This window comes from Macaca thibetana, chromosome 7 (genome assembly GCF_024542745.1).
Source record: "Macaca thibetana thibetana isolate TM-01 chromosome 7, ASM2454274v1, whole genome shotgun sequence".
Classification (NCBI taxonomy): domain Eukaryota; kingdom Metazoa; phylum Chordata; class Mammalia; order Primates; family Cercopithecidae; genus Macaca; species Macaca thibetana.
Window position 1 is genome coordinate 92,023,505 of NC_065584.1, and position 67,594 is coordinate 92,091,098.

The 67,594-nt window shown below is 42.4% G+C and overlaps 2 protein-coding genes across 2 annotated transcripts; one reads left to right on the plus strand and one right to left on the minus strand.

Moving 5' to 3' along the window:
• The first annotated feature begins 20,241 nt into the window (after nt 1–20,241).
• Nucleotides 20,242–60,397, plus strand: LOC126960107 (protein FAM169B). Its single transcript, XM_050800088.1, has 4 exons — nt 20,242–20,332; nt 47,804–47,986; nt 58,891–58,985; nt 60,311–60,397. The coding sequence occupies exons 1-4, from the start codon at nt 20,242–20,244 to the stop codon at nt 60,395–60,397; spliced, it is 456 nt and encodes a 151-aa protein (XP_050656045.1).
• Nucleotides 26,694–27,279, minus strand: LOC126960108 (mitochondrial import receptor subunit TOM20 homolog). Its single transcript, XM_050800089.1, has one exon. The coding sequence runs from the start codon at nt 27,168–27,170 to the stop codon at nt 26,733–26,735; it is 438 nt and encodes a 145-aa protein (XP_050656046.1). The 5' UTR covers nt 27,171–27,279; the 3' UTR covers nt 26,694–26,732.
• Nucleotides 60,398–67,594: the final 7,197 nt, after the last annotated feature.

A 67,594-nucleotide genomic window follows, 5' to 3' on the forward strand; every position in this document is an offset into this window, starting at 1 on the left:
TGGAATGGGTCCCTCCTTGGTGTCTGTGACAGCATGGGACATGGACCCTTCTTCTCTCTCTCTTCTCAGCTCCTGGCTATGTATCCAGCTGCCTGCTGGCCTGGCTCACTTTGCCATCTCTATCAGGCATTTGGAAATGCAGCCCACACTTTCCTCCTCTTCCTCCTCCTCTTTGCTTCCTCCTGGTTAAGGCACCTGCAACCTTCTGCTGAAGCTTGAGGGCTGGCTGCACTCGCTGCTACCCTCTTTTTTTCTTTTTTTTTTTTTTTGAGATGGAATTTTGCTCTTATTGTCCAGACTGGAGTGCAGTGGTGCAATCTCAGCTCACTACAACCTCTACCTCCTGGGTTCAAGCGATTCTCCTGTCTCAGCCTTCCCAAGTAGCTGGGATTACAGGCATGCGCCACCATGCCCAGCTAATTTTGTATTTTTAGTAAAGATGGAGTTTCTCCATGTTGGCCAGGATGGTCTCGAACTCCTGACCTCAGGTGATCCACCTGCTCCCGCCTCCCAGAGTGTTGACATTACAGGCGTAAGCCACCATGCCCGGCCACTACCCCCTTCTTTCTGCTGTGGATGAGTCCACTCCCAGCCCATATCTCTTCCCCAGTACCTCCGTCCCAGTCGGCCTGATTGCTGCCGCCCATCTCTCCTCACTTCCTGGCTGCATCCCCATGGCTTCCCATTGTTTTCTCTCCCTACAGGCTCGCCCCCATCCTAATCCAGTCTCCACCCTCAGTCAGTGTGAACCGTTTTTTTTTTTTTTTTTCCCTTTTAAGACTTTATCTTTTTAGACCAGTTTCAGTTTCACAGCTTTAGGTTTAACAGTTTCAGGCTTAGGAAGGTACAGAGATTTCCCGTATGCCCCCTTCCCCGACACGGATAGGGCCTCCCCTGTGGTCAGCATCTCCCACCAGACTGGGACATTTGTTGCAATTGATGAACCTACATTGCCACATCACTATCACCCAGAGCCCATCGTTTACATTTTTAGGGTTCACTCTTGGTGTTGTACATTCTACGGGTTTGGACAAATGAATAATGACATGTATCCACCATTATAGTATTATACAGGCATGAGGCATTCACTCTGTTAAGGTCTTCCCTGGCTGGCCTCTCTTTTCTCAGCACAGTGCCTTGGTTTGTCCTCTCCTCATCTATTCCTTTCCTTTCTCTTTCTGCTGACCTCTCTGCCTGGGTCTGGCCCAGCTCTGCCCTCCTGTCTTTTGTTCATTCTTCATCTGGGGCATACTGCTTAGAACAGGGGCTTTGGAGCCAGTGAGACCCACTCGGGTTCACATCCAATTCCAGTGCTGCTGTTTCTAGGCAAACAATCTTGAACAGGTTTCTTTCTTTTTCTTTTCTTTTTTTTTTTTTGAGATGGAATCTCACTCTGTTGCCCAGACTGGAGTGCAGTGGCACAATCTCAGCTCACTGTAACCTCCGCCTCCCGGGTTCAAGCGATTCCCATGCCTCAGGAACACGAGTAGCTGGGATTATAGGCGCCCGCCACCATGCCTGGCTAATTTTTATATTTTTAGTAGAGACGGGGTTTCATGTTGGTTAGGCTGGTTTCGAACTCCTGACCTCAAGTGATCCGGTGGCCTTGGCCTCCTAAAGTGCTGGGATTACAGGCATAAGCCACCATGCCCAGCCCTTGAGCAGGTTTCTTAACCCTCTGAGGCTTACCTGGAAAATGGAGTTAGCTATGGTAACCAGTAAATGAGATACTGGAGAACTTGGTGTGAGATGTCAGCAAGATAGCCAACTAAAAGGGGGTGCTTGACCCCCTACAAAGACAGCCAGAACAACAAATAAACAACTACCTGTTAATGAAAATAACTGAGAGAGAGAGTGTCAAAGTATATCAGAGGTTTAAGAGAAACCCTGGTGAGCACAGAAACTTGGGATGGCCACATAGAGAATGGAAAGATGGGCCTCCGCCACTTCTTCTCCCAACTGGGATAATCTGGGAACCAGGAGGAGCTTTTCCTACGGCAAGGAATTAGGCAAGGGGATCCCAGAAAACTCCATTACCACCTTGGACCTCACTCCATCACACCTACAGACCTCTCTGCTGGGGTCTCCTGCGGCCCTCACAGGCACTAAGCCCAGCTGAAGGGACTGCCTGGAGTCTATACAGCTATGCTCCCCACAGGGTAGGAGCCAATATTGTGCCCTGCCCCTGTACCTTACATGGCTAGTGCGTTCTCTTATTTTGGAATTGGAAAGATGGCTTGGGTATGTCTGGCTCTGGGGTTGAGTAGCCACAGCTTCCTTTCATCTCTGAGGTTAAGCTGCCACAGAACCACCTCAGCCTGATGGCCTGACATACCCAAGCGAAGTTGCCAGCAGCTGTTACACCCATCCCCATGGGGCCAAGTAGAGGTAAAGTGGCTCCACCTACCACCAGCTCTACCTCCTTGGGCTGGAGCTGAAGCAGTACCCTGCTTCCTGGGAAAATAGTCCTTGGCTGCCCAGAGCAGCCATGCCTATCAGTGCCTAATTTGAAGCAGCACCCTACATCAGGAAATGATATCTTGGCTATCCAGAGTGGTCACACATCCTAATACCTAAGCTGAGGTGATGTCTCACATCCCGGGGAATCGGTGCCTGGGCACCCAGAACAGTCACACCCCGCAGACCTAAGCTGAAGTGGTACATTGCCCTGTGGGGAATTAGAACTTTGGCTGAGCTGAGCAGCTACACATCCCAGGGCTGAGCTGATGTAGTATCCCATGTCCCAAGGAAACAGAGCAGTGACTGAGCTCATACACTCTGCTCTACTGGCCAAATAACTCTAGTATCCTGCTTTCCTGAAGCTGAACTAGATCCCTAGAGTCTGAGTTGCTGAGATACCCTTCTCCTTGGGGAGTAGAGTTATGGCTTTGCTGCCTCCTAACCTCCCCCATCCCCCAGGGCCCAAAGGACAGCTGTGTTCCACCATTCTGGGGTACTTGTTGCTCCTGCACCTGGTCTCATAAAGTCTGGAATACTGGTGAGCCCCACTATCCCAGTGTCTAGAGTCACTACTGCATGGTGTCTTATCTTGTGGGACCCAAGTTGCCACGGAACCCTGTTGACTCAGGTTCCCAAATTGCAGCTGTACCTTTCTCCCCAGGCCCAAACCTTAGAGTATCTCTTCTTCCCTGGAGTTGGGCCGGTTCTGTGCCCTGCCTCCTGTGGGTAGAATCACAGCTACAATGCAACCTTGTGGGCCTGAGCTGCTAGAAGATGCCTCAGACTCACAGATCCTGGCTTTGTGGGCAATCTTCAACCAACCCTGCCACAGAAAGTGAACCTGTACCCCAAGACCTGAGTGCCAAAATAGGTTCGTGAGACCCTGAGCCTAGGATGTTGACTCCACAGTTGCTTTAAGCACCTGAGTCTGGAACCTAGCACCACTGCAACTACTTGTAGGCCATGTCAGACCTGACATCAGGAGGGATCACCTTGGCTGAGTCTCCACACTGTAGGGAAGATAAGCCTAGGAGGACCCCCAAATCCCTTGACACTGAGGACATTAGCAACCTACACCACTGCTGCTGCTGCCACGAACTGCTACAGCCTAGGCCACTGTGGCACCCACAGTTATTCCTGATGTGCACAAATAAAGAAGCTGCATGGAGACTATAACATTGTGCCTATCTGGAAAGAGTCACCACACCCTTCCCAACTGGCACATTAAAATGCAACTGCAGGTGAAAGTCTTTCTCTACAAAATCTAGTCTAGAAAGCTTGAAAGAGGTGATTCTTCCATCAGATGCACAGACATTGTCTATAGGAACATAAGACATGTGAAAAAGCAAGCAAATTGGATATCACCAAAGGAACACAATAACTCTATAGTAACAGACACCAATGAAAGGGAAATTAATGAGTTCTCAGAAAGGGAATCCAAAATAATAATCTTAAGGAAACCAAAAAAGATAAAATAAAATACAATATAATTCAACAAAATAAGGAAAACAATTCACAATATGAATGAGAAATTCAACAGAGATAGAAATCATTAAAAAGGACCAAACATAAATATTGCCACTGAAGACTTTAGTGAATGAAATAAAAAATATGATAGAGAGCTTCAACAGCAGACTTGATCAAGCAGAAGAAGAAATTTCTGAACTTGAAGAGAAGTCATTTGAAATTAGAGGACAAAAAGGATATCAGAATGAAAAAGAGTGATGAAAGCCTACAAGACTTATGACACGTAAGTAAAAGAACAAATATTCATATTATGAGAGTTCTGGGAGAAGAGAAGGGAAAAGGCATAGAAAACTTAAAGTCCCCAAGTCTGGGGAGAGATATGGACATCCAGATTTAGAAAGCACAAAGATCCTCAAATAGATTCAGCCACAAAAGTCCCTCTCTGAGGCATATTATAGTCAGATTATCAAAAGTCAAAGACATAGAGATAATTCCAAAAACAGCAAGAGAAAAGCGTCAAGTCATATGTGATGGAATTCTCATTAGGCTAACAGCAGATTTCTCCATGGAAACCTTATAGGCCAGGAGAGAATGGAATAATGCATTCAAAATGCTGAAAGAAAAAAAAATTGTCATCAAGAATACTTTAGAAATAAGGGAGAAATAAAGTCTTTTCCAGACAAGCAAAAAGTGAGTCTTTTCCAGACAAGCAAAACTTTGTAATGTCACCACTAGACTGACATTACAAAAAAGGCTCAAGGAGTCCTACATCTGGAGGCAAAAAGATGATAATCACTATCATGAAAACACACAAAAATATAAAACTTATTGGGAGAACAGATTCACAAAAGAGAAAGGCAAAAGAATAAAATCTTATCACTATGGAAAACCATCAAACTACAATTATAAATAGAGAGGAAGAAAGGAACAAATTACATACACAACAACCAGGAAACAATTAACAAAATGACAGGAATAAGTCTTCACCTATCCATAATAACCCTGAATGTAAGCAGATTGAATTCTCCATGTAAAAGATATAGACTGGTTTAATGGATAAAAAACATGACCCCACTATATGGTACCTACAAGAAACTCATTTTACTTGTAAAGTCACATGTAGACTGAAAGTGAAGAGATGAAAAAAGATATTTCATGCAAACAGAAACTAAAAGCAAGCAGGAATAGCTATGCGAAGATTAAATAGAGTTTAAAAAATGGTAAAAATATATTAAGAAAGTCATAATATAATGATAAAGAGGTTAATTCAGCAATAGGATATAACAATAATAAATCTATAGTCACCCAACTCCAGAACACCCAGATATAGGAAGCAAATATTATTCGATCTAAAGGGAGATAGATACTATAATACAATAATAGGTGGGGACTTCAACACCAAACTCTCAGCACTGGACAGGTCATTTAGACAAAATCAACAAAGAAACATTAGATTTAAATTGCACTTTAGACCAAATAGACTTAGCAGACATTTATAGTGCATTTCATCCAACAGCTGCAGAATACACATTCTTTTCATCAGCACATGGAATATTCTCCAGGATAGACCACACGTTAGGCCACAAAAAAAGTCTAAACAAATTTAAAAGAATTGAAATCATATCAAGTATATTTTCTGACCACAGTGGAATAAAACTGGAAATTAATAACAAGAGGAACATTAGAAATAGTATAAATTCATGGAAATTAAGCATCATGCTCTCAAATGACCAAGGAGTCAATGAAGAAACTATGAAGGAAATTTAAAAGTTTATTGAAACAAATCAAAATAGAAACACAACATACCAAAACCTTTGGGAGACAGCAAAAGCAGTTCTGAGAGGGAGGTTTATAGCAATAAACACCCACATCAAAAAAGTAAAAATATTTCAAATAACCTAACAATGCATCTCAAGGAACTAGAAAAGCAAGAACAAAACAAACTCAAAATAAGTAGGAGACAAGAAATAATAAAAAGTAGAGCAGAATAAAATAAATTGAGACTAAATAAAATACAAAAGATCAACAAATGAAAGTTAGTTTTTTGAACAGATAAACAAAATTGACAAACCATTAGCTAGGCTAACCAAGAAAAAAGAAAAAATATCCAAATAAATAATATCAGAAATGAAAAGGGACAATTACAATTGATATCACAGAAATACACAGGATCATTACAGAATATTACAAACAACTTTACAACAAATTTGAAAAGCTAGCAGAAATACATATATTTCTGGACACATGGAACCTACCAAGATTGAACCAAATAAGAAAGAGAAAACTTAAAGAGACCTATCAAGGTTATTATTGATAGGTGAGTAATGAGATTGAATCAGTAATAAAAAGTCTCTCAACAAAGAAGAGCCCAGGACCTGACGTCTTCACTGCTGAATTCTACCAAACATTTAAAGAATAACTAATACCAATTCTTCTCAAACTCTTTCAGAAAATGAAAGAGGAGGAAATTTTTCCAAGCTCATTCAATGAGGTCACAATTACTCTGATACCATAACTCAGCAAAGACACAACAACAACAAAAAAGGGAAACCATAGGCCAATATCCCTGATGAACATAATTGCACATGTTCTTAACAAAATACTAGCAAACCAATTCAACAATGCATTAAAAAGATTGTTCACCATGATCAAGTGGGATTCTTCTCCTGGATGCAAAGACGGCTCAACATACGCAAATCAATAAATGTGATACATCAGTGGCATCAAGGATAAAAACCATATTAGCACCTCAATAGACACAGAAAAAGCATTGGACAAAATTCAACATTGCCTCATGATAAAGCTCTCAAGTTAGGTATAATAGGAACCTACCTCAACACAATAAAGGCCATATATGACAAACCCCTAGCGAACATCATACCGAATGTGGAAAATTTGAAAGTTTTACATCTAAGATCTGGAGTAAGATAAGGATGCCCTCTTTTAACACTTTTATTCAACACAGTACTAGAAGACCTAGCTATAGCAACTAGTCGAAAGAAAGAAATAAAGGTCATCTAAATTGGAAAGGGGGAAGTCAAATTGTCCCTGTTTGCAGATGGCATGATCTTATATATAGAAAACCATGAAGGCTTCACCAAAAAGGCTCTTAGAACTGATAAACCAATTCAGTACAGTTGTAGGCTACAAAAATCAACATAAAAAAATCAGTAGTATTTCAATACATCCATGACAAACTAGTGGTAAAAGAAATCAAGAAAGGAAATCCATTTACAATAGAGACACACACACATACAGACACACACATAAACTAGGAATAAATTTAACCAAGGAGGTCAAAGAGCTCTACAAGGGAAAATATAAAACACTGATGAAAAAATTGAAGACGATACACAGAAAATAGACGTCCCATGTGCATGGGTTGGATAAATTAATATTGTGAAAATAACCATACTACCAAAAGCAATCTATAGATTCAGTGTACTCCTTATCAAAATACCAATGGCATTCTTCACAGAAATAGAAAAAAATTCTAAAATTAATTTGGAACTACTAATGACTTCAAATAGCCAAAGCAATACTGAGCAAAAAGAACAAAGCTGGAGGCATCAAACTACTGGACTTCAATATATTCTACAAAGGTGTAGTAACCTAAACAACACAGTACTGGCATAAAAGCAGACATGTAGACCAATGGAACAGAATAGAGAACCCAGAAATAAACCGATGTACTTACAGACAGTTGATTTTTGAAAAATGTACCAAGAACATTTATTGGGGGAAAGGACAGTCTCTTTAGTAAATGGTGCGCAGACAACTGGATATTTATATGCAGAAGAATGAAACTAGGAACCTACCTAGTTTTAAAAGTTTATTGAAACAAATCAAAATAGAAACACAACATACCAAAATTTGTCACCATATACAAAATTCAACTCAAAATAGACGAAAGACTTAACTGTAAGACCTGAAACTATGAAACTATTAATAGTAGAAGACAGCGTAGAGGAAATGCTTCAGGACATTGATCTGAGCAGATATTTTATGGAGAAGATCTCAAAAGCACAGGAAACAAAATCAAAATAGGACAAGTGAGATTATACTGAACTAAAAATCTTCTGCACAGAAAAATAAACAATAGAATGAAGAGACAACTTGCAGAATCAAATAAAATATTTGAAAACTATTCATCCAACAAGAGATTAACATCCAGAATATACAAGGGACTCAATTCAACAGCAAAGAAACAAATAATCTGATTAAAAACAGGGCAAATGAACTGAATACAAATCTCTCAAAAGAAGACACACAAATGGCCAATAGATATATGAAAAAATGCTCAACACAACAAATCATCAGTAAAATGCAAATCAAAGCCTCAGTAAGCTATCACCTCACCCCAGTTAGAACGGCTATTATGAAAAATACAAAAAATAACAGATGCTGTGAGGTTGTGGAGAAAGGGGAATGTGTGTACTCTGTTGGTGAGAATGTAAATAGTACAGCCATTATGGAGAACAGTATAGGGGCTCCTCAAAAATCTAAAAATAGAACTACTATATGGTCCAGCAATCCCACTTCTGGGTATATATCCAAAGGAAATAAAATCAGTATGTTGAAGAAATATCTGCACTCTGGTGTTTACTGTAGCATTATTCACAATGGCCAAGGTATGGAATCAACTTAAGTGTCTATCAGCAGATGAATGGATAAAGACAATGTATATGCAAAGGAATACTATTTAGACATAAAAAAGAACAAAATTCTGTAATTTGCAGCAACATGGATGAGCTTGGAGGACATTATGTCGAAATACGAAAAAAAGCCAAAACAGAAAAATAAGTACCACATGTTCTCACTCATCTGTAGAAGCTGAAGTAGTTGAGCTCATACAAGTAGAGAGCAGAATAGTGGTTACTAGATGCAGGGAAGTCTGTTGGGGGATGAGAGGGAGGGCCTAGCTAATGGATGCAAAGCACAGGTCGATAGGAAAAATACATTCTAGGGTTCCATGGCACTGCGGGGTGACTCCAGTTAGCAACAATTTATTCTATGTTTTCAAGTAGCTAGAGTAGCTAGAAGAGTGGATTTTGAATGTCTGCAGCACAAAGAAGGAATAAATCTTCGAGGTGGCATGTAATGATTTGATCATTACATGTTGTGTACATGTATCAAAATATCAAATGTACCCCATAAATATGTGCAATTATAATGTGTCAATTAAAAAGAATACAGGCAAAAAAATGAGATACTACATGTGCCCTTGGCATTGCGCCAAGGGCTTGATGAGTGCTTGGTTGTGCTGTCGTGGTCAATGCTATTATTCTATTTTATTTTTATTTTTTTTTGAGACGGAGTCTCGCTCTGTCTCCCAGGCTGGAGCACAGTGGCGCGATCTTGGCTCACTGCAAGTTCCGCCTCCCGGGTTCACGCCATTCTCCTGCCTCAGCCTTCCGAGTAGCTGGGACTACAGGCGCCCGCCAGCACGCCCGGCTAATTTTTTGTATTTTTAGTAGAGACATGTTAGCCAGGGTGGTCTCAATCTCCTGACCTCGTGATCCGCCTGCCTCGGGCTCCCAAAGTGCTGGGATTACAGGCGTGAGCCACCGCGCCCAGCCAATGCCATTATTTTAAAGTGGTAACTGGATCATGTTCCTATCCTTTTCTGAAGCATAGTAGCTGTCCAGAGTTTGGCTCTCACAGCCTTCCTGATGGGCCTCCTCCTGCCTCCTCACCACTCTGAATGCTGGTGGCTCTGGCATGCTGCAGTTCCTGTCCTTGCCTGTCACATCTCTACATCTCTGTCACCTCCCTCACCTGGCATGGCCTTCTCCCCTTACTTTGGCCTGACTCATTCTTCCCACCTGGTTAGGTCAGTTGCCCTTGGATACTCTCTCATCCTCCATTCCAAATGACCTTCTTCTCCCTTCTGGCCCTCCCACAGCACATAGCCTGGGTCTGATCTGACTCTATTCTGTGTCTTTCTCTAAACTGTAAGTTTCTTAAGCCAGGGTCTAGTTTGATTCCTTGATTGGATGTAATATGTCTTTTGCACATTATAGCTGCTCTATATGTGGGTTGGATAAGCAATACGTGCCACAGACTTGTGACCTCCGGAAGGTCTGTGCACTGCTTTGGTACCTCCTGCTGATCTCTGTGCTGAGGCAGTTGGAGGGGGACCTCAAGCTCAACTTTGCGCTCCACTGTCCCCTGCTGGACGTTGCTACTACATCACACCACACAGCCTGGGTCTGATTTGACTCCATTCTGTGTCTTCCTTTAAATTGTAAGTTTCTTAAGCCAGGGTATAGTTTAATTGCTTAAGTAGACTCCTCCTTGCTGAATTTGTCTGCGGCCTCAAAAATCCTTCTGAAGGCACCACTCACTTTTAGTTGCCACAGCCCATCCATCCAAGGTGACAGGTGACAACCAGGTCTCTCTAACCTGTACTGTGAAAAAGTCATGCTAACTTTTTCAAAAGGATTCCTTTGCTTACTTATAGATTTTAAAAAATCAGATTAAAAAGGTTCGGCTTCTTTAAGAAGTTTTAAGCAAGACATAAAGTTTAAAAAATCTTGTCAGAGGTCCTGTTATGTGTCTGAATCCGGCACAGATGCGTGCCCACTACGTTGGGAGGGCAGAGCGAGGAATGCTGTGGTCAGCTTAACTCCTGATAGAAAAGGGGATGGTCATGAGGAAATGTGATGTGAAAAGTAAACACTGGATGGGCAGATCTCAAGCTGTGAAAGACAGACATTTCTGTGTAAACCGGAGCAGAAAGATGGTTTGGATGGAGATCTCCCAGGGAGAAATGGAGTGTTACAGAACACTTTCGATTGTCTTGTTGACAATGAAAATATTACACAGCCTTTTCATACTTCATTGTAATCCCAGAGCAATGTTGGAAGCAGATGGAGGAACTTTCTAGAAATTACTGGAATGCTTCAAACACCTAAGGAAAAGCAGTTTGGCAAGGTGAACTCTCTCACCTACCTTGCTTTATAACAATAGAAGAGGATGTGATCTCCATTTGACTGGGTGAATCAAAGCTGGGGAGGGGATGGGTTTAGGTCATGCAACTAGTAACTGGGGACGCCAGAATTTGAGCCCTGTCTGGCTCTGAGGTTCCAATTCCTTTTCCTCTTCCTTTACCATGGACAGTATGTAGAGCCATTTCTAAAATGCGTTGAGTCATCTCACTCCCCATTGGCGCTGATATCAGCTGGTGACTTCCGAGTGAATGAAGCCAATGTTTTGCTGAGATGGTGTTTGCAGCCCAGTCTCTTCCATATTTAGACCTTGCCCAGCTACCCCTGCCACTTGGGATGCCCTGAACACAGCCCGGGACTTACAGGACTCTGTGTCTCTGCTCCCGGGTTGCCTGCATCAGCCTTCCCCACCGTCTCTGTCTGTTGAAACCTCACCCAGTGATGCAGAGCTGGTGGAGTTTCTGGGGATGCTTTCCCAATTCCCCTCTGCAGAGTTGACCTCCTTCTCTGGGTCCTCGTGAAACTTGATTCCAGCACCGATGATTCCCTGCCCTGTACAGGAGTAGCTTATTTAGCTCTCTCGTTCTCAGTGGGCTCTCAACTCCAAGAGGTAAGGATGGAGGCTTAATCATCAGCTCCCGGGTCCCAGGACAGCATCAGTCACACAGTGGGGAACTCAGCCATGGAGAGTTGAATTCAGTGAATCATGCTTAGCCTCAGGTGAATCCAGGCCTCTAGGAATTAGCCTTAGGACCTCCCAAGGTCTCTCTTCTTTGGGAGACCTTGGAGTGTCATAGAATAAAATCCATTACTGACACCTTCCTTGTGGTCCATGTCACCTGCTACTCGGAGACAGGGAAATTGAATTGGCTTGGTGAGGCTGGTTCTTCACAATGCCCTCCGGATGGCTCCCGGCATGGTGCATCTCTCTCTGCAGGTGTCCAGGCTCTTCTCAGTCCTTAGGTGGTGGAAATGATTGCTCAGGACCATACTTTTTCCTTTTTAAAAACAAGGATATTGTGACTTCCATTTTCTAACCCTTGGAGGTTGCTGGCTCCAGTGTCTCAGCAGTGATGCCATGAGGCTGGCTCTGTGGCACCTGTCAGCCCCCCAGAAGCTGTCATTTGTCCTTGCTGAGCTGGGGACTGCCTCTCTCCAAGGGCTGTGCCACCATGTCTCCCTCCTGTGTTCTCTGGACAAGGTATTATACTTCATTGATCAAAAGCTCCTGCTCTCCAGAAGGCTGATTCTATTTTTCAAGATTTGGTTTTGAGGGCAGTTTGTTTTTAACCGTTACATGTGATTGGACTTCAGTTTCATTGTTATGTATACTTAGCAGTTTAAGGTGAGTTTTGAAAAAAAAACAACAGTTCAGTCTTATTTGTGACAATTTGTGTGACTAATTAATGGTCTGCAGTGCACCGTGAAACTTGCAAGGCACCACATAAACACTGAATCATAACACATTTCTTGTTTGAAATTGTATTAGCAAATTGAACATCTGTATTACAGCAATACAGCATATTAGTAACTTCAACAGCTTTTATTGATTCACCTTGTTAAGCAGGAAAATAATCCTTGTAGCTTATAAAGCTCCTGGAAGTTCTAGTAGGTGCCATTTTGGAAGTGAATTGGGTCGAATAAATGAAGGCAGATGTCAAGCATTTAATTGGCTCTTTGCTCCCAGCTGACTCTGTCAATTTTGGAACCATTGTCAGAGATGATATAATTCACCCATATGAAACTGACAAGGTGAGTTCGATGCTGTTGGTCTCTAGGGAGGAGGGGCTGGCTATGCAGAGTTAATGTTTAATACCTGGCTAATGCCACTTATATTAGTCAGGGTTCTCTTAGGGGGACAGAATTAACAGGATACCTATAGAAGATATGTGTGTGTGTGTGTATATATATATGAGTTTATTAAGTATTTTATATATATACGTGAAGGGGAATTTATTATTATATATATGTATAAAGGGGAGTTTATTAAGTATTAACTTACATAATCGCAAGGTCCCACAATAGGCTCTCTGCAAGCTGAGGAGCAAGGAGAACCAGTCTGAGTCCCAAAGCTGAAGAACTTGGAGTCCGATGTTCGAGGGCAGGAAGCATCCAGCATGGGAGAAAGATGTAGGCTGGGAGGCTAGGTCCATCTCTCCTTTTCACGTTTTTCTGCCTGCTTTATATTTGCTGGAAGCTGATTAGATTGTGCCCACCAGATTAAGGGTGGATCTGCCTTCCCCAGCACACTGACTCAAATGTTAAACTCTTCTGGCAACACCCACATAGACACACCTGGGATTAATACTCTGTATCCCTCAATCCAATCAAGTTGACACTCAGTATTAACCATCACACCACTGTAGCTTGGTCTTCACAGAGTTTTCTACTAAAGTTCCTTCAGTAGCAGAAGAAAGGCTGTGGCAGCTGACCCCGAGTGGTCCACAACATTTGTTTTAAAATCTTGAGACTTATGTGAAATGTTCAATTGCTTTTGTTTTCTACTCCATGTTCACATTTTCCTCCAAATCTCCATCTAAAAAGGTTTGACTGGGAAGAGGCCTCTTTTATAATTCTGTGGATTCTGGAACCCTCAGGCTCAAATACTGGCCTTGAGAGGCAGATATAAAAATGATGATCAAAGGGGTATAAAAAAGACACTAGAAAACAACCAAAGTAACTTTGGTGCTTAAAATATGATTCTTGTACATTTTAAAATAACTAAAAGAGTAGAATCAGATTGTTTGTGACACAAAGGATGTAATGCTTGAGGGGACATATACATCATTTTTTGTCTTTCCTTTTTTTTTTTTTTAAGACAGAGTCTCACTCTGTTGTCCAGGCTGGAGTGTAGTGGTGCACCCATGACTCACTGCAGCCTTGACCTCTAGGACTCAAGTGATCCTCCAGCCTCAGCCTCTCAAGTATTTGGGATGACAGGCATGTGCCACCACACCCAGCTAATTATTTCGTATTTTTCACAGAGATGGGGTTTCACCATGTTGCCCAAGCTGGTTTTGAACTCCTGGGTTCAAGCGATCCGCCCACCTCTGCCTTCCAGAGTGCTGGGATTACAGATGTAAGTGCTCTGCTGGATACTCCATTAATATGCATTGCATGCCTGTATCAAAACATCTCAGATATCCTATAAATATATACATTTACTATGTACCCACAAATCTCATGCCTGTAATCCCAGCACTTTGGGAGGCCAAGGCAGGCGGATTACTTGAGGTCAGGAGTTTGAGACCAGCCTGGCCAACATGGCGAAACCCTGTTTCTACAAAACACAATGATTAGTAAGGCATGGTGGCTCACACCTGTAGTCCCAGCTACTTGGGAGGCTGAAGCAGGAGAACCACTTGAACCTGGGAGGTGGAGCTCACAGTGAGCCAAGATTGCGCCATTGCACTTTAGCCTGGGTGACAGAACGATAATCTGACTCAAAAAAAGGTAATTCTTACTCATTGGATTTGTCAATATTGGTGTGTATCCTGCTGTGTCCCCAAACATTGGGATATATCCTGTTTTGTGTCAACAACAGGCCACCTCTGAAACATCTGTGAAGCCTGCTTCATGTGAGAGTGGTCAATCTTTCCTGTTCAGTAAATTCAGCTCTAAAAATATCACCTGCTTTCCCCACAAATCATCTTCCTTTGCACCTTGTCAGTGGCTCTGTGCTGTGAAGCTGCCCCTCTGTTGGCCAGTTTGCTGTATGCACATCATCCTCTCTTGGCTTTCTCTCCAGTTGTGGCTGTTTACATAAAGGGATCCTTGTGGTCCACGGAAGATGCACTAGGAACCTCTGATCCTGCAAGAGAAGGGTTGATGAAGGTGAGTTGATGCAATTTTAAATGAACATTGTAAAAGAGGTTTTAAAAGTCACAGTGCTTACTTGATAATTTGATAATTTAAAGCAGTCTAGCCATGTCTTCATTTCCTAGTACCACAGAGTACCACAAAACAGAAATGTATTGTCTCACAGTTCTGGAGGCTGGAATGTCTGAAATCAAGCAATTGACAGGGTTGTTTTCTTTTGAGGGCTGTAAATGAGAATCTGTTCCTGGCTTCCCTCCTAGCTTCTAGTAACCTCAGGGGTTTCTTGGCTTGTAGATGACCTTCTCCTTGTATTTCCACATCGTTCTCTATGTGTGTGTCTGTCTCTGTCAAAATCCTCCTTTTTTATAAGGACACGAGTCATATTGGATTAGAGACCAACTGAATCCCCTCATGTTGATTGATCAGCAGACTCTATTTCCAAATAAGGTCACATTCACACAACTGGGAGTTAGGATGTCAACAGCTTTTTGGGGGTGATAATTCAATCCATAACACCCTGCTAGCAAGGAAAACAGCACTCAGTGCTATGTATAACAGATATCTGGCTACTGATAAGTCTATTTTACTTTCCCAAGTGGCCTCTCATGTCTAAGTTTTAAAACTTTAATATACACCATCTCTCTGTTGTATGGGAAACTTCTGCTTAGTACATTCAGGTAATGTTTATTGGCACTTAGCATAAGTTAGAATTATAGCAGATATTATCCTGTATGTTACCTCAGCCTCTATAGAGCTTATCTAATGTCAGAACCTTCAAGGTATTTGTTTTGCAGATGAACACATTGAAACTGAGTCACACAGCCAGTAAGTGATTTAGCTGGGTACAAACATCTGTCTCCTTGACATCAGACCTGGTGATCTTTAAAGAGCTGTGCCTCTGTTGAGCAGTTGTAAAGCAGAGACCTGCAATGGCAGGTGTGAAGGCAGGAGCCAGAGGAGCTTCTCAGAGGTCCAGGTGGTGTCCTCTTGGCTGAACTTTGGCTGGGGCCAAGGCTAAGGAGGAAGCCAGTACCCAGCTGAGAGTTTGGACTGTGTGCCTCACATTCACCCATTTTCATTTGACTGGTATATTTATCTTAATTCCATAGGTGGGAAGAAGGATGATGCTTCCCTGCAGTCTTGAAATGTGTGATCTTGTTTACAGTTATCTGGCATGCCATTCGGTTCCCTTCATAGAGCCCTGTAAATAATGAATGAAATATCAGTTTTCTTTCAGGTTCAGTATGGAGAATGGCTAAGAAACAAAATACAATTAAAAGATAAAGAAAAAAAAGTCAAGACCTAAAGTTCTACAGAGAGAGAGGGGAAATAGTCTCAGGCACAACACTTCAAAGATCTCCAGCCTGATGTCAAGGAGATGGAAGTTTGTACCCAGCTACCTCACTTACTGGCAGTGTGACTCAGCCTCGATGTCTTCATCTACACACAAATACCTCGAAGGTTCTGAAATTAGATAATCCCTATAAGAGGTCTCAGGTAATGTTCCCAAGTTGTTAATCCAGGTTTTATTTTATTTTTATTTTTTTTTCTGCTGAGCAATTAAAAAAAATTAGTTCTTGGCCGGGCGCGGTGGCTCAAGCCTGTAATCCCAGCACTTTGGGAGGCCGAGACGGGCGGATCACGAGGTCAGGAGATCGAGACCATCCTGGGTAACACAGTGAAACCCCGTCTCTACTAAAAATACAAAAACTTAGCCGGGCGAGGTGGCAGGCGCCTGTAGTCCCAGCTACTCGGGAGGCTGAGGCAGGAGAATGGCGTGAACCCGGGAGGCGGAGCTTGCAGTGAGCTGAGATCCAGCCACTGCACTCCAGCCTGGGTGACAGAGCGAGACTCCGTCTCAAAAAAAAAAAAAAAAAAAAAAAATTAGTTCTTGATTTTTTTCTAAACAAGAGCTTCATTAAGATAAATTCACACATCATAAGCTTCATTCTTTTAAAGTGCACAATGCAGGGAGTTTTAATATATTCACAACGTTGTATATCAATCACCACTAATTCCAGAACATTTTCATCATTTTAAAAAGAAGCTTTCTACCCATTAGCATCACTCCTCATTCCTGTCTTTCCCCTGTCCCTGGAAACCATTAATCTGCTTTCTGTCTTTATGGATTTGCCTATTCTAGATATTTCCTATAAATGGAATCATATGACAGGTGGTCTTGTGTAAACAGCCTCTTTAACTTGACAAAATCTTTTCAGAGTTCATCCACTGTAGCATGCATCAGTACTTCATTCTTTTTTTGGGGGTGAATAATAGTCCATTGTATGGATATACCACATTTCATTTATCCATTTTTCAGTTGATGGACATTTGAATTGTATCCACTTTTTGACTATGATTAATAATACTTCTATAAGCATTTGTATGTAAGTTTTTGTGAGATACATATTTTCAGTTCTCTTGAGTATATATCTAGGAGTGGAATTGCTGGTCATGTGGTAACTCTACGTTTCATATATTGAGGAATTGTCCAACTACTTTCCCCAGCAGCCACACCATTCTGTACTCTCAACAGCAGTGTCTGAGGGTTTCAGTCACTCCATATCCTCACCAGCACTTGTTATTGTCTTTTTAATGTTCTCCATCCTAGTAGGTGTGAAGTAGAATCTCACTGTAGTTTTAATTTGCATTTCCATGATGGCTAAGGATGGTGAGCATCTTTTCATGTGCTGATTGGCCATCTATAGATCCCCTTTGGGAAAATGTTTATGAAGATCCTTGGCCCACTTTTTAATTGGGCTATTTGACTTTTTACTATTGGGTTGTGAGAGTTTTTCATATGCAGAGTTTCATATGCAGAGTTTTTCATATGCGTAATCCTTATCACATATATGATTTGCAGTTATTTTTTTCCCGTTCTATGAGTTGTCTTTTTTAGGTCTTGTTTTAATTGACTCCGTAGATATTATTTTGAAAAGGTTTTTCTTCCAGCACATTAGAGATGGCCTGAGATTCAGCAAGTGAGCATGACGTACCCAGTGTGGTGCTTGGCATCTTGGTTTGCGTTGCTGTCCCAGCTCTGGTGCCGCAGGTGGGCCAGGTGCCACTTAATGATTGACTGTTCTGAATGCTATGAAGAATGTGAATGGCTCCTTAAATAATTTTTTCAGAACAAGAGTTGTTACTTCCTTCATTTGTCATCTCTTCTTCTAAGTTTAAATGAGAAAACCCCCACATTTTCTGAAAATGTGGCCTATATTATGAACAGAAAGAAACTTGGGTGTTATTTCCACTTAATGAACCATGTTGTAAAGATCTATCCTACCCCAGCTGTACAAGGGAATATTTCCTCTCTCTGTTTGTAGAACTTTAGGTCTTGACTTTTTTTCTTTTTCTTTTAATTACATTTTGTTTCCTAGCCAGCTTTTCTTCACAAATTACCAAAAAAACCCCCACAAGATTTCTTAATGTTTTTCCTGTTAACTTAATTAGTGGTCCTGATGAGGGATGTGAACTGGAACTTAGTTTTGTGTTTTCAGAAACATTTCTGAGTCAAAAATCACATGTCACATGTTTTCCTCCCCCGTAATGAAATTGGACAAATTAAGTACATTTTCTTTCTCCTCCTTTTTCTCCTGCCAGTTTTTGATTGGATATTTCCCTTCTGCCAGATGCAATCTGCTTTTGTCTTCTGGCTTTCTTCTGAACTTTTTGGTTTTATAAGTTGAAAAATATAACCTCCCCCACGACACCAATCTGGTTTTGTGACTAGCTAGTTATTCTTAATGTCTGAACTTGATTTGGCTGCCGCTGTCTGAGATACAAAATGTGATGGCTTCTCAGAGCCAAGCTAGTGTGGTTTTCACTAATCTTTTTCTCATTTAAGATTTAACTCCAGATGAAGGTGAAATATTTTACATTCTGGCCAATTCATAAGTTTATTGGCACTGAACACTTCTTGCCATTTGCTGCAAGCTGCCTTATTTTTATTACCAGAGCATTTGAAAAACATGCATGTATTTTAGAGACCACATGAAGGATCTTATCCCTTGACTGGAGGGGGAAACCAAGACTCAAAGAGGTTGTGAATTGCTGAAGATCTCCCAGCAAATCCAGGGTAACAACCCACAAACCACAAACGATGAGGATGATAATCCAAGGGTCAAGTATTAAATATAAAATGAAGTATTAACATTTGTATTATCCTCTTTCCCCAAATCTCATTTCTAATGGATGAAGATGAAGAAGGAAATCGCTGGCTGGACTGGAAAGCCCCAGTCTGTTGTTTTGTGCCTGCCTCTGACAGATCCCTTGTCCAGCTGTCTCAAGTCCTCTTTGAAATGAGGCAGGGAAATCAATAAATGTAATCACCCTCTTTGAGCCTCAATTTCCCCACCTATGAACCAGGACCTCCCCAGCGAGGTGGTGAGAATCAAATGGGAGCATGTGGGTGGATGTCATGGACCAGTTAGTGGCCTTGTTGATCTAGAGGTAATGCATAGGATGAAGTGACAAATACACACACGCAGAGGATGTCACCTAGCAGTGTTGCAGAGTAAATTCCAATACAACAGTATTGTCACTTCGTAAATAGCTGATTGATTTCACCTCGTGCCACATTTTAGCAGTTGCTCGTGACTGTCTGAAGGGCTGCGTTAAGGAGGCTTCTGAGACCGTGTCCACGCTTAGCTGGACAGATAGGTCTGCTCTGAATCCAGGGGTGGGAGACCTTGGTTTCTACCACCTATTTGCCATCCATGGGCTACACAAATGCACAGCATTTTAATAGGCAGGAGTGTGAAGTCATTTTGACTTGCGAAGAGGAAACTTCTATCTGTGTGGGCCTGACTTTGACCACAATACAATTTCCTTACTTGTGATAACTTTGCTACAGGCAAGAGATGGTTCAATTTTACAGCCTTAGAAGGGGTGTGCCCCGAGTCCCTGTAATTCTCTGGGATTAGGACGCCAGTGTGTGCTCCAAATCGGTCACAAGCCGTTGAAACTCACTTGCTTTTGGTGTAGCAATTGATCTCCCACATTATTTACCCTCCTTCTGATGGCCAGAATTCCGGGGCCTGCTGTCATGAAAATGGCAGATTGGGTTTATTTCAGGACACATCCAGCAAGTCAGTTGAAATGGGTTGCCCAGTCCCCCAGTGTTAAATTCCTGTTTTGTTACAATGTGATGGATTGTGTTTTGTCGTCTCACATTCCTGGTCCGTGGTCTTGAGGACCCAGGGGCCGCCCCTGGTGTTGTTCTCTGCTCCTGGAGGCCGCATGGTGTGAAAGGTCAGTGGTGTGGAAGCCTCTGTGAGATGCCATGATTCACGTTTTGGATCTTTGAGCACAAAATGAATCTTCGATGGAGGAGCTCACACCTGGCCCCAATGTGTGGGTCACGTCCAAGCACAGAATTTATTGCATATGATTTTCCTCTCTTGTCTCACGTGATTATTGTTGCTCTTTTCTTTCTTTTTTTTTTTTTCCCCCAAAGGTTCAGTCATTTGGGGAAAGGATTGTGCTTTTCATTCTAAACGTCATTATTTTTGGAAGACTGGAGAGAAATTTGGATGATGATGACATGTTTTTTCTACCTCACTCTGTGAAGGAACAAGCTAAAATCCTGTGGAGACGTGGAGCGGCTGTTGGGTTTTACACAACCAAGATGAAAGGTGAGGGATGCACGGCCACCACTTCAGGCTGGACTGAGGGGGGCTCTCTAGGGGTCTGCCTGGTCTGGAGGGTTCCCTCAGCACCAGCTATGTGGAGAGAATCTTTTCTCGTGGATTAAGTTGGGTGTAAATGAACCCCATGTATGGATTCCATTTCCACCACATTTCTCATCTCAGTGGCAAACATGGTCAAAAGCATGTCCCTTTAATTTCCAGGCAGTGCCATGTCCCCTCTAAAAAACACCTAATTGTAGTTAATGGTATAAAATTCGTTTCTTTCCTTCAGTGTTACTAGTTAGTTGTCAGGAAAAATACCAGTGCTAATAGCTGACATGTGGAGCAAAAGCACCTTGGATGCCAAGATTTATAGACATTACATCAGAAGAGAGGGAGTCCGGCCATGATAACAAAGTTAGGGTGAAAATCTCTGACTCGAAGGCAGTCACCAGTGATAAGTGTGGGACTAGTACCATTTTGCTGAAGGGATTTGTCTCGTCTTTTTTTTTTTTTTTTTTTTTTTTTTTTTTTAATTTTTTGAGGCAGGGTCTTGCTTGATGTCGCTCAGGCTGGAGTACAGTGGCACGATCATGGCTCACTGCAGCCTCAACTTCCCTGGGCTCAGGTGGTCCTGCTGCCTCAGCCTCCTGGGTAGTTGGGACTCCAGCCACATCTGGCTAATTTTTGTATTTTTTGTAGAGATGGGGTTTTGCCATGTTGCCCAGGCTGGTCTCGAGCTCCTGAGTTTAAGCCATCTGCCCGCTACAGCCTCCCAAAGTGCTGGGATTGCAGGTGTGTGCCACTGCGCCTGGCCACCGGTTTTTTTCTTTAAAGTTGCTTTCTTTTTTTCATTCTTTCTTTTCTTCTCTCTCTTTTTTTTTTTTTTTTTTTTTTTTTTTTTTTTTGAGATGGGATCTCTTTGTCATCCAGGATGGAGTGCAGGGTCGTGATCATAACTCACTGCTGCCTCAAATTCTTGGGCTCAAGTGATCCTCCTGCCTCAGCCTCCCAAAGTGCTGGGATTACAGGCATGAACCACCATGCCTGGCCTCTTTATTTAATTTTTAAAGGCTGTCAACATCTCTCACCTAACTAATTCCAGCCCCATCATTTGGTTGTCAAAAAGTTCTCAATTTTAACAAAAATCAGTCTACTCAGTAAACTGCCATGGATGTACTATGAGTTAGATGTTTTTCTCCGGCGCTAAAGATGCTGAATTTGGTTCTGAGCCATGTTCACATTGTGTGTGTGCTTGACCTGTCCAGGATGCGATAAATTTGTGTTTCTCACTTTTTTGTTTTTTCCTCAGTGAGATACAGCAGTTTCTCATCCAGACCACTTCTTCATTTCTTGGTTAATTATTTGCAAAGTCAGTCGTAGCTTTAGCCCCTGTGGCTTTCGTCTCCTTTCCTCATGACAGCCTTTGCCCTCAGATTTTGATGCCCTTTCACTTTTTTGAATGGTCATGTTCTTTCGCCATTTAAGATAGACCAAAGGATCTAGAGAAAAATTAAAATGTAAAGGAAGCTTTTTGTAACTCCTCTTTCCTGGGAGACTCATCAGTGGTCATTTTCTACCAAATGGCTGTTTTTGAATCTGTAACCAAATCATTTGTGGTGTAGACATCCTACTAATAATAACAAAAACTGTTAACAGATTCCAGCTTGATGTGTGAAACCACAGGTAGGTGGCAGAAAGAGCTTGACCTTGGTCTTGCCTGGTCCTGCTGCTATTCCTGGAGGCAGTGATACCAAGGGTCCTGATTCTGGGGAGGGACGCAGGGGTTGTCTGCAACTGCCATGCTCTTCCCCAGGCAGATTCAGAGCCTTGGAGGAGAGGGAGGATCTAAGGATGCTGAGCTGAGGCAGGTCAGACTGGGTGCTTGAATTCTGCTTTTTCATTTCTGATGGATCCCACAAATTCAGTGAGAAGTTCCCTGAAGCTGCTTGTGAGGTCACATTATTTTCATCAATGAACTGGTTTTTGAAGTGGCAATGGACTGTTAGTTACTCGGCAATTTAGTGGGTTTAACAAGTGTCAAACGTGTGTTGTGGCTCGTGCCTGTAATCCCAGCACTTTGGGAGGCCAAGGTGGGCAGATTCCTTGAGCTCACGAGTTAGAGACCAGCCTGGGCAACATGATGAAACCCCATCTCTACTAAAAGTACAAAAACCAACTGGGCATGGTGGTGCACACCAGCTACTCAGGAGGCTGAGGTAGGAAGATCACTTGAGCAGAGATCATGCCACTGCACTCCATCCTGAGTAAAAGAGTGAGACCCTGTCTCAAAAAAAAAAAAAAAAAAAAAGTGTCAAACCTGTAGAAAATAAAATAAATAAAGCAAATGTGTTTTTCAGGTGTCCATTGCCAACTTTTTTTTACTGCCTTTTTATGGATTAACATTTTTAGGGAGACAGAATGAGGGATGGAATCAATATGTGTATTACCAGCAGCAATGTCTGAGAGTTACAGTTGCACCACATCCTTGTCAGTACTTGGTATTGTCAGTCTTTTTCATTTTAGCCAGTCTATAAGGTGTGAAGTGGTGGCTGATTTTGGTTTTAATTCACATTTCACTATTTCACTAATGATGGATGATATTAAACATGTGCTTATTTGATGGTCATATAACTTGTTTGATGAAGCGTCTGTTCAAATATTTTTGCCCATTTTTAATTGTTTTTTAAATTATTGAGCTTCAAGAATCTTTAAATATTTTAGATAAAAGCTTTTTATCAGATACATGTTTTGAAAACATTTTCATTTTGATGACAGTGGTTGTCAAAGAGCAAAAGTTTTAAATGTTGATGAAGTCTAATTGATCAATTTTCACTATTATTCAGTTGAAAATATTTTCTAAAATACTTTGTGATTTCTAAGGGTTCTTTAAAAGTGAGTTTTTAATTTCCAGATATTTGGGGGCTATCTCTGATGTTTTATTTTTTGTTGATTTCTAGTTTAATTCTGCTGCAGTAAGAGAATATAGTCTGCTATATTTTAATATTCTGAAAAAGAGAGTTGTTTTATGACCTAGTGTGTGGTCTATCTTTGGGAACATTCTGTGGGGACTTAAAAGAGTATATTCTGCAGTTGTTGGGTGTAATGTTTAGAACTGTCAGGTTATGGTGATTGGTGGTGTCATTCATATCTGCAAGGGAGCAAGAGTGGGGAGGAGACATGCTCTTTTAAACAGTTGCTATCCAGCGTCGTTTTCCTTCAGGCCAAAATACTTCTGATACAGGTTGGATATTTGTCCCCTCCAAATCTCAGGTTAAAATGTGACCCCCCATTGTTGGAGATGGAGATGGGGCCTACTGAGAGGTGTCTTGGTCATGGGGACAGATCTCTCATGAATGACTTGGCACCTTCCCTGTGATACTGAGTGAGTCTAGCTGTATTAGTTCATACTAGAGCAGATTGTTTAAAAAAGCATGGCACTTCCCATCCCTCTCTTGCTCCCTCTCTCTCCATGTGACACGGCTGCTCTCCTTTGCCTTCCACCATGAATGGAAGCTTCCTGAGGCCCCACCAGAAGCAGATGCTGGTGCCATGCTTCTAGTACAGCCTGCACAACCAGGAACCAAATAAACCTCCCTTCTTTACAAATTACCCAGCCTCAGGTATTCTTTTATAGCAGCACAAAACAGACTAATACAGCTTCCCTTAATTTTTCAATTGACTTAGCAGCGAATTGTAGATGGCAGATGAATCTGAATCACCTTTGTAAAGTCAGTTCTATTGACCACCATTATTTTTTTTCCTGAGTAAGGGTCACACTTTCCTGTTTCTTTGCATATTTAGTAATTTTTGGTTGAAAACTAGTCATTGCAGCAACTGAATTTTTTTTTTTTCTGAGGATTTTGAGATTTTTGTTTTAGCAGGCATTGAACTTGCCTGGATTTAAACTGCAATCACCTCCCTCCTTTGACATGTGGGTATTACAGGTCTCTCCCTTAACATGTGGAGACCACAATTCGAGATGAGATTTGGGTGAGGACACAGAGGTCTAATCCTGTGTAGTTCCATCTTTCAAGAGTGGGTATCTCTCTGGGCTCTGACTTCTTTTTTGCCGGATCCCTTGGGGTCTGCTCCACTCATATGTAGACTAGCCATAAGCCAGATTTGGGAAGTTTATGCTCTGAATTTGGGTCTCACTAATTCTGTGGTTCTCATGCTGCTAGGGCTTCCTCATTAAATTTCTGCTTCTTTTCCCATCCTGAATTCTGATATTTGACACATTTAGTTGGTAAGGCTGCGATTTTTCCCACCAATGTTTTTTTTTTTTTTTGTAGCCTTGCAGGTGGAATTAATCCTGTGGCTGGTAAACTGTAAACTCACAGGTTCTACCGATTTCGGTTGCAGTTTTCTGAAAGTAAATTTTCCTCTGGCTTCTTTTTTGTTTTTTTCTGAGATGGAGTCTCACTCTGTTGCGCAGGCTGGAGTGCAGTGGCACAATCCTGGCTCACTGCAAGCTCTGCCTCCCGGGCTCACGCCATTCTCCTGCCTCAGCCTCCCGAGTAGCTGGGACTACAGGCGACCGCCACCACGACTGGCTAATTTTTTGTATTTTTTTTAGTAGAGACAGAGTTTCACTGTGTTAACCAGGATGGTCTCGATCTCCTGACCTCATGATCCACCCGCCTCGGTCTCCCAAAGTGCTGGGATTACAGGCGTGAGCCACTGCGCCCAGCCAATTTTCCTCTGGCTTCTCTCTGCTTTTGGATGCCTTGCAGTTTCTTTAAATATTTTATTAAATTTATTTTTTTAATAGTTATTATATGTAGGGATTTGCATGACCACTTCATCTCACCAGCCTTATCTAATATTCTGTTCATGTATAGAACATAGAATTTTGTTCCTTGCCTTCCCATCTTTTCCTGTAAGTTGAGAGAGGGATCTATTTAGATGAATTAAAAAACGGTTGCTATGCATGCAGGTAAATTAAACAAAAAGTAATTTTGATAGTGATTAGGTATATTTTGTGATCTTTTGTTATTTTACACATGTAAGTTAAGAAAATTTGCCAGTGAGTACATGTGGTTTAATTGACTATAGGAAGGGTTTGTAGTTCAAAAGTTCAGAACAGTTATTGATGTTTCTTCAGCCTTGGCTCTGTCTTGGTGCCTGCCATAGCGTTATGTGGTGGTGCTGTATTGGTGTTTGAGAGATGGGCACAGCAAATGGCATGCTTCCTCACTTTTCAGTACAACAGTTTCTCTTCATAAGCTTAGATCCATATGATTCAGAATGTCTGTTAATTTAGCCTGGACTTGGCTGAAGTTTATAATTTCATTCTGTGAGGAAAACAAAATGGACAAATTCATTGCATAAATAGTATCACAGGGGCCAGGTTTTACCTACTGATATGGTTTGGATTTGTGGCCCCGCCCAAATCTCATGTCCAATTGTAACCCCCAGTGGTGGAGTGGGGGCCCAGTGGGAAGTAATTGGGTCATGGGGTGGACTTCCCCCTTGCTGTTCTCATGATGTGAATGAATTCTCAAAAGTTCTAGCTGTTTAAAAGTGTGTAGTACCTCCCCTTTCAGTCTCTCTTCCTCCTGCTCTGGCCATGTAAGATGTGCCTGCTTCCTCTTTGCCTTTGGCCATGATTGAAAGTTTCTTGAGGTCTCCCCAGCCATGCTTCCTGTACAGCCTGTAGAACCCTGAGCTACTTAAACCTTTTTTCTTATAAATTACCCAGTTTCAGGTATTTCTTTATAGCAATGTGGGAACAGACTAATACGCCTACTGAAGGGTATATGTTGTTTCTTTTCTTTCTTTCTTTCTTTTTTTTTTTTGAGATGGAGTCTTGCTTTGTCACCCAGGATGGAGTGCAGTGGCACAATCTCTGCTCACTGCAACCTCTGCCTCCCAGGTTCAAGTGATTCTCCTGCCTCAGCCTCCTGAGTAGCTGGGATTACAGACACGTGCCACCACGCCAAGCTAATTTTTGTATTTTTAGTAGAGACGGGGTTTCACCATGTTGGCCAGGTTGGTCTCGAACTCCTGACCTTGTGATCCGCCCTCCTCAGCCTCCCAAAGTACTGGGATTACAGGCATGAGCCACCGCGCCTGGCAGAGTATACATTGTTTCTAAGCATTTTAGCTATACCTTTTCTGTCTGCAAGTAACTTTAAATCTTATTTTTTATTTTTTAGTAACTCATAGTGTATTTATAAAATGAATAAAAAGTGTATAAAATGAATAAAAAGTGTATCTACCAAAATACACTTTTCACTGGGAAAAATAAATAAAATAGACAAATGGATCTACACAAAGTAAACATTAACTTTGGTAGATTTCAGTGTAGTTCGTATTTGCCCTTATTCCCCCAGAGCTGCTCAACTACCAAAAATTTTAAATATATTTTTAACTGAGATTTTATTATGTTGACATTTGTTTCTCATTCCACATCATCTTCAGCCAAGCTCTGAGCACTTACAATTCTCTGACTAATTGTTGGGAGCTTAGTCAGAAGCATCTGGAACACTGGTGGTGGAAGAGTTTGCTGTAAGACCTGTAGTAACTGCTGTGGCTGTCCACACACAACAATTGCATTTGTGAGATGGTCTATGCCCTTCTCATGTACACCTTGAGCTAGTAACTCTTCACCAAGCTGTATTTCTTCAAGGAAGAACTTCTGAACAGCTTCAGCATCTTTAAAGTCAGGTAACTTGGAAAGCCCAGCTCTCTCCTTGGCAAGCTTCTGTTTCTTTCTTCGTTCTCGAAGCCTGTTCTTGAAGTTGGGGTCACTTCGTCTTTTACGGTCGAAGTAGATGCAGTACCCAATAAAAAGAGCTCCGCATACACCGGCGGCGATGGCGCTGTTCCGACCCATCATCTTCTCTACGACGCTGAGCGTGGACGGTGGCGGCAGAGATGGCGAAGGAGTGGTGGGCCACGAACCCTCAGAGCGGTCGGCGCAGCTCACACCCGACGGCCGCGGGCCAGGAACTAAATCTTATTTTTAAAAGTTGTAACGTAAAATTCATTTTTGGGAGGCTTTACAACTCTGTGAATTTTAACCCATGTATAGGTTTGAATAACCACAACCACAATGAAAGTAAACAATAGTTTCATTACCTCCCCCATACACTTCATCCCCCCTCCCCATAACCCCAGCAACCACTGGTTTGTTCTCCATCACTACAGTTTTGTCTCTTTTAGAATATCCTATATGTGAAATCAGGCGGTGTTTAGCCATTGGAGACTGACTTCTTTCACTCAGCATAGTGCCTTTGAGATTCATTCGCAATAATGTGTGTATCAGTAGTTTGTGTCCAATTACTGCTGAAGAGCCCAGTCAGTTTTCAAACAAGTGAGTGCCTTTATATAGAATAAATAAGATATTTTCAGGTAGACCCCTCTTTGGACACATTTTGCTAATGGAGTGGTTTGAGTTTCTCCCTTTGTTTGATGGTTCTGTAATTGTCTTTCTTACAAAATATTGACACTTCAGCCATTCACTATTTCATGTTGAAATTTTCCCTAGGTAATCAAAATCGTGAGGTTTTACTTTAACTTTTGGTTTAAAACCACCATTCCACAAAACTGTTAGCATTCAAGGGAAGAAAATACTGGACTGGGGAGTGGAGAGTAGGCCAATTTAAGGCAGAGCTAGTAAGTATTTTGGTTTTGTATAAAAATCTAAAAAGAGCACCTTTGCATTTCAGATTCCTGAAAGCCCAACACAAATGATTCCTGAAAGTCCTTGAACAAATACAAGGGCAACACTTAAAAATATTAAACTAGGTGATTTGGAGCCCAGGCAAGCATGGGACCTGTGAGATGACAGTGACACTGTGGAGTGGGACTCAGCCCTGCCTGTCACCAGGGCCTTCTGTTCTCTGTCTTCCCCAGACACCAGGCCCACAAGGACCTCCTGTACTGTTGTCCCATCAAGCAGGGACCCCCTTGCCGTCTTCTGGACTTTAATAGAAGCATAGCAAAAAATGGAGGGGCAAGAGTGCAGTGTTGTTTCAGGTACCAAGTCTGCCACCCAAAGAGAAGGGACTTGCCACTGCAAGGAACAGAGGTCTACTCCTGGAATTACAAGAAGGGAGGGCACTGGAAGAGGGCAGGGGAAGTTCGTGGGGTGCTGCCTGGCTTCTAAGGCCGGGATGGTGACCCCACAGCTGCTAGTGGGGTGCTACTCTGCTAGTCTCTTTGCAGACCAGCTTCCTTTACTTACTGAAGTTTCTTGCTCCCTTAGAATGTTGACTTTAGTTTGCTGTGATGCCAGCCTGGCTTCTAACTGTACTGCTTTCAAGGGCCGGGATCTACTATAGTGCTAGTCCAGCTGGCTGGTGGATTGGTTTCTTGTGGATGGATCATGGGTCCACCTTTTGCTCAACTGTGGTCAAGTGGGCTGGATGCTGTGGATCAGAGACGGCTGTCTAGCCCTGTCTCTTTAACTGAGGCTATGGTGGGGCAATTTTAAAGAAGAGCTACGGGTTTGGCAGATATCCCATAATAATCCATGGAGGAATCCTGGTGGTCTCGCCTAAAAGTATTCTGGTGTCAACCTGGGCTGGAATACTCTTAGTCAAGACCACCAGGCAGCCCTTTGCTGACAACTCTAATTTTTAGAGCCCCCCAGAGGACACAGCTTTGTGCTGCTCATGTAGTGTAGGATACAGGAATTCCGGGCTCTTCCCCAGACTTACTGAATCAGAAACTCTGCAGTGGGGCCCAGCAGTCTGTGTTAACAAGCCCTGCAGGTGATTCTCATGTACTCTAAAGTGTGAGAACCACTGACCTAAGGCACACATTCTCAGCAAGGAGGTATTGCCCCCAATGAGACAGTGATTTGTTCTTGGGGAGCAAAAAAATCCTAGATATTTACAGTGATTTGTGGCTTTTCAAAGATCAACATTATTTCACAAAGTCTTATTTTTTATTAGTATTTGATTAAAAATGTCTTAAAAGGCTACTTGAATTGGCCATAATGAAAAATGTTTAAGAAACACTGATCTAGGGTATATAACTCGAACTGCGCTTTCCACCTGTGGAGTAGGCACGAGTTCAGCATTCCTAGGTAATGACCAAGCTCAACTGTTTTGCTAAATGACTGTAGCCATTTATATTCTCACCAGCAGAAGGTTGAAGGCTTTGTTGCTCCTTATCTTTGCCAACACTTGGTATTGTCCAGCGTTTTAGTGGTTGCTGATCTGATGGCTATGAAATGATATCTTATTTTAAAGCCTTTTTTCAATTGTTTCTAATATATAGTTGTTGTTTTTTTTTTGAGATGGAGTTTTGGTCTGTTGCCCAGGTGTGCAGTGGCGTGATCTTGGCTCACTGCAACCTCCGCCTCCCGGGTTCAAGTGATTCTCCTGCCTCAGCCTCCTGAGTAGCTGGGACTACAGGCACACGCCACCACGCCTGGCTAATTTTTTGTATTTTAGTAGAGACAGGGTTTCACCATGTTGCCCAGGCTGGTCTCAAAATCCTGAGCTCAGGCAATCTGCCTGCCTTGGCCAATATATAGATTTTTAAGTATTGATTTTGGGTTTGTCAGCCTTGCTAAAATCTCCTATTAATTCTATAATTTTTTGGTGGTTTCTTTGCTTTTTGTTCCCAATTTTTTTATTGTAGTAAAATACACATAAAATAAAATGCATCTTATTTTTAAGTGTATGGTTCAATGGTATTAAATATATTGATGATGTTGTATAACCATCACCACTATCCATCTCCAGAACACTTTCCATATTATAAAATGGAAACTGTACCCATTAAACAATAACTTGCCGTTTCACTCTTTCTCCAGTTCTTGAAATTACCATTTTACTTTGTTTGAATCTGACGATGTTAAGTGTCTCATATAAGTGGAATCACTCAGTATTTTTCCTTCTGTGACTGGCTTATTTCACTTAGCATAATGTCCTCCAGTTTCACCTGTGTTATAGCATGTGTCAGAATGTCCTTCCTTTTTAAAACTGAATAATATTCCACTGTATGTATATGCCACATATTGCTTATTGATTCATTTGTTAGTGGACACTTGGATTGCATCCATGTTGTAGCTGTTGTGAATAATGTTGCTGTAAACTATGGGTATACAAATATCTCTTTGAGACTCTGGTTTAGGCATACACTCAAAACTGGAATTGCTGGATCATGTGGCAATTCTAGGTTTCATTTTTTGAGGAACCGCCGCACTGTTTCCCATGGTGGCTGTACCACCTTACATTCTTACCAACAGTGCACAAGGGTTGTAATTTCTCCCCATTTTTTCTAACACTTATTTTTTTATGGTAACCATCCTAATGGATGTGAAGTGGTATCTCGTAGTTTTGATTTGCATTTCCCTAAAGATTACTGAGCATGTTTTTACATGCTTATTGGCCATTTGTATATCTTCTTTGGAGAAGTATTTATTCAAATCCTTTGCTTATTTTTTGTATTGGTTGTGTGTACGTAATTAAAAAATTTTTTTTAAATTACATAATCTATACATATTTCTTTTTTGCGACAGAGTCTCACTGTTTCACCCAGGCTGGAGTGCAGTGGCGCAATCTCATTTCACTGCAAGCTCCGCCTCCTGGGTTCACGCCATTCTCTTGCCTCAGCCTCCTGAGTAGCTGGGACTACAGGCGCCTGCCACCACGCCCAGCTAATTTTTTGCATTTTTAGTAGAGATGGGGTTTCACTGTGTTAGTCAAGTTGGTCCTGATCTCCTGACCTTGTGATCCACCCGCTTTGGCCTCCCAAAGTGCTGGGATTACAGGAGTGAGCCACCACGCCTGGCCATAATCTATACATATTTCAAGACATCATGTTGTACACCAAAGACATATACAATATTTCCTGGCAATTAAAAAATATTAATTTAAAAAATACTCATATTCAAATTGTGAATTTATCTCAAATTCATACGAAGCAAAATGGTGGTTTCAAGAACTAGAGGGAGAGGGAAACAGGGAGTTACTGTTTAATGGGTACAGAGTTTCCATTTATAATATGGAAAGAGTTCTGGACATGGATGGTGATGATGGTTACATAACATTATTCATATTTAAAGTTTTTTAAATTGACAGATATATATATATTTTTTGGTGTACAACAGGATGTTTTGAAATATGTATAGATTGTGGAATGGCTAAATCAAACTAATTAATATATGTATTTTTTTTTTTTTTTTTTTTTTTTTTTGAGACGGAGTCTCCCTCTGCTGCCCAGGCTGGAGTACAGTGGCGCGATCTCAGCTCACTGCAAGCTCCACCTCCCAGGTTCATGCCATTCTCCTGCCTCAGCCTCCCGAGTAGCTGGGACTACAGGCGCCGCCACCACGCCCGGCTAGTTTTTTGTATTTTTAGTAGAGACAGGGTTTCACCGTGTTAGCCAGGATGGTCTCGATCTCCTGACCTTGTGATCCGCCCGCCTCGGCCTCCCAAAGTGTTGGGATTACAGGCGTGAGCCACCGCGCCCGGCCTAATATATGTATTACCTCACATATTTATCAGTAATTTGTAGTGAGAACACTTAAAATCTACTCTCATAACAATTTTCAAGTATACTATACGTTGTTATTAACTGTAGTCACCATGTTGTACAGTAGATTTCTTAAGTCATTCTCCTGTGTATGTGAAATTTTGTATCTTTTGACCAACATCTTCCCAGTTTTTCCCCACCTCTAGCCCTTGGTAACCACCATCCTACTCTCTGCTTCTATGAATTGGACTTTTTTAGATTCTACATGTAAATGAGATCATGCACCCATTTTTAAAATGGGTTATTTGTTTTCTTGCTATTAGGTTGTCTGCGTTCCTTATATGTTTTAGATATTGACCCTTCATCTGATGTATGCTTTGCAAATATTCTCCCGTTCTGTAGGTTGCCTTTTCATTCTGTTGATTGTTTCTTTTGTTATGCAGAAGCTTTTTAGTTTGATATAGTCCCCTTTGGGTATTTTTGCTTTTGTTGCCTATGCTTCAGGATCATATTAAAAAAAAACCATTGTCTGGACCAATGTCATGGAGCTTTCCATGACATTATAGTAGTTTTACAGGTTTCAGCCTTACATTTAAATCTTTAATCCAGTTTGAGTTGGCTTTTGTATATGATGTGAGATAAGAGCCTAATTTCATTCTTTTGCATGTGGATATCCTGTTTTCCCAACACCATTTAGTGAAATGACTGTCCTTTTTCCAATGTGTGTTCTTGGCATCTTTGTCAAAAATCAACTGATTGTACATATGTGAGTTCATTTCTGGGCTCCCTGTTGTGTTCCATTGGTGTATCAGTCTGTTTTTATGTCAGTTCTATGCTATTTTGATTACTATAGTTTTGTATATGTTTTAAAATCACAGAGTGTGATGCCTGTGGCTTTATTCTTTCTGATTAAGATCACTTTGAGTATTTGGGTCTTTCGTGGTTCTATACAAATTTTAGGATTTTTTTTCTATATCTGTGAAAAATGTCATTGGAATTTTGAGAGAGAACGTGTTGAATCTACAGATAACTTTGGGTAGCAGGGACATTTCAACAGTATTAATTTTTCCAATCCATGAACATGGGATAATTTTCATTTATTTGTGTCTTCTTTAATTTCTTTCATCAGTGTTACAGTTTTCATTGTATAGAATTTTATCTCTTTTGTTAAATTTATTCCTAAGGTATTTTGTTTTTGTTTTTTTTTTTTTGTAGCTATTGTAAATGAGATTGTTTCCTTAATTTCTCTTTTGGATAGTTCATTGTTAGTGTGTAAAAACACTACTGATTTTTGTATGTTGATTTTGTATCCTGCAAATTTATTGAATTTGTTTATTAGTTCTAATAGTTTTTTTAACATAGTCTTTAGGATTTTTTTTATATATAAGATTGTATCAGCTGGGCACAGTGACTCATCCCTGAAATCTCAGCACTTTGGGAGGCCAAGGCCAGAGGCTCACTTGAGCCCAGGAGTTTGAGAGACCAACCTGGGTAACATAGGGAGACCCTGTCTCTACAAAAAAAATCAAAAAGTAATTAGCCAGGTATGGTGGTGTGCCTTTTGTCCCAGCTCCTTGGGAGGCTGAGGCAGGAGGATTGCTTGAGCCTGGGAGTTTTAGGCTGCAGTGAGTTATGATCATGCCAGTGCACTCCAGCCTGGTTGACAGAGTGAGACCCTGTCTCAAAAATAAAAGAGAAAGAAAGGAAAAGAAAGAAAGAAGGAAGGAAGGAAGGAAGTAAAGAAAGAAACAAAGAAAGAAAGAAAGGAAGGAAGGAAGGAAGGAAGGAAGGGAAGGAAGGAAAAGAAAAGAAGAAAGAAAGAGAAAGAGGAAGGAAGGAAGGAAAAGAAAGAAAATAAAAAAGAAAGAAAGAAAAAGAAAGAAAGAAAGACAAAGTAAAGGTTATGTCATCTGCTGCAGAGACAATTTAACTTCTTGCTTTCCAGTTTGGATGGCTTTTATTTCTTTCTCTTGCCGCATTGCTGTGGCTAGTACTTCTAGTACTATGTTGAATAGAAGTGGCAAGAGTGAATATCCTTGTTATTGATCTTAGAGGACTATCTTGCAGCTTTTCACTGTTGAATATGATGTAAGCTATGGACTTGCAGATTGTTTTTATGTTGTTGAGGCTGAATGGTTCTTTATATTTTCTAGATATTAATCCCTACTTTAGTCTGTTTGTGGTGCTATAACAAAATACCACAGATTGGGTAATTATGAGCAATAGAAATTTATTTCTCACAGTTCTAGAGGCTGAGAAGTCTAAGATCAAGATACTAGCAGGTTCAATGTATAGTGAGGACCCAAATGAGTCCTGCCATTTGCCTCCAAATGGCGTCTTGTTAATGTATCTTCCTGAGGGGATGAATGCTGTGTCCTCACATGGTGAAAGGATGGAAAGGGGAGAAAAGGGCCCCTTTCCACTCACTCCCTCCAGCCCTTTCATAGGGGTGCCAATCTCATCCATGAGGCTGAAGCCTTCAGGGCGTAATTACCCTCTAAAGGCCCTATCTCTTAATACTATCACTTTGGTGATTAAGTTTTAATATATGAATTTTGGGGGACACATTCAGACCATAACAATCTCTCTTCCTGATCCAGCATACCATGTTACATTTAGTCCTCAAGTCTCTTTAGTCTACTCTTCCAATCTGAGACCTCTTCTTGGTTTTTCCTTGTTTTTCACCATCTGGACACTTTTGAGAAGTACTGGTCAGGTGATCTATAGAATGTCCGTTAATATATACTTGCCTGATGTTTACTCATTATTTGACTGTGGGGCTTTGAATTTGGGGGAAAAGGGAAGTACCTTTCTCCTCACATCATGTCAGAGAGGTGGGGTGCGTGATATGAACATTACTACTAGTGATAACCCTGATCACAGTTAAGAGAGTGTCTGCTAGATTTCTCCACTGTAAAGTTACTCTTTTCCCTTTTTTATAATTGATATGTTACAATCTTTTTAAAAAAAATTAATCCATTGTATTTTTAAGAAATCAATTTTATTGAATATTTTTGAATAATTTTGAATAATTATTAATTGAATAATTCAATTTGTCAAATAATTTTTGCATTCCATAACATTTGCCAATTATAAGTGTATAAGTCAGTGATTTTTGGCACATTTAGAGAGTTGTGTAACCATCATCAAAATCCAGTGTTAGTACATTTCCATCACCCCTCCAAAAATACTGTCTGTTTGCTGTCAGTCTGTTTCCATCCCAGCTCCAAGCAATCACTCATCTGTTCTGTCTCTACCAACTTGCCTTTCCAGGACAGTTCACATAAATGGAATGATGAAATATGCAATCTTTTGCATCTGGTTTCTTTCTTTATTTTTTTTGAGACGGAGTCTTGCTCTGTCGCCCAGGCTGGAGTGCAGTGGCGTGATCTCGGCTCACTGCAAGCTCTGCCTCCCGGGTTCATGTCATTCTCCTGCCACAGCCTCCCAAGTAGCTGGGACTACAGGTGCCCACCACCACGCTTGGCTAATTTTTTGTATTTTTAGTAGAGATGGGGTTTCACCATGTTAGCCAGGATGTCTTGATCTCCTGACCTCATGATCCGTCTGCCTTGGCTTCCCAAAGTGCTGAGATTACAGGCCTGAGCCACTGCACCCGGCCGCATCTGGTTTCTTTTTCATTTAGCACAGTGTGTTCTCAAGGTTCATCCAAATTGTAGCATGTGTTAATATTTTGTTCCTTTTTATTGCTGAGTAGTATTCCATTGTATGAATATCACATTTTGTTTATGCATCTATCAGTTGATGGGTTGTTTCCACTTTTAGGCTATTATGAATTACCTTGCTATAAACATTCACAAACATGTCTTTGCATAGGCATTGTTTTCATTTCTTTTGGATAGGTTCCTAAGAGTAGAATTGCTGGGTCATTGGGTAAGCTTATGTTTGACTTCTTAAGTAACTGACAAACTGTTTCACAAAGTGGCTGTACCATAATACATTTCCATCAGCAGTAGATGAGGGTTTCAATTTCTCCACATCCTTGTCAACAGTTGTTATTGTGTTTTTATTATAGCCATTCTAGTAGGCCAAAAAGTGGCATTTCACTGTGGTTGTAACTTGCATTTCCCTAAGGACTTAGGGTGTGAAATATTTTTTAATTGATAAGTAGTCATTTGTGTGTTTTCTTTGAAGACATGTCTGTTCAGATTTTCTGTCCATTTTTAATAGGGTTGTTTGTTTTCTTATTGAATTTAGAGTTCTTTATGTATTTTGAATCTAGGTCTTTTATCAGAAATGTGATTTGTAAACATTTTCTTGCAGTCTGTGGCTTGTTTTTTCATTTTCTTAGTGATGTCTTTTCTTTTTTTTAAATTTCTATAAGTTATTGGGGAACAGGTGGTGTTTGGTTACATGAGTAAGTTCTTTAGTGGTGATTTGTGAGATTTTGGTGCACCCATCACCTGGGCAGTATACACTGTACCCTATTTGTAGAATTTTATTTCTCACTCCCTTCCCTTCCTTTCCCCCTGAGTCCCCAAAGTCCATTGTGTCATTCTTATGCCTTTGCATCATCATAGCTTAGCTCCCACTTATGAATGAGAACATATGTTTGGTTTTCCATTCCTGAGTTACTTCACCTAGAATAATAGTCTCCAGTCTCATCTGGGTTGCTACGAATGTCATTAGTTCATTTCTTTTATAATGGCTGAGTAGTAGTCTATCATGTGTATGTATGTGTATGTGTGTATATATCTCTGTCTCACAGTTTCTATATTCATTTGTTGATTGATGGGCATTTGGGTTGGTTCCCTGATTTTGTAATTGAGAATTGTGCTGCTATAAACACACATGTGGAAGTATCTTTTTTTTTTTTTTTTTTATAATGACTTCTTTTCCTCCGGGTAGATACCCAGTAGTGGGATTGCTGGATCAAATGGTAGTTCTACTTTTAGTTCTTTAAGGAATCTCCACACTGTTTTCCATAGTGGTTGTACTAGTTTACATTGCCACCAGCAGTGCAGAAGTGTTCCCTGTTCACCACAGCCACACCAACATCTACTACTTTTTGATTATGGCCATTCTTGCAGGAGTAAGGTGGTATTACATTGTGGTTTTGATTTGCATTGCCCTGATCATTAGTGATGTTGAGCATTTTTTTCATATATTTGTTGGCCATTTGTATATCTTCTTTTGAGAATTGGCTGTTCATGTCCTTAGCCCACATTTTGACGGGATTGTTTGTTTTTTTCTTGTTGATTTGTTTGAGTTCATTGTAGATTCTGGATATTAATCCTTTGTCAGATGTATAGATTGTGAAGATTTTATCTTACTCTGTGTGTTGTCTGTTTACTCTGCTCACTGTTCCTTTTGCCATGCAAAAGTTCTTTAGTTTAATTAAGTCCCAGCAATTTATCTTTGTTTGTATTGCATTTGCTTTTGGGTTCTTGATCATGAAACCCTTGCCTAAGCCAATATCTAGAGGGGTTTTTCCAATGTTATCTTCTAGAATTTTTATAGTTTTATGTCTTAGATTTAAGTTCTTGATCCATCTTGAATTGATTTTTATATAAGGTGAGAGATAAGGATCCAATTTCATTCTCCTACATGTGGCTAGCCAATTATCCCAGCACCATTTGTTGAAAAGAGTGTCCTTTCTCCACTTTATGTTTTTGTTTGCTTTGTCGAAGATCAGTTGGCTCTAAGTATTTGGGTTTATTCTGGGTTCTCTATTCTATTCCATTGGTCTTTGTGCCTATTTTTATACCAGTACCATGCTGTTTTGGTGACTGTGGCCTCATTGTGTAGTTTGAAATCAGGTAATGTGATGCCTCCATATTTCTTCTTTTTGCTTAGTCTTGCTTTGGCTATGCAGGATCTTTTTGGTTCCATGTGAATTTTTTCTAATTCTGCAAAGAATGATGGTGGTATTTTGATGGGAAATACATTGAATTTGTAGATTGCTTTTGGCAGTATTGTCATTTTCACAATATTGATTCTACCCATCCATGAGCATGGGATGTGTTGCCATTTGTTTGTGTCATCTATGATTTCTTTCAGCAGTGTCTTGTAGTTTTTCTTGTAGAGGTTTTTCACCTTCTTGATTAGGTGTATTCCTAAGTTTTTTTTTTTTTTTTTTTGCAGCTATTATAAAAGGGGTTGAGTTCTTAATTTGATTCTCTGCTTGGTTGCTGTTAGTGTATAGAAGAGCTAGTGATTTGTGTATATTAATTTTGTATCTGGAAGCTTTGCTGAATTCTTCCATCAGTTCTAGGAGCTTTCTAGAGGAGTCTTTAGGGTTTTCTAGGTAAACGAGTATATCATCAGCAAATAGTGACAGTTTGACTTTCTCTTTACTGATGTGGATGCCTTTTATTTCTTTCTCTTGTCTGATTGCTTGGTTAGGACTTCCAGAGTTTGGCTATGTTGAAGAGGAGTGGTGAGAGTGGGCATCCTTGTTTTGTTCCAGTTCTCAGAGGGAATGCTTTCAACTTTTCCCCATTCAATATTATGTTGGCTGTGGGTTTGTCATACATGGCTTTAATTATATTGGAGTATGTCCCTTGTGTACCGATTTTGCTGAGAGTTCTAATTATAAAGTGATGCTGGATTTTGTCTAATGCTTTTTCTGCATCTATTGAGATGATCATGTGAATTTTGTTTTTAATTCTGTTTATGTGATGTATCACATTTATTGACTTGTGTATGTTAAACCATCCTACATCCCTGGTATAAAACCCACTTGATCATGGTGGATTATCTTTTTGATATGTTGTTGGATGCGGTTAGCTAGTATTTTGTTAAGGATTTTAGCATCTATGTTCATCAGGGATTCGGTCTGTAGTTTTCTTTTTTGGCTATGTCCTTTCCTGGTTTTGGTGTTAGGGTGATATTGGCTTCATAGAATGATTTAGGGAGTGTTCCCTCTTTCTCTATCTTGTGGAATAGTGTCAGTAGGATTGGTACCAATCCTTCTGTAAATGTCTGGTAGAATTCTGCTGTAAATCCATCTGGTCCTGGACTTTTTTTGTTGGTCATTTTTAAATTGCCATTTCAATCATGCTGTTTGTTATCGGTCTATTCAGGGTATTTCATTCTTCCTGATTTAAGCTAGGAGGGTTGTATCTCTCCAGGAATTTATCCATCTCTTCTAGGTTTTCTAGTTTATGCATGTAAAGGTGTTCATAGTAGCCTTGAATGTTCTTTTGTATTTCTGTGGTGTCAGTTGTAGTATCTCCCATTTAATTTCTTATTGAGCTTATTTGGATTTTCTCTCTTCTTTTCTGGGTTAATCTTGCCAATGGTCTATCAATTTTATTCATCTTTTCAAAGAACCAGCTTTTTGTTTCATTTATTTTTTGTATTTTTTGTTTGTTTGTTTCAATTTCATTTGGTTCTGCTCTGATCTTGGTTATTTCCTTTTTTCTGCTGGGTTTGGGTTTGGTTTGTTTTTGTTTCTCTAGCTCCTTGAGGTGGTGTGACCTTAGACTGTCTGTTTATGCTCTTTCAGATTTTTTGATGTAGGTGTTTAGGGCTATGAACTTTCCTCTTAGCACTGCCTTTGCTGTGTCCTGGAAGTTTTAATAGGCTGTGTCACTATTGCTGTTCAGTTTGAAGAATTTTTAAATTCCCTTTAATTTCATTTTTGACCCAGTGATCATTCAGGAGCAGGTTATTTAATTTCCATGTATATGCATGGTTTTGGAGGTTCCTTTTGGAATTGATTTCCAGTTTTATTCTACTGTGGTCTAAGAGGGTGCTTGATATCATTTCAGTTTTCTTAATTTATTGAAGCTCATTTTATGGTCTATCATGTGGTCTGTCTTGGAGAAAGTTCCATGCACTGTTGAATGGAATGTATATTCTGTGGTTGTTGGATGGAATATTCTGTATATATCTGTTAAGTCCATTTGTTCCAGGGTATAGTTTAAATCCATTGTTTCTTTGTTGACTTTCTGTCTTGATGGCCTGTCTAGTGCTGTCAGTGGAGTATTGAAGTCCCTCACTATTATTGTGTTGCTGTCTATCTCATTTCTTAGGTTTAGTAGTAATTGTTTTATAAATTTGGGAGCTCTAGTGTTAGGTGCATATATGTTTAGGATTGTGATATTTTCCTGTTGGAAATAAAATTATCATTATTATAATGCCCCTCTTTGCCTTTTTTAACTGCTGCTGCTTTAGTTTGTTTTGTCTGATATAAGAATACTCTTGCTCGTTTTTGCCTGTAATGTCTGTTTCTACCCCTTTATCTTTAGTTTGTGTGAGTCCTTATGTATTAAGTAAGTCTCTTGAAGACAGCAGATAGTTGGCTGATGAATTCTTATCCATTCTGCAATTCTGTATCTTTTAAGTGGACGATTTAGGCCATTTACATTCAATGTTAGTACTGAGATATGAGGTACCATTCCATTCGTCATGCTGTTTGTTGCCTGTATACCTTGGTTTTTTGTTTTTGTTTTTTTAAATTGTATTTTTGTTTTATAGGTCCTGTGAGATTTATGCTTTAAAGAGGTTCTGTTTTGATGTGTTTCCAGGATTTGTTTCAAGATTTAGAGGTCCTTTTAGCAGTTATTGTGGTGGTGGCTTGGTAGTGGTGAATTCTCTCAGCATTTGATTGACTGAAAAAGACTGTATCATTCCTTCATACATTAAGGTTAGTTTCACTGGGTACAAATTTCTTGGCTAATTGTTTTGTTTGAGGAGACTGAAGATAGGGCCCTAACCCCTTCTAGCTTGTAGGGTTTCTACGGAGAAATCTGCTGTTAATCTGATAGGTTTTCTTTTATAGGTTACCTGGTGCTTTTGTCTGACAGCTTTAAAGATTCTTTCCTTTGTCTTAACTTTAGATAACCTGATGACAATGTGCCTAGGTGATGATCTTTTTGTGATGAATTTCCCAGGTGTTCTTTGTGGTTCTTATATTTGGATGTCTAGGTCTCTAGCAAGACTGGGGAAGTTTTCCTCAATTATTTCCCCAAATATGTTTTCCAAACTTTTAGATTTGTCTCTTCCTCAGGAACACTGAATATTCTTAGGTTTGGTCATTTAACATAATCCCATATTTCTTGGAGGCTTTGTTCATATTTTCTTATTATTTTTTCTTTGTCTTGATGGATTGGGTTAATTTGAAGACCTTGTCTTTGAGCTCTGAATTTCTTTCTTCTCCTTGTTCAATTCTATTGCTGAGACTTTCCAGAGCATTTTGCATTCTATAAGTGTGTCCATTGTTTCCTGGAGTTTTGATATTTTTTATGCTATTTCCTTGAATATCTATTTTCTGCCTTCACTTCTTGTATCGTTTTTTTGGATTTCCTTACAATGGTCTTTGTCTTTCTCTGGTGCCTCCCTGATTAGCTTAATAACTAACCTCCTAAATTCTTTTTCAGGTAAATCAGGAATTTCTTCTCTGTTTGGGTCCATTGCTGGTGAGCTAGTGTGATTTTTTGGAGGTGTTAAAGAACCTTGTTTTGTCATATTACTAGAATTGGTTTTCTGGTTCCTTCTCATTTGGGTAGCCTCTGTCAGAGGGAAGGGCTAGGGCTAAAGGTTTGTTTTGTCCCACAGGGTGTTCCCTTGATGTATTACTTTCCCCCTATTCCTATGGATGTGGCTTCCTGAGAGCTGAGCTATAGTGATTGTTATTTCTTTTCTGGATCTAGTCACCCAGCAAGTCCACCAGGCTCCAGCTGGTATTGGGGGTTGTCTGCAGAGTCCTGTGATGTGAACCATCTGTGGGTCTCTCAGTCGTGGATACCAGCACAGTATTTAGGGTGTCTCCTGGGTCCTGCAGGAGCAATCTGCTTCCTTCAGGGAGCCTGTGGGTCCTCTCAGGTTTCCTGATTTATTCCTGCAATTGTTCTGGAGCAGAAATTAACAATGCAAACCTCCACACGCTGCTCTGTCTGTCCCAGTCAGAGGTGCAGTCTAGTCCTGCCTCCCGTCTGCCATGTTTCCCAGTGGTGTCTTTTGAAACAAAACATTTAAAACATTGATGAAGTTAGGTTTGTCAATTGATTGTATTTTTGGTGTTGAATCTAAGAACTCTTTGCCTAACCCAAGGTTGGGAAGATTTTTACTTTTTCCAAAAGCTTTATAGTTTTAGCTCTTACATTCATGTCTATGATCCATTTTGAATCATTTTTTGTGTGTGATGTATGGGTCCAACCTCACTTTATAAAATACCTAATACACTTAAAAATATGAATAGGCTTTATTTTTAGAACAGTTTTTAGATTTATAGAAAAATTGAACGGCAAGTACAGAGTTCCTCTGTATCCCCTTCCCCAACAGTTTCCCCTATTATTAACATACTGGGTTAGTGAGGTACATTTGTTCCAACTGATGAGCCAATATTGACATATGCATTAGTTTTCTAGGGCTTCCATAACAAAAGACCACAGACTGGGTGGCTTAAACTAGGGGTCCCCAGTCCTCAGACCATGGACCGGTACCAGTCTGTGGCCTGTTAGGAGCTGGGCTGCACAACAGGAGGTGAGTGGTGGGCGAGTGAGTGAAGTTTCATCTGTATTTACAGTCACTCCCATTGTTCACGTTACCACCTGAGCTCTGCCTCCTGTCAGATCAGTGGCAGCATCAGATTCTCATAAGAGTGCGGACCCTACTGTGAACTTCACATGTGAGGGATCTAGGTTGTGCTCTCCTTATGAGAATCTAATGCCTGATGATCTGTCACTGTCTCCCATCACCCCCAGATGGGACCATCTAGTTGCAAGAAAACAAGCTCAGGACTCCCACTGATTCTACATTATGGTGAGTTGTATAATTATTTCATTATATATTACACTGTAATAATATAAATAAAGTGCACAATAAATGTAATGCACTTGAATCATCCTGAAACCATCCCCTCCCTTTCCCGGTCCATGGAAAAATTGTCTTCCATGAAACTGGTTCCTGATGCCAAAAAGGTTGGGGACTGCTGGCTTAAACAACAGAAATTAATTTTCTCACAGTTATGGAGGTTAGAAGTTCTAGGTCAGGGTGTCAGAAGGCTTGTTTTCTTCAGAGGCCTCTCTCTCCTTGGCTTGCAGATGGCTGCCTTCTCACTATGTCCATACTTGGTCTTTTCTCTACTTGAGTATTGCTGGTGTCTTTCTGTGGGTCCAGATTTCTTCTTATAGAGACACTAGTCCCTGTAAGAAGGTTGGATTGGTGCATACCCTAATGGCCTCCTTTTTAGCTTCATGACCTCTTTTAAAGGCCTTATCTCCAAAGATCTCCAAAGAAAATATCTTCTGAGGTACTGTGGGTTTGCAAATGTTGGAGACACAAGGTTCAGCCTATAGAAATAGATTATCATTAACTGAAGTTCATAGTTCACATTAGGGCTTACTCCGTGTTGCACCTTCTATGGGTTGTGACAAATGTTTAATGGCATGTGTCCACTGTTGTAATATCACAGAGTGTAGTTTCACTGCCTAAAAATCCTCTGTACTCTGCCTATTCATCCTTCTTACTCCTAGCCCTGGTAACCACAGATCTTTTTTTTTTTTTTTTTTTTTTTTTTTTTTGAGATGGGGTCTCACTCTTATCACCCAGGCTATAATGCAGTGGCATGATGTCAGCTCACTGCAACCTCCACCTCCCTGATTCAAGCAGTTCTCATGTCTCAGCCTCCCAAGTAGCTGGGATTACAGGCGTGAGCCACCTTGCCTGGCTCATTTTTTTGTATTTTTAGTAGAGACAGGGTTTCATCATGTTGACCAAGCTGGTCTCAAACTCCTGACCTCAGGTAATCTGCCCACCTTGGCCTTCCAAAGTGCTGGAATTACAGATGTGAGCCACTGTGCCCAGTCACCATGCCTCCCTAGTTTTGCCTTTTCCAGAATGTAATATACGGTCATTTGTCACTTAACCATAGGGATATGTTTTGAGGAATGCACTGTTAGGCAATTGCATCATTGTGTGAACATGATAGAATGTATTCACATAAGACTCCATGGCAGAGCGTCCTGCACTCTTAGGTTGTCCAGTATGGCCTGTCCTCTCTAGGCTACAAACCTGTGTAGCTTGTTACTGTACTGATTACTGGAGGAGATTGTAACACAATGGTAAGTATTTATATATCTAAACATATGTAAATATAGAAAAGGCACAGTAAAGAGATTTAAAAACAGTATGCTTGTGTAGAGTACTTAACTTGAGTGGAGCTTGCAGGACTGGAAGTTGCTTTGGGCGAGTCAGGGAGTAAGTGAGTGGTGAGTGAATGTGAAGGCCTAGGACAGTACTGTGTACTACTGTACACTTTAGAAACATTGTACACTTAGGTTATACTAAATGTCTACAATAATAAATGAACTGTAGCTTACTGTACAGTTTTCTTCAAAAATAAATGAACTGTAGCTTACTGTAACCTTTTTACTTTACAAAAACTTTTTAATTTTTTAAAATTTTTGACTCTTGTAATAACACTTGGCTAAAACATAAATACATCATGCAGCTGTACATAAATATTTTCTTATTCTTAAGCTTTAATTACAAAAATTTTTTTTAAAGTTTAAAAACTTTTTTTGTTAAAAACACAGAGACAAACACACTCGTTAGCCTAGGCCTACTCAGGGTCAGGATTGTCAATATCACTGTCTTCCACTTCCACATCTTGTCCCACTGGAAGGTCTTCAGGGGCAGTAACACACTTGGAGCTATCATCTCCTAGGATAACAGTGCCTTCTTCTGGAATACCTCCTATAGGACCTGCCTGAGGCTGCTTTACAGTTAATTTTATTGTTTTAATGAGTAGAAGGTGTACACTGTAAAATGACAATAAAAAATATAGTATAGTAAATACATAAACCAGTATCAGTCATTTATTATCATTATTGGGTATTATGTACTGTGCATAATTGTATGTGCTAGACTTTTTTTTTTTGAGACAGAGGCTTGCTCTCTTGCCCAGGCTGGGGTGCAGTGGTGCAATCTCGGCTCACTGCAATCTCTGCCGCCTGGGTTCAAGCAATTCTCCTGCCTCAGCCTCCTGAGTAGATGAGATTACAGGTGCACGCCACCACACCTGGCTACTTTTTTATATTTTTGGTAGAGATGGTATTTCACTATGTTGGCCATGTTGGTCTCAAACTCCTGACCTCAAGTGACCCACCTGCTCCGGCCTCCCAAACTACTGGGATTACAGGCATGAGCCACTGTGCCTGGCCTGTGTGTGCTAGACTTTTATGCAACTGGCAGTGTGGTATGTTTTTTTACCCCAGCATCGCAGCAAACACATGAATAATGTGTTGCATTACGACTTTATGATGCCTATGACTATCACTAGGCAACAGGAATTTTTCAGCTGTATTTTATTCTTATGGGACCTCCACTACACATGTGGTCCATTGTTGACCAAAATGACTTTATGAAGCACATTACTGTAGTTGGAATCCAATGGAATGTCATTGTTCAGTTAGCTTCTTTCACTTAGTAATATGTCCTTATGGTTTTTCTATATCTTTGTGTAGTAATAACTCATTTCTTTTTAGTGCGGAATAATGTTAAATTGACTGGATGAGCCACAGTTTGTTTATCCACTCACCGTCTGAAGTACATCCTGGTTGCTTCTAAGTTTTAGTAATTATGAATAAAGCTGCAATAAATATTTGTGTGCAGGTTTTTGTGTGAACACAGTTTTCAATTCTGTTGAGTAAATACCAAGGAGTGTGATTGCTGAATCATAAGGTAAGAGTATGTTTAGTTCTGTAAGAAACTGCCAAAATGCCTTCCAAAGTGGCTGCACCCTTTTGTATTCTGACAAGCAATGAATGAGAGTTCCTGTTGTTCCACATCCACACCAGCATTTGTTGTTGTCAGTGTTCAAGAATTTGGCTATTCTAGGCCGGGCATGGTGGCTTATGCCTGTAATCCCAGCACTTTGGGAGGCCGAGGCAGGCGGATCACCTGAGGTCAGGAGTTCGAGACCAGCCTGGCCAACATGGCAAAACCCCGTCTCTACTAAAAATACAAAAATTAGCTGGGCGTGGTGGCACATGCCTGTAATCTCAGCTACTTGGGAGACTGAGGCAGGAGAATAGCTTGAACCCAGGAGGTAGAGGTTGCAGTGAGCTAAGATCACACCATTGCATTCCAGCCTGGGCAATAAGAGTGAAACTCCATCTTGAAAAAAAAGAATTTGGCTATTCTAATAGGTGTGTAGTGGCATCTCATTTTTTAAATTTGTGATTTCCTAATAACATGAGATGTGGAGCATTCTTTCATATGCTTAGTTGTAGAATTACAAAGAGGATTTTGATAGAGCTAGCATTGAGTTTACAGATCATTTTGAGAAGAATTATCTTAAGAATTGAGTCATCCAATCCAAGAACATGGAATTTCTCTTCATTTATTTAGATCTTCTTTAATTTCTCTCAACAATGTCTTGTAGTTTTCAGTGTTCAATGCAATTCTTTTCTTAAACATACTCTTAATTATTTACTTCTTTTTAATGCTACTGTAAATTAAATTGCATCATTATTTAATATTAAACTTTTTTAGTTTTGGAAGACTTCACAGTTACAAGAACATTGCTCTCATCTTCTATATATTGAAATAATATAATTGCAAGCAAGTTGGTACTGTCATCTCAAGCGCATCAAGGTTGAAATCCCAAATATTTTATAGTTACTGTCTCAAGAGAAATGAACTTCCTTATTGGCCAGAGATTATTTATTTTTAAATTCATTTTTGGTATGAAATAGTAACTGCTTATTTAGCTAACAATTATTTTGGTTGGCATTTTAGGCTGAGCTCAGCTGGGTGGTTTTCTAGTCTAGCTGGGCTGGCTATGTATCCATGGTGACCTGCCTGTCAGGTGGCTCTGCTGCTTGGAGCTGGCTAGACATTGACTGGGACCACAGCAGTGCCTGGGCCATATGCCTTTCATGGTAGCAGGTTACCCTGGGCTTGCTTTTGTGGTGTGTTGCAAGGATCCGAGAGAGAACACAGGCCACTGGACCTCAGGAGGCCTAGGCTTAGAGTGGTGGTGCTGTCACTCTGCCTCATTCTGTTGACCAAAGCGAGTCACAAGGCCAGATGGAATTAAAGGTGAGGGGAAATTGATCCCATCTCTTGATGGGAGGAGCTTCAAAATCAAACGCAAAGGGGCATGGCCATAGGAAAGAAGTAATCGTGGCCATTTTTGCAAACAGTTCACCATGGGAGTGTGTATCTTTGCAGTTCAGTCTGGCTGACTAGAATCTGAGTCATATTTTTGTTTGTTTGTTTGTTTGGGAAATTATCCACTTCTGAATCTTGGCAGGGACAAATACCACCACTTCCAACAGGAGCTGAAAATGCTCCTTATTTGTTTTCTTCTTCATTGCATCTAGGGCATGGGCACCTGTGCAGTTTAGAGGTGAGGAAGGTGAGCTAGTAGGCTCAATGTAGAATTGGTGTTCTAGTTAGGGTGATGACAGGGATGCCTGGCTGAAAGGCCACGTTCTCATTGCAGAAATGGCAACTGTGCTGGTGTTGACCTTGGTTGCAATACAGTTAAGTTATGGGTGAAAAGCGGGGAGGGTGCCAATTGTCACCTCTCTTGCTCTGCTGCAGCAGGGCCATCAATATTTCATGAGAAGCAGGGCCTGGTGCTGCGTCTATTTGGGGTAAGTGCATTTTGCTATAATTGGACATGGTGAGCCCTTGCTAGAGTTACTGAAACAAGTGCATACCCTAGAGATGAGTTGAATTGGTCTCTTCAGGTTTCACTTCTGCAGGGAGATGGTTGACATTGCCAGATACTCCTGGTTGGCTCCAAGGGTCTTATTGAACTGTGTGCAGTGAAGGGAGGAATCTGAGGAGGGTGCTGCCTGAGTGGCCTCACTCTGCTTAGTCTCCCAGGTTCACCTTTCATTTCAGTCCAGTGGTCTTGTATCATGTGAGTTTGTAAAGAAAGCTAATCAGTCAACTGGAGAATGATCTGCTATTTTAGCATCACTTGTTTAGCTTGTGAAACTGACCATGCTTCCAGGAGGTACCCATGACTCTGGCTGTGCAGGGGCCCTACAGGGTCCTAGTGGGTGAGCTGTGAGCCCAGGGGACAATATCTGTCTGTTTCTTTCTCTATAGGCAGCCTGTGTGGTGATGGCACTGGTGCATGCTACCTGCTGCCCGTCTTTGACACTGTGTTCATCAGGAGGAAACACTGGCGCCAAGGCTTGGGAACAGCCATGCTGTGGGACTTCTGTGAGACATTCCCAGAGGACGAGGCCCTGGGGGTCAGCTGCCTGATGTCTCCTGCCATGTACCAAGGTAAAACCCCTTGTGTCTTGCAGAAGCATTTGGGTAACGGTGATGGATAACACATGTGCATTCTGGAGGATTCTGCAGGGGGAGGCCCTGGGGAGCCCTCGTGGGCAGATGCAGGCCTCTGCTTGGCAGCACGCTTGTGGGGTTTTCCTTCTTTCTGAGAAATCTGTGGTTGCTGCAGCACAAACTGAGACTTCATGTTTGATCACAAGAAGTGAACTTCTCCCAAGCTGGAAAATAATTGGATTCAGAAACAATCACAAACAAATCAACGAGCTCAGAGAGAAGGGAATCCGGAGAGCTACCGCCATGCTGCGGGCTGCGGGGCTTTGGAGTGCCTTTGCTATTTCACTTGATACCTGTAGTTCCTCACTTTGTCCTTTGAACTAGAAGCCACAGGAGAGCCCAGAAGCTGAAGGGAAGGCAGGGACTGGGTAGAAAGGCAAGCTCTGAATGGACTCAGCTTTCCAGCACCTCTGTAGCTCTCTACGCACAAGACGCCTCCCTCCCATATTCTTTATCCACGTTTGCCAGAGGAGGATGAAACAACTCTGATGTGAAACATCACACTCTAAGGTGACGAGGGTGGGAGGCTCTGGAGAGCATGTCTCTGAGTCCCCTTCTCCCCCATGAAGCACACACACCCTACTTTGTGCCCTGCCTCTGTTCTTGGTGTGCGGCGGTTTTTGAACGCTTAGTATGCAGTTTCTGGCGTCTTTCTGGCTCAAGGGATAGGAGAGAACAGTTAGGAAAGGCAAGGAAGCTTCCGTTGCTGTGAAGTCATAAAGAAAAGCAGGTAAAAACATACTTTTCCCCAAGTGGGTCTGGCTGTTTCTTTGTATTTTCAAACTCTTAGCCTGTTGTTAAAATTCTGAAGAGCCTTGAATTTCTGCAAGAGTGCTCAAGGCTTCCTGCATCATGTAGCTCACTTTCAGGTGCAGGAGCATTCGGGGGCCCAGGCAGCTGGTCCTCTGTCCATACCCATGTCCTTCCAGGCCCCCTCCTCCTTCTTGCTTCAGGTGCAGGCCACCTCAGGGTTTCAGGAAGCTTTAGCAAGGGAGTGGAAGAGAGCCTTTTACTCAAAGGAACAGTGGGCTCCAAGGCTAAGGGCTGGCTGCTGATCCTGGGCCAGCCTTGCTGAGACCCTGTAGGGCCCTGTGATCCCTCCCATCCTTCCACTGTCTTTGCCTGCAGAGAAAGATCTGAATGTGCTGATTCTGACTCATGCTACTTCTCTCTGGGCTTCAGCCACCCAGGTGTGCCTGTCAGGTTTTTACTGAGTTCAGTGATGCCTTCCAACTGGACAGGAGGGGCTCTGGCAGAAGTCCTGGGCCCCATCCTTTGAGCCTTCTTTCAACTGCATCTTCCTCCAAGGGGCGAGGACTTCATGGGCACAAGAGGAGGTGCCCACCTGGCTCATGCTGCTCCTTCTAAACTGGCTCAGGGTGCCAGTACCCCAGGATTCCTGCCAGTGGCCACTGTGGGCCTGAGTGGACCTCATCCCTGGGTCTGTGCTCATGAGGGTGGACCATGCCACCAGTTTGCACATCCTCAGAGCCCAGGGGCGGCTCCTGGGGGACTGTGGATGGCATGTGGGGAGAACGGCCACATTTGTACTCACAGGCCCCGTGAGGTATTGGGGGCTGGGGTGGGAGGAGAAGGGGGTGGACTGCCGGCTGGGGGCCAGCTCGCTTGGTATTGCCACATTCTGGTGCAACACTCCAAGGAGTCCAAGAATTCTAAATTTGAAACGAGCTTCTCCTGTTGTTAGGAAGTTATATTTGTCAAGATAGGAGGGCAGAACGTGTCATATATAGCGCTTTGCTAACTTGGTTTGTACCTTTGGAAGACAGGCATTCCTCATTTCACTGCTCTTCCCTTGATTGCACTTTGCAGATGCTGCATGTTTTACATTTTGAAGGCTGTGGCAGCCCTGCTTCAAGCAAGTCTATCAGGGATATTTTTCCAACAGTATGGTATCGCTTCATGTCTCTGTGTCATGTTTTGGTAATTTTCACAATATTTCAAACTTCTTCATTATTATTATATCTGTCATGGTGATCTGTGATCAGTGATATTTGATGTTATAATTGTTATAACATCAATTGGAGGCACCACAAACCATGCCCGCGTAAGTCAGTGAACTTACCGATACACGAGCCTGTTCTGACTCCGCTTCCGATCAGCTGTTCCCTCCTTTTCTTCCTATTCCATGAGACACAACAATATTGAAATTAGGCCAATTAATAACCCCACAATGGCCTCTGAATGTTCAAGTGAATGGAAGAGTCACATGGCTTTCACTTTAAATCAAAAGCTAGAAATGACTAAGCTTAGCAAGGAAGGCGTGTCAAAAGCTGAGGTATGCTGAACGCTAGGCCTCTTGCACCAGGTAGCCAAGCTGTGAATGCAAAGGAAGAATTCTTAAAGGGAATGAAAAGTTCTACTCTGGTGAACACACAAATGATAAGAAAGTAAAGCAGCCTTATTGCCGATAGGGAGAAAGTTTTAGTGGTCTAGATAGAAGATCAAACCAGCCACAACACTGCCTTAAGTCAAAGCCTAACCCAGAGCAAGGCCCTAACTCTCTTCAATTCTGTGAAGGCTGAGAGATTTGAGCAAGCTGCAGAAGAAGTGTTTGAAGCTAGCAGAGGTTGGCTTATGAAGTTTGAGGAAAGAAGCCGTCTCCATAACATAAAAGTGCAAGGTGAAGCAGCAAGTGCTGATACAGAAGCAAAGCAATTATCTGCAAGATCTAGCTCAGATCATTGATAAAGGTGGCTACACTACACAACAGATTTTCAATGTAGGTGCAACTGCCTTTTACTGGAAGAACATGCCATCTAGGACTTTCATAGCTAGAGAAGAGAAGTTGGTGCCTGGCCTCAAAGCTTCAAAAGACAGGTTGAGTCTCTTGTTAGGGGTTGATGTAGCTGGTAGCCTTCAGCTGAAGTCAATCCTCATTTACTGGTCTGAAAATCCTAAGGCCCTTAAGAATTATGCCAAATATTTTCTGTCTGTGCTCTAGAAATGGAACAACAGTGTCTGCATGACAGCACGTCTGTTTACAGCACAGTTTATTGAATAATTTATGCCCACAGTTGAGACCTACTGCTCAGAACAAAAGATTCCTCTCAAAATATTATTGCTCATTGACAATGCACCTGGTTATCCAAGAGCTCTGATGAAGATGTACAAAGAGATTAATGTTGTTTCCACGCCTGCTAACATAATATCCATTCTGTGGATCAAGGAATAATTTCAGCTTTCGAGTCTTATTTAAGAAATACACTTCCTAAGACTTCCATAAATAGTGATTTCTCTGATGGTTCTGGGCAAAGTACACTGAAAACCTTCTGGAAAGGATTCACCATTCTAGACGCCATTAAGAACACTCAAGAACACTCATGATTCATGGAAGGTCAAAATATCCACATTCATAGGAGTTTGGAAGAAGTTGATTCCAACTCTCATGGATAACTTTGAGGGAGGAGTCCAAGACTTCAGCAAAGGAAGTCGCTACAGATGTGGTGGAAATAAAGCTAGAATTAGAAGTGGAGCCTGAAGATGGGACTGAATTGCTGCAATCTCATGATTAAACTTGAACGGTTGAGGAGTTGCTTCTTATGCATGAGCAAAGAAAGTGGGTTCTCGAGTTGGAATCTCCTCCTGTTGAAGATGCAGTGGACATTGCTGAAATGACAACAAAGGATTTAGAATATTCCATAAATTAGTTGAGAAAGCAGCAGCAGCAGGGTTTGAGAGGATGAACTCCAATTTTGAAAGAAGTTCTACTGTGGGTAAAATGCTGTCAAACAGCATCACATGCTGCATAGAAATCTGTTGTGAAAGGAAGAATCAATTAGTGGAAGAAACTTCATTGCTGTGTTATTTTAAGAAATTGCCACAGCAACCCCACTCTGAGAAGCCATCAACCTTGAGGCAAGACCCTCCACCAGCACAAAGATTATGACTCCCTGAAGGCTCAGATGATCACTAGTATTGTTTAGCATTAAAATATATTTTAATTAAGGTATGTACATTATATTTTTTAGACAAAAATGCTATTGCACGCTTACTAGACTACAGTATACTATAAACATAACTTTTACATGAATGCGCTAGGAAATCAAAAAATTTGTGTGACTTGCTTTTCTGTGATATTTGCTTTATTGTGGTGGTCTGGAACCAAACACACAGTATCTCCGAGGTCTGCCTGCACTTAGCATTGCACTGTGTAGGTTTCCATCTGTGTTCTTTCCCAGGGCCCCCCAAATGTTAAGAAGAGGGCCTAATGGAGTCCTCATGGGCACCTGCAGAACCAGGAGCAGTTTCCCATTCACCTGGATTCAGGACATTGCCATGTGAAAATGTTCACCCATGAATGTGAGCATAAAAGTGTGGGAAACTTGAGTGGACCCTGGAATCCAGGAGGGAGCAGAGGATAAGCTTGAAGGTTCTTTGGGAGGGAGGAAGGACGGTGCATGAAGAGTGGCCAGGGTGGATGGTGCTGAGGACTGAATTGCGCCCCCCACTCAAATTCATATGTTGAAGCCCTTGGTGTGACCACATTTGGAGATAGGGCCTTTAAAAAGTTAATTAAGGTTGAATGAAGTCCTGAGGGTGGGCCCCTAGTCCTGTATGATTGGTGTCCTTGTAAGAAGAGAGGCACCAGGATGGACCCAAACAGAAACAGCCGTATGAGGATGCAGGGAGAAAATGACCATTCGTAAGCCAAGGAGAGAAGCCTCAGGAGAAAACAACCCTGGGCCACCTTGATTTTGGACGTCCAGCCTCCATAACTATGAGAAATAAATTTCTGTTGTCTAAACCAGTGGTCCCCAACCCTTTTGGCACCAGGGACTGGTTTCGTGGAAGACAGTTTTTCCATGGATGGGGCAGAGACAAGGGATTGGTTTCAGAATGATTCAAGCACATTACATTTATTTATTGTGCACTTTATTTCTATTGTTATTACATTTTAATATATAATGAAATAATTATACAGCTTACCATAATGTAGAATCAGTGGGAGCCCTGAGCTTATTTTCTTGCAACTAGATGGTCCCGTCTTGCACTAGATGGGAGACAGTGACAGATCATCAGGCATTAGATTCTCATAAGGAGTGCGCAACCTCGCATGCGAAATTCACGATAGGGTCCATGCTCTTATGAGAATCTAATGCTGCCACTGATCTGACAGGAGGCAGAGCTCAGGCGGTAACATGAGCAATGGGAACAACTGTAAATACAGATGAAGCTTTGTGTACTCCTCCACCACTCATCTCCTGCTGTGCATCCCAGCACTGGTCGGTGGCCCAGGGGTTGGGGACTCCTGGTTTAAGCCAACCGGTCTGCAGTGTTTTGTTAGAGGAGCCCTGGTAAATGAATGCAGATGGGAAGCATGGAGATGAGAGCTCCTCACCGGGAGGAGCCGGGGAGGTGGGCGTGTCCATGGTAGGCAGGTGAAAAAGTGGTTTGAGTGCCGCAGGGATTCCAGCAGAGATCAGGGGGTAGAGGTCTGCTAGAGGACTGGAGTTGCCCGTATCTGAGACCCAGAGAGCTGGCGCAGAGTGAACCAGGGTGAGGTGGGGGACTTCCTGACTCACACTGCGTTCCCTTCTCCCAGTCTGTAGGCAGTTCCTGCTGGTCTGTCCGAAGGAGCGAGGGCGCCTGTGGGAGGTGGAGCCCCTGGGGGCCTGGGGCCAGCACACCAACGTCTGGCTCAAGGTTCAACTTTACCAGGCAAAGCTTCCAGACTGTGAGTAGGACTGAAACACTGCACCATGTCTAGTTATTTCTGGTCTCAATACTAGTATGGATTTACATGATCTAATGAGACCCATGTGGATGTTATTTCTGTTGTGGCAAGAACAAAGGAGGGGCAGGACCTGGGTGGGGACATCTTATCCTCCAACATTCCCCTCCTGAGTGAAGCACACCTTCCCGTCCTTCTTGCTCAAAAAGATCACCCCCAATTTAGCAGTTAGGAGCTCCCTGGGACTAAGGGACTCCCCTTTTAAAATTAGATAGATTATTGAAACATATAAGAAGATCAGTTTCCTCTGCCTAGCTGAAGATGAGTTGAAAACACTATTCTGAACAGGTAATGAAAGGTAATGTGTGGCTGGGCGTGGTGGCTCATGCCTGTAATCCCAGCACTTTGGGAGGCAGAGGCGGGTGGATCACAAGGTCAGGAGATCGAGACCATCCTGGCTAACACGGTGAAACCCCATCTCTACTAAAAATACAAAAAAATGAGCCAGGCGTGGTGGCGGGTGCCTGTAGTCCCAGCTACTCGGGAGGCTGAGGCAGGAGAATGGTGTGAACCCAGGAGGCGGAGCTTGCAGTGAGCCGAGATCGCGACTGCACTCCAGCCTGGGCGACAGAGGGAGACTCCGTCTCAAAAAAAAAAAAAAAAAAAAAGGTACTGTGTGCACTTGGTTGAAAACTCCAAAGGGTTTACTATGAAACGCGAGTCTCCTATCCTCCTCACCTCTGAGGCGACTGCACACATAATGGCAGCGCCGCAGAGACAATGTGCTGCAAAACTGCTGCCTGATGTTTTTCACAGCAGCATAGTATGATGTCGCGTGGACATGATGTCATTTGTTTCCCTGTTGACAGATGTGCACTCCGTCTTCAATTTCTGGTTGCTTGAGACAGTGCCCCAGTGGCAGTTTGCCAGTGGGGTTTAGTGGAGGAAGCACGAAAACAGAGCCTTTGGTGGTGGGTTTCCGGAGGAGGCAGGGGGTGGGAAATCCTTTAAACAGTCAGATGGGAAAGCAGGCTTGCAGTGTCAGGATTTCCAAGTTGCTTTTTTTTTTTTTGAGACAGAGTCTGGCTCTGTCACCCAGGTTGGAGTGGAGTGGCGCAATCTTGGCTCACTGCAACCTCCGACTCCTGGATTCAAGGGATTCTCCTGCCTCAGCCACTTGAGTAGCTGGAACTACAGGCATGTGACACCATGCTAGGCTAATTTTTGTATTTTTAGTAGAGACGGGGTTTCACCATGTTGGCCAGGCTTGAACTCCCGACCTCAGGTGATTTGCACTCCTTGGCCTCCCAAAGTGCTGGGATTACAGGTGTGAGCCACTGCGCCCGACCTCAAGTTGCTTTTTTGACAGTGAACTTTCCACTTCTTGCAAGTGGGTAACGGCTGCCCATGACAGGTGCTTCTCAGTTCAGTGCTTCTCAGCTCAGCACTGAGAGGTGAGGCCAGGCCAGGGGTGGGGCAGCAGACACCTCCAGGCTGCAGGTGCTGCCATGGGTGGGAGGTGAGGGGGGACAGTTAATTTAAATTAACTGTCCAAAATGAAAGCCCTGGCTCTCCTTCACTCCTGGAATGGGTGCTCCCATCAGCGTCGAATGCCATTTCTGCGGCTGCAGGTGGCTCATTAAGGGGTTGACAGGCAGCCGAGGTGCCAGGCTTTCTCTCCACGTGGTGACTGATCCACCTTAGGTGTTGACAGGTGAGCGTGCCTTGGAGTTTATTGATGATAATAGTGATCAGTTTTGCTTTTATGCTGGAAGGCTTAATGGATCTTTACAGATATTAATGGGGTGACCAGGCACTCGGGAAGGAGGCATGGCAGGGCGGGGCTGTGCTGTGATCCTAATGAGGCGGTTAAGTGACTTGCCCTGTGGCACTGAGTTAGGAATGAAGGGAAGCCGGTCAGGTCCCTGGGCACTGAGCTGTCCAGCTGTGCGGGTTTATGGACACGCTTCACAAATGAGGCTGTGGGGCCTCGCACAGCCTCTGTGCTTGGATGTTTCAGTTCCTTGGCTGGGAATGGAAAAAGAAAATGTGTTGCATATTGAAATGTGGAAATCGCACAGGCCAGAGGGGTGAGCAGGGACGAGGATGTTTTCTCCTAATTGGGGAGATGGCTCCTCCTGGAGAATTCCACTGGGGCTGTTTCAAGAGCTAGGAGTCAGTGTGGTCTGGGCAGAGGAAACTGAGCTGGAAGTCAGATGCCAAACCTGTCACTTTAATTCACTCTGAGATTCACCAACTCTCGTTTTAAAACAGCAAATGAGGGGATTTGCACAGAGAATGTTCCAGAAGCATGCCTGAGTCCCTTGAAGGAATAAGGGTTATCATTATAATTAGGATATAATTAGATTACTAAACCTCTTTAATTAAAAAAAAAAATCTAAGTTATGGTCTTTTCACTGCCTGTATAAATCATGGCTAGTTCCCAGTTTCACCCACGTCTTCTTTCCCCTCGAGGGCCCGCAGTCAGGATTTTAATTCACTCAGGAAGGTTTTCAGCCAACCGGCTTCAACTTGCAACCATTATGACAGTTAGTGCTGACATCTCAGGTTTTTTTCAAGTTGGTGAGTTGGGGCTGCAAATGTGATCACAGATTAGCTCAGTGCTCTGCAGTTTCTCATCTGTTTCTCTCTTCATGGAAATCAGCAAGTGTTAGTGGATTAGAACTTCTTACGGGTCACCTAACAATGCAGATTCCGGAACCTTCTCTTCCCTGGGAAACTCAGGCCATTAATTGGATGTTAGTCTTAAATTAGTCAGTGATTCTTAGAGTTACTTTCTTGACTTGTTCTGTTTTTTCAAGTTTTATCTGTTCTCCTTTCTTTTTCCTGACAGTTATTTTGGAGGTATCCTATAATTTTATGTGCCATAGAAATAGAACTGTAAGCAAGAAGCCCAGTGGAATCAATTGCTTCTTGCTCTAAATAAGGCATGAACATTTCACAACATTTCAAAGGGAAATTAACTTGTGCTCATTGCAAATGTTTTTTTAAAGACTATTTTTGAAGCAGCCTGATTGGTGGGCCAGGTCTTTAAAAGTTTGTGCGATCTTGGCTGTTGATAACATCTGCAGCTTATAATGGCCCTGCAAATATTTACAGGTTATGCAGACCTTTTGAGAGAAGGAGTTTGTGGGAAATTTCTTTCTTCCTACATTCAGTTATAGACAAAGCCTTTGAAACTTGACCAATAGGATCATAATTGCTTCTGATGTGATTTCCCGGTCAGCCTAAACATGCCTTAAGTTTCTTACCAGAGAGAATGAAATTGAATATGTCAACAGTGAAATGTTCTTTTACAAAATTGTTACTGGGGGCAGGAAATAATTGACCACTGCTTTAAAAATTAATTTTTTTTCAGTCTATAAGTCATAGTTTTGCTTTCTTTCTCCAGCTGAATTTTTAATCGATTCAGTTGTCATCCACAAATACTTTTATTTGCATTTAATTTTTAAACCAGAAGGATTTTTGCATCAAGAGTTGTGAAAAATATGAGATGGGAAGCAGGGGCTACTTTTCTGAAAGTTTAATGCCCAGCAAACTGCAGTTCTGACCTTTTTTTTTAGTTTGTTCTGGTGACTCATACATTATAGAGTACAATAGCAACAGCAATTTTGTGGTGGTGCTGTGTGCTGGGGAGTGCTGGGGGCAAAACCACCATATTGGGTGTGTTTTTTTCTGGCAAATGCTGCTTTTTGATAGGTTGTGTGGCTCCCCTTAGTGGCCATTGTAATCTACTGCAGCCTTGGATGATAACTTACCTCTGTGATTAGGGCTCTGATACCTCCAGGTGTGCTTCCAAATTAGTGCGCTCATTTTTAAAGATTTAATGAACCTCAATTAGGAATGAAATACAAGTAAACATTTGATAGCTCACAACACATAAAAACATTAGGAAAGGTGGCAAATTGATAATAGGTTTTCTACTTCATTTTCTCATTCATTCATTCGTGTATTGCTTTATTTGTTCATTCGATAACCATTAATGGGGCATCTACGGGTGCGCCAGGCACTTCCTAGACGTTAGGGATGCAGTAGTGAATAGGGCTGACCTGGCTTCTGAACTCGTTTACCAGCTAACTACATGGGCACCTACTACTGTGTGATATAAAAACTCTGTATGGCCAAGAGAGCTAAAGTGTGCTGATATTTTTAAGTGCCCACAATTAAATTTTGCCAAACCAAATTTTGCTAATTTATGCAGTTCTGTAAATACATTTAAAAATTTACTTATATAGATAACAACTAAATAATTCATTTGTTCTTTAGTAAACAAAATGTGTTACATAGGTATTTTCAGCTGAAATGTAAAACTGCGTATTTTTTTAGGGATCTGAACACCACACACACATATGGATTTGGGGGCGTGGGGTGGAGAGGTGCAAAGGAGGACAAGAAAGTCATCCCTTTCCAAGTCGGTACTGATTTGGTAGGAGAGGAGGGAGACTCACTGAACGTGGGTGATTATGACCTCTCTTGTGAGCAAAATCACCAGTGAGCAAAAAAAAAAAAAAAAAAAAAAAAAAAAGAAAAAAAAAAAGGATCCAGGACTAGAACTGGGAAAATGTGAGTCCCTTGAATTCCAGAATCGATGGAAGAACAGATCACAATTCCAGCTCAGAAATGCTTGAGTGGAACCATTACTTTGCATCTCCTGACACCTGTCTTCTGGAAAGCATTGCAGCAAATGGCAAAGTGAAGGTCAAGAAGATAGAATTGACCTAACACTTTGGGAGGCTGAGGCAGGAGGATCACTTGAGGTCAGGAGTTCAAAACCAGCCTGACCAACATAGTGAAACCCTATCTCTACTAAAAGTATAAAAATTAGCCAGGCATGGTGACAGGCATCTGTAATCCCAGTTGCTTGGGAGGCTGAGGCAGGAGAATCGCTTGAACCTGGGAGGTGGAGGTTGCAGTGAGCCCAGATGGCGCCACTGCTCTCCAACCTGGGCCACAGAGGGAGACTCCATCTCAAAAAACAAACAAACAAACAAAAAAAGGATATAGAATTGGGTCATGGCCATCAACACGTTTACAAGGTCCCCAGTGTACCATTTCCTCTTTTGATTGTCCAGCTCCTTGGGAGCCACCCTCATTTGCTTATCCTCTTTCTCTTGCTTGGGGAGGGCAGCACACCCAGGAAATTCTGAGGAGAACGTGAGCCGTCATGCGAGGACTTCTCAGAATGACAGACCCAGACAGTCTGCCCCTGGAGACAGCAGCAAGGTATGGTGATACTATATCACCCCCATGAACCTCTCACTTTCTTAGTAATCAGGTTGTCCTTGCTCAGTGAAGCCGTGGTCTGAACCTGCCAGGCAGCTTCCTAGATGACTCGGCTGTGGGCTTCTTGTGGCAGCAGGGCCTTGGTCTAGGCTCAGAATCTCCGGGCTATCATGGGAGGGGGGTGTTGCGAGGAGAGGCCTTTGTAATTAGATTTTTTATGGTTCTCTTCTCTAAACTAGACAAGCTCTAACGAAACCAAAATGGAACAGAACACATGGGAATTGGCCGTAACCTTGCATCGTTAAGGAAATATTGAAAAATCTGAATTTCAAATTTTGCCATGGACCAGTGTCTGTCAAGCAGAACAAAACACAAGACAAATTTGTCTTTCTTTCCTCCTCCACTGCGAAAGCTCAGATTGCTGGGATGGAGTGGAATTAGGTATCAGGTTTTTGTATAATCCAGAGTGACTGTAGAACAGAATCTTGAGGGAATATTAAGAATATTTCTTAGAGGCTTGTTGTCATTCAGTATTTCATAAGATTATAGGTTTTCCTGGTTTTCCTGTGGCTAAACCAGACTCTTGCCCACACAGGGTATTGTGAAAATGTCCATTCTCTGGTGCCAAAGGGTCTTTGCTCTCAAATCCCTAAAGAGTCCAAAATTACTTTAAACTCACACTTGTACATCATGGACAAATACTGCTTATTTTGGAAACTATATTGCTCTGAAATAGAAGATTCAACAATGAAAGCATAAAATATCCCAGTAAGTGCTGGATTGTTTTAGAAAGCTGCTTCCTGTCTGACATTAGCTCTAGCCATCTGGCAGATGAGGGCTTTCATTTTCTTTGGTTCACCATAGAAAGATGGGCTAACCTAAGACCCAACAGGCACTGAACAGAGAGCGTAGTACTTGGCCATTTCTGTTGATCCTTGACTTTTCTTTTAAACCTCTGTTAGAGGAAGCAGAAGTGTCCAGGGTACTGTAACGCCCATGGGTGTGGACCTGGGGGAATTCTGCACATTTGAGCACGGAGTGCCAGCTTTGAAAGCAATGCTTCCTTCCCTGCCCTTTCTCTGGTCTCCCCAGGCTGGGCTGTCCTTCAGTTCCTTTCAGTAAATATGTGCTCTTATGCACAAAACCTGATTTCCCCGTGGCTGGCTGGGGCGTCTGAACCTGGCCTATTCTGAATCTCAGCAGGAAGTAAAGGCACAAGCCAGACCAGGACACCGGCATGTCCTGAACGTCCAGCCCCAGACTGTGTGGGACAACCCCTTTGCCATGTTTAATTGGCATGCCTGTGGATTCTTTTCTGACTTCAGGAGAGGATGCGTGGAGAAGAATTGGAAGACACAAAGAATGATCCAGAGTGTGGGGTGGAAGAGGAGGATGCCGGGCTGGCGGGGTAGACACCGGGCAAGCTTACAAGGTCCAGTCCCTGACGTCTCCAGACGCCCATCTGGGCTGGGTCCGGAGGCCTGCCTGGGCTCCCAGGTTTCGGGTCTGAGACTTGTGTGGCCGGGAGTGCACCTTCCCCAGGGATCTTTGAGGGGCCAGTGACCCCGCAGGCCCCACATACCTCTGAGGTGGGCTCAGGCTCTAGAATGCCTGAGAACATGCTGCGCTTAGCATGCGACACCATGCAACAGTGAGGAAATATTTCCCTAAGTTAATTGTTGATAGTTCCTAAACATTTCAGAAGCTTACTTGTTAAAACTTATGTGGCTTCTGCTTCTCAGGATAACTTGGTGGGACTTCACCGGAACCACAGGGATGTTTTACTGAATGTACCTCTTTCCTTATAGAAGTTTAAAGATGCTCAGGAAGGGGCCACACCCATTCCATCTGGGCTGTAGAAACCCATTGCAGGTTTGCACATGCCAGCCTTGCTATTGCTGTGAGACCACGGACACCAAAGAGGTTTCCAGGGGGACACATGTCCTTTCCGGGGAGGCTTCAGCCACATCAGAAGTGCCTTGAGGGCCGGGGCAGGGGCTGGATGGTGCCTACTGCAGATCTGGAGCTCTTTTCTGGCCTGGTATACAGGAGGTGCTCAGAGAGGGCTCTGCACAGGCTTCAGCCATCAGCTTAGATGGGAAGCACCAGGTAGGAATTGGGCAGATGGTGCTTCTAGCACATGGTGGCCTTGAGTGGAAAAGCTTGTGGTAGTAAAAGTAACTAAAATAAAAATGACAACCTGGCTTGAATGTGACGTTGACCTCCCCATTCTCAAATACTGATGGAGCCCTGTTTGGTGGCTTGTGTATGGCCGCACTTGGGATGCAGAGACAGGGACCTGCTCTCAGGCCTCAGGTCCGATGGGCTAGGCAGAGCTGTCACAGAGCCGTCTGCCCTCCTCAAGGGTGGAGCGCAAATCCAGGCTGCTTTAGGGAGCCCAAAGCCTGCTCCCTGAGAGCTGGGGCGGTGCTTTCTCTACAACTGGGCCCAGCCTTGCTGATTTCAGTAGGATTTTTCCCAGAGAAAGCTGGTCAGGCCCTCTTGAGGCAGATAACCCAAGTTCTTGACCCTGCTTTTGGGAAAATGCAAATCCGATCCCATTGCCGAGGACACCCCAAACCCCTCTGTGCTCATCACTGACTTTGGAGAAGCCAGGGGCCTGCTACCGTGGTGGGCCTTGCCGCCTCTGCTCTTTGCCGTTGGAGTTCAGCTGCAGGGTTAGCCCTGGGCTGCCTGGTTACCTTGTTGACAGAGAAATAGGGTTTTACCTTTTTTTTTTTTTTTTTTTTTTGAGACGGAGTCTTGCTCTGTCACCCAGGCTGGAGTGCAGTGTCGCGATCTTGGCTCACTGCAAGCTCCACCTCCTGGGTTCACGCCATTCTCCTGCCTCAGCCTCCCGAGTAGCTGGGACTACAGGCACCTGCCACCACGCCCGGCTACTTTTTTGTATTTTTAGTAGAGACGGGGTTTCACCATGTTAGCCAGGATGATCTCGATCTCCTGACCTTGTGATCCGCCCGCCTCGGCCTCCCAAAGTCCTGGGATTACAGGCGTGAGCCACCGCGCCCTGCTGGGTTTTACCTTTTTAGGATGTAATAAAGCCCCTCCTGTGGCCTGGTAAGGAGACCACCAACAGTCCCAAGCTCTGGGAATACATCATCTGTTCTTTGAGCAGTCAAAGGACACACACAGTGGGAGCTGTTATTTATTCATCCATGCATCCAGCTGTCCATCTGTCCGACCGTCCATCTATCTATCCATTCATCCATCCATCCGTCCATCCATCCATCATCCATCCATCCTCCATCCATCCATCCTCCACCCATCCATCCTTCCATCCATCTATCATACATCCATCCTCCATCCATCCATCCATCCATCCATCCATCCTCCATCCATCCATCATCCCATCCATCCACCCATCCATCATCCATCCATCCACCCATCCATCATCCATCCATCCATCCATCCATCCATCTTCCATCCATCCATCCATCCATCCACCCATCCATCATCCATCCATCCATCCATCCATCCATCCATCCATCCATCTTCCATCCATCCATCCATCCATCCATCCATCCATCCATCCATCCATCCTCCATCCATCCATCCTCCATCCATTCATCATCCATCCATCTATCCATCCATCCATCATCCATCCATCCATCCATCCATTCATCCATCCATCCATCCTGTTGTACAACAGATATTCAGCATGCTTTCTCAGGGACATGCTGTGTGCCGGGCACAGGGGATATAAGTGAAGTGTGGTTACTGGCCTCAGGAAACTATCTTCTCTTTAAAGGAATATCTTCTGGAGTATTCCACTGGAGTTTTCATCTCTCTTGCACCCATTACAAAGATGGAAGGGTCCAATTGACTAGAAATATAGTTTAGAGCTTCATATGGAGACATCATGAAGCCTGCCTCCCCCCTGCCCCTTACACATGGGCTTTTTGTGCTGGTGGCACAGACCATAAAAGTAGAGTTAAGTCTTCAGCCTAGAGGGTGCCCTGTGTGTGGTGTCAGATGTAACCTTTCACATGGGATGTGTGTGCTGTGAACATTGTGCTATTTGAGATGAATGGTTAGTATTTTGTGTTTACATGAAAATAAATGTTTAAAAATGTCTCAGGGGTTTGATGAAGTTACTGTTCAATAAAATAAACCTCTCAGGGAAGAACAGCTGATGTATTGATGGCTTTGTTTAAGGGCATATGAATCGACCACACAAGTTAGAGGGCAATGCCGTGGAACTGAGAGCAACCTCCTGCCCAGTCCGTGCCAGCTGTGAGGCCGTGTGCAGGGGTCCCTTCCAGCACTGTGTGCAGGACTGCCCATAATGCACATGTTTGTGTGTGTTGTCTTGTTTTTATTAAATCAATTTTATTTTTCGGTTTTCTGTGTTCCTGTCTCTTATTTTTTAACAGTTCTATTGAGATATTATTTACAAACCTTAAAGTTCCCTCATTTAAACTAATAATTCAGGCCTGGCGAGGTGGCTCATGCCTGTAATCCCAGCAATTTGGGAGAAGATGCATGTGGATCACTTGAGCTCAGGAGTTCAAGACCAGCCTGACCAACATGGTGAAACTCTGTCTCTACAAAAATACAGAAATTAACCAGAGGTGTGGCCACTAATCTATATATAAATTTGCCTCTTCCGGATATGTCATTTAAGCGGAATCACAGAATATGGGGTCTTTCACAGCTGACATCTTTCACTTAGCATAATTTTTCCAAGGTTCATCCATGTTGTGGTGGATGTCATCAGTTCTTATTCCTTTTGATTGCCAAATAACATCCCATGGTATGGATGTAGAACACTGTATTTTGGCATTCACTAGGTGATGTAGTCTGGATTGATTTGAGGTTTTGGTAGTTCTCAATGATGCTGCTATGAATATACACATACACAAATACAAGTTTGTGTGTGTACATATGTTTTCAGTTCTCTTGGGTACACATCTGAGAGTGGAATTTCTGGATCATATGGTAACTCTTGAGGAACTGCCAATTTTTTTCCAAGTCCCTGCACCATTTTACATTCTTACCAGCCAGGTATGAGGGTTTATGCTTCCCTCATCCCAGCCAACACTTATTCTATCTTTTTTTTCTTTTAGACAAAGTCTTGCTCTTGTCCCCCAGGTTGGAGTGCAATGGCGTGATCTTAGCTCACTGCAACCTCTGCCTCCTGGGTTCAAGTGATTCTCCTGCCTCAGCCTCCCGAGTAGCTGGGATTACAGGGACCCGCCACCATGCCCGGATAATTTTTTGTATTTTTAGTAGAGACGGGGTTTCACTATGTTGGCCAGGCTGGTCTCAAACTCCCAACCTCGTGATCTGCCCACCTCGGCCTCCCAAAGTGCTAGGATTACAGGCGTGAACCACTGCACCCGGGGCCTATTCCATCTTTTTGATACAGCCACCATCTTAGTGGGTGGGAAGTGGTATCTCGTTGTGGTGCTGACTTGCATTGCCCCAGTGACTACTGATGTCAAACAGCTTTTTATGTGCTTTTCAGTTATTTGTATTATCTTCTTTGGAGAAATGTCTATTCAAATCCTCACTTATTTTTGAATTGGGTTGTTTTTATGTTGTTGATTTGTAAGAATTCTTTATAAATTCTGGATTTTAATCCCTTTTTGGATATATGATTTGCAGGTGTTTTCCCCATTCTTTGGTTTCTCTTTTCATTTTCTTGATGTAATTTGAAGCACATTTTAAATTTTGTTTTTGAGTCAGGGTCTTGCTCTATTGCCCAGGCTGGAGTGCAGTGGGGTGATCTCAGCTCACTGCAACAACTTCTGCCTCCCAGGCTCAAGTCATCCCCCAACTTCAGCCTCCCCAGTAACTGGGACTACAGGCATGTGCCACCAAGCCTGGCTAATTTTTGTATTTTTGTAGAGATGGGGGTTTCGTCATGTTAGCTAGGCTGGTCTCAAACTCCTGAGCTCAAGTGATCCTCCCTCCTCACCCTCCCAAAGTGCTAGGGTTACAAGTGTGAGCCACCAATGCTGGCCCAGTTTTAATTTTCACAATGTCCAATTATTTTCTCTTTGTTTGCTTTAACAAAACAACAAAGTTGCAGTAGTAAATATTGTGTGTGTGTGTGTGTTTTGACATGGAGTTTCGCTCTTGTTGCCTAAGATGGAGTACAATGACGCGATCTCGGCTTACCACAAATTCCTCCTCCCGGATTCAAGCGATTCTCCTGCTTCAGCCTCCTGAGTAGCTGGGATTACAGGCATGCAACACCACTCCTGGCTTTTTATTTTTTATTTATTTATTTTTTTTTTTGTAGAGACAGGGTTTCTTCATGTTGGTTAGGCTGGTCTCAAACTCCTGACCTCAAGTGATCTGCCCACCTCGGCCTCCCAAAGTGCTGGGATTACAGGTGTGAGCCACCGCGCCCTGCCGTGTGTGTGTGTGTGTGTGTGTGTGTGTGTGTTTTTTTTTTTAAATGAATGCTCTTTCATTCCCATCTAAAAGGAGTTATCGGGGAGAAAGTGATCTGACTCCAAAATGAATGTGGGAAATCCACACAGAAGTCATTACTTAGGACAAGGCTGTTTCTGGATCCCACGTTCTTCAAGGGCAGTGGCCAGACGCATGTGCGCACATGCCCTGTAACAGTCACACTGTCCTGAGGGCCGCTCTGCCCCACACTCACGAATGGGCTCAGGCAGGGAGTCCATAGTCACTTGGAAGCTTGCATTCCAGACCAGGGTCTGGCAGCAGTGACGGACGCTCACTGCTATGCATGGAGCCTTCAAACAGGTTATATTTCAGGAAGCAGGGTTTTGAGACTCTCCCAGCATTGGGTATTTTGTTCCAGGAAGTCTTTGAGAACAAGCCCTTCAGGATGAGGAAGAAATAAACTCAACTTGTTGGCTACTTCCAGAAACCTCAGGGGGCCAATGGATTATGAGATAATTTTTAAAATCCCCATTTTCTGCAAGAAGCAATCTTTGCATTTGATTTAGTTCTCTTTCTAGGGAAAGCATGCTTAGCAGCTGGAAGTTTTAAAGTTAGGTATCTAAGTTTCCCTCTTGAGAAGCCATGAAATTCCTTGGCCACCTTCCTCTTTTCCCCTGGCTCCTCCATTTCACACAGGGCACAAAACATTACCATGGCAAAGCAAGAGGGATTGGAGCTGGGTATTCTTCCGAGCTCAAACCACAGCAATGCAGTCACGGGAGGTCCCTAAGCCTGGTATCTACGCAGCTGTGATTTCTGGCTCTAGGAAGGTCCTGTGTTATTTTCAGCATCAGATGAGACACAATTGGAAGGAATAATTTCTTTCCTGGCAGGAAAATCCTAATGTGACCACAGCCACTGAGGTGCTTCCGGAAGGGTGCTTTAGTGCCAACTAACTCTGTTTAATGGAGTTGCCTCATCTTTCTGAACTTTCCTTCCCACCAAACAAAAGTCACCTTCAGGGCTGGGTGTGGTGGCTCACCCCTGTAATCCCAACTCTTTGGGAGGCCGAGATGGGTGGATCACGAGGTCAGGAGATCAAGACCATCCTGGCTAACACAGTGAAACCCCATCTCTACTAAAAATACAAAAAATTAGCTGGGCATTGTGGTGGGTGCCTGTAGTCCCAGCTACTCGGGAGGCTGAAGCAGGAGAATGGCATGAACTCGGAGGCAGAGCTTGCAGTTAGCTGAGATTATGCCACTGCACTCCAGCCTAGGCAACAGAGCAAGACTCCGTCTCAAAAAAAAAAAAAAAAGTCACCTTCTGATTTTCTAGGCAGCAAACCCTTCTAACAGGGATTCTTGACAATGTGCAGACAGGCAGGCCGCAGGACTTGTGAACCTGGGTGATCTTGACTGCTTGAGACTCGAGGCACCCATTCTTCGTGGGCGGCTGATGGATGCTGTACAGGATGGGCTCCCAGCAGACGGCTCTGGGTCCTTGGGCACCCAGGTTCTGTTCCAATCCTGTGGGATTGGGAGGACATCTCCTGGGGGCAGATTGTGGTATAATCTTCCTAGGTAATGCCAGTCACAGGACTAGATAGGCTCTTTTTATGATCATTCCCTCACGGCTCTCAACTTGCAATAGGGGTGCTTTGATTTAGGAAATGTTTGCTGGGTCTCCATGTGTATTAGTCTGTTTCCATGCTGCTGATAAAGACATGCCTGAGACTGGATAATTTATAAAGAAAGAGAGGTTTAATAGACTCACAGCTCCACGCGGCTGGGGAGGCCTCATAATCACCACAGAAGGTGAAAGGCAAATCTTACATGGGGGCAGACAAAAGAGAAGGAGACCCTAGCAAAAGGGGAAACCCCTTATAAAACCATGAGATCTCGTGAGACTTATTCACTACCACAAGAACAGTATGGGGAACCGTCCCTGTGATTCAATTATCTCCAACCAGGGCCTTCTCACAACGGGTGGGAATTACGGGAGCTATAATTCAAGATGGGATTTGGGTGGGACACAGCCACACCGTATCACCACGTGAACAACAGAAGCAGATAAAATTCGTCCCATCTAATGTAGATATTACAACCAACTATATGTATTGTATTTGTAAAGTAGCTTCATGAAAATCAGTCTAAATTAAATTCACATAAGCTACATAAAGAAATACTATAAGGGACTGGGTGTGGTGGCTCACACCTGTAATC

Bases quoted from the DNA above. Each gene is read 5' to 3' on its own strand.
- LOC126960107 (XM_050800088.1), top strand. From the start codon at position 20,242: ATGTTTTTTCTACCTCACTCTGTGAAGGAACAAGCTAAAATCCTGTGG. The intron at 20,333-47,803 runs GTGAGGGATGCA...CTTTCTCTATAG, and splicing joins TTACACAACCAAGATGAAAG to GCAGCCTGTGTGGTGATGGC. The intron at 58,986-60,310 runs GTATGGTGATAC...TTCTGACTTCAG, and splicing joins CCCCTGGAGACAGCAGCAAG to GAGAGGATGCGTGGAGAAGA.
- LOC126960108 (XM_050800089.1), bottom strand. From the start codon at position 27,170: ATGATGGGTCGGAACAGCGCCATCGCCGCCGGTGTATGCGGAGCTCTT.